The sequence below is a fragment of the Athene cunicularia genome, assembly GCF_003259725.1.
Source record: "Athene cunicularia isolate RWA chromosome 1 unlocalized genomic scaffold, athCun1 chr1_part1, whole genome shotgun sequence".
Taxonomy (NCBI): domain Eukaryota; kingdom Metazoa; phylum Chordata; class Aves; order Strigiformes; family Strigidae; genus Athene; species Athene cunicularia.
This window is the reverse complement of record NW_020799091.1, coordinates 48,249,907-48,321,995: the sequence shown is the minus strand read 5'-3', so window position 1 is coordinate 48,321,995 and position 72,089 is coordinate 48,249,907. Positions and strand designations below refer to the sequence as shown.

The 72,089-nt window shown below is 37.0% G+C and overlaps 1 long non-coding RNA gene across 1 annotated transcript; it reads right to left on the bottom strand.

The window, feature by feature from the left end:
- Positions 1 to 22,510: 22,510 nt before the first annotated feature.
- On the bottom strand, positions 22,511 to 40,536 carry LOC113486403. The gene is made up of 3 exons (XR_003399590.1): positions 40,525 to 40,536; positions 34,156 to 34,158; positions 22,511 to 22,613 (listed from the first exon to the last, which is right to left on the bottom strand). It is a non-coding gene; the product is annotated as an uncharacterized LOC113486403 (long non-coding RNA).
- Positions 40,537 to 72,089: the final 31,553 nt, after the last annotated feature.

Sequence of the window (72,089 nt, the reverse complement as noted above, 5' to 3'; positions counted from 1 at the left end):
TGGACCACTTTTGAGCTTTGAGAAGATTAACAGGTCACTGAAGTTCATTAAACTCTCCTTGGCTCTTCTGCCATTCACAGCAGCCTCTTACCAGGTCTATGAGCAAGGCCAGGTCTGCTGTCCTGAATCCAGAGCTGTTATTCTGCTACTTCTTTTCCTTGCTTCCTTCAGGATTGTAAATTCCACCATCTCATGGTTGCTTCAGTTAAGTTTGCTGTCAGCTTTCACATGTCTAACTAGTTCTTCTGGTTTAGTGTGTAGAGTAGTTAAAGAAATCTAGTAACATTTCTAGTAGCAGGCCACAGGCTTTGTATTGTCACCAGTACAAGCCTCATATCTTGTCGAACATGCTTTGTCCTGAAAAGAAATTAGGTTGTTTTGCTTGTAGGCTTTAGCTTGTTTTGGCTGTGACTAACAACTGTCTATCAGTCAGGTGATTGTTGCCTATCTTGTTGTCTGAGCTTGCTGAATAACTTGCAGTGTAAAATCTTGGGTAGTCACTGAGTCACATTTCCCCCTTGGTCTCTCCTGCTGAGCCCTGGTCAGGCTTTGGGTGGAACTCAACAAGAGAATTAAATAAATTTTTTTTCTGCTCAAAACAAAGGTGACAGTCATTCTGGCTTGCTGATCTCTGGTATATAAGGCTGGACCTGCTCACAGGGACTTTGGAAGCCTCACCTGTGGGTGGAGGCACCGTGTAGGATTTCCCCCTTGCCGGGACAGGCTCTCCAAACCCTCGCTGTAACCGGGGCTGCCCAGCCACTGCGGGTCTGGGTGATGGGAACGTATGCAAGTGGTGATGGAGCTTTCTTAATCACTGTTCTCTCTCTCATGCAGTAATGATTTGATGCATTACCCTGTATTTTCCTGTTTGTTGCTTTAGGTGCACTATTCTGCCTTTTCCTACTGCATGTTTTCTGTATTACACTGATACATTGGTTATCACCAGTAAAATATGTCTACTCTTTTTACTCTGGTGTCTGAATTTAATTGGTATCCTTAATCAGCAAAGTAGTATCTTCTCATTATTTAAGAAAGCTTTTGCCCACTTACTCTTCTCAGTTAGGTTGTTCATAGCGGATACCACCATATTTTCCTTGTTGGTGTCTCCTCTGATCCTGGCCCATAAACAACCATCCTCCATTCAATAGCAAAGATCTGTACATTTGTGCTGCTCCTTTGTATACCTCACTATCTTTTGATTACTTTTGATTACTTTGCCAGTTCTTCCCCAAAGCCTATATCCATCCAGAACTAGTTGCTGTCACGTTTCCTGGGTTGTATGCGCTCATGTACTGGCACTTGAGATAGGCCTCACCTGTGTCACTTGCTGAGGGGAAGTATGAAAGCTTTCCCTACCATATTGTCCAGAGAGAGAGAGAGAGAGAGAGAGCGCTTTCTGCCCTGCTCCTCATTCCTCCACTTTTCTGCAGTTTGTTCTTCATCCACCAACTAGCCTGCTATAAATTTCTCTTTTAAACACTTTTCTTAGTAAAATGAAATGTATTTAATTTAGTTTTTCCTCAGAAAAATGTTTTTATTTTTATATCTGTATAAACTGGCACTAAAAATCTGGTTTGATACATCTGGCTCTGGAGTTTTTTAACACACTCTGTAGAAAAGAAAAAACAAAATGGAAACTAACATCTATGCTTGTTAGAACAAAGCATTAGTAAAAATTACAACTTTGCTTTGTGACACTCAGTTTGGACTGTTGTATCTCTAACATGCCTATCATATAAAATCATTAACAAGAACTCTGTTGTACTTTTTCATTTTATTTGCCTCTTTTCAAGAGTAGTGAAAACTAGGACATGGTATAATAGATATTTCCTAATAGTGGCTACATATACCAGGACTTGGATTGTCTTGAGTATCAAAGAATATTTGATAAAATATTTTTATATATTTTGTGAACAAGCAAAATTCTTAAGCCAATCCAGGACTAAAACTGACAGCTATTGCTTTTCTATTAATAGTGGCACATAGAAATTAGTACTGGCTCTCTTGTTCAGGATGTTGTTTAACTATCAGGGTCAGGAAGTTTTTGATTCAGATGAAAAATTTTATGAGCCAGATCTTACGTTCTGTTCTACCCTTGTAATTCCCTAATGCACTAAGATATTGTAGAATAACCTAAGGCAAAATTTATTCCTGTCATTTAAGCAACAGTAGAATAAAGGGAAAAAAAACCCAAATAAACATTTCTGAAAAAAGAGCGCAAAATCCTAACAGTGTAGACTAATTATATCACTGAACAAATACATTCATATATTATAATAAGTTATACTGAAAAAAAAAAAAACCAAACAAACAAACAAACAAAAACAACCCACAAAACCAAAAAAAACAAAACCAACTGTTTTTTGTGATTAGAAAAATGATCTTTTGATATTTTTTCCCAGGAAATCAATTGCTCACCACGTTTCATAACTGAGAAACACTTTACAGGTGAGTTGTTTGTACATGAAGTTGCATCAAGACTCATTTTCTTATGCAGAATCTCCTTTGTGGGAGAAGAAATGCATTTTTACAGGCACATATAAAAAAGTAGCATTTTGAGTTGAAAATTATGTATGTAAAATGTATGAAAATCCTTGGAAAGGATAAGATATAGTTGTTAAGCTATAATTATATTATTTCTGTGGGAAAAAAAAAATAGTTTTGTTATCTCATTTACAACTCAGTCTTACTTGTCTTATTCTTTATTAATATTTTAACGTCGATTCATGGATTGACATTATCATTATATAGGTACATATATGATGTATCTGTCCTATTTATTGACACTAGGACCACTGTACAGCCTTCTGAATTTCAAGAACTATCTAGCTCTCCTCACGGGCTATAGATGAGACCTTGGGTATTACCAGTGTAGTAATTTATGTTAGACCTTTAACTTGGTATTTAGTTCAAAACATGTTTTGGATATTTTTCTACTACGAAATGGAGCACTGACTGGAGATTTCTTAAGAGCTTAAATTAGTTGGTATGTTTGCATGAGTTAGTACAGAACTATTTAAGGTTATTAACTCATGGTGTATAAACAATATAGTCAGGTCAATAGGGCGCTGTTTAGCCCAGAGCTGACACATTTCCAATTTCATAACTAGCTTCTTCATAACTAGCTGAGACATTTTTGCACAGACACCACACCACAGACTGGACTACATGTAGGCTGTTAAACCCGATGTAGATCCCATTTGCTTGAGTAACTGGCCCAATTTTCAGAGTGACTGAACATCTTCAAATAACTGTGTAGATTCCAGAAAATTATAGAATTTTCTGGTATAAATATAGTTAGCTATGAATGTAGAATTCTTCAAATAATTATGGAGTAAATTTGAGGAAAGAGGATGATGTTTGGTTGTTGTTTTTTTTTTAATTCCAAATGTGATATTATTTTTTTACAGCATAAACTAGTTAGTTCTATTCAGAAATTCAGTATCAGTATGCCACTAAAAAATTTAAAGTATGGTTATATTAACCTTGGGGAAAAAATAGTTCCTATGTGATTTTGGGCACAAGGGTGAAATGAATTAAACAATTAACTTGTCCCTGGACTTTAGATGTTTAAATATATGATTTGGAAATTCTTGTGTGTTTTTGTGGTTTTTTATTTGTTTTATTTTGTTTTGTGGTTTTTGGTTTTTTTTTTTTTAGTCAAGTACTGTTTTCTTCATATAGAAATGAAGTGATGTGGCTGTCTTCAAGTCCTCCAGAGACACATCTGTGAGACAAAGTTTAAGTACTTAAGTCAGACTGGCTCTGTTCCATCCCTTCTGGGAGGAAGTGAGAGAATATTCTTGTGATTTAGATTCTAGCCATATGAGTAATGTGCTTTTATTATGCAGAAATATATTTTTTTTAGCCATTTAGAATTTTTATTTCCTGTCATTTACCCTTTGAAACAATTGGGACTTAAACAAGTACTTAATCAATCACTTGTATGCTTTGTCAAATAGTTTACATCATCAGAATCAGAAAGACCATACAGATGCAAAGATAACTTTTTCCAGAGACTTCAATTCAAGAAGATGAAAGACTGATTTGAATAGAATTGGCCCTTATTTAGTCATCCATCAGACAATGCTTTTGCTCTCCCATCAAGATGTAATATATCAGAGTATTACTCTGAAAAGGGAAATGAGAGAAAGATCAAATCAATTAATTGAAGTTGCTTTCATTTGTTACTAAAAAAACTCCTACCAAAAGCTATTAACCACAAAAGCTTCCTAAAGCATCATCCTCTGCTCTTCTGGGATGTACTGATACCTTGCTCCATTGCCGATCAATCTGTATAAGGAACAATGTTTACTGGTGGTTTTAATTTCCTTTTTACAACAGAACTTCCTAATTCTTTATTTCTACTATAATTTCAAGCACATTTCACCATGCTTTTTTTGAAGCAGAACACACAGATATTTATTTACAACAGATTTGTCAAAGACGTATCAGATTTATATACTTGATTGAAGCACTTTGACCACATTATTTAAGACCATGACTTTGCCAAACTGGGAATAACAGCACAAGACAGAAGTTAGGTATAGAAGATGATAGTGTAGGCAAATGGATGTTTATTGGGTGGATGCATACATAGGTATCTGCGCACATCAAGATACACATAAACACATGAACAGACAAAAAAAAATCTATTTTTAGTAGAAATTATTTTCATACTAACAATTTCTTGAGAGAGTAGATTTAGGTTGGTTTCCCTTTTTTTTTTAAATAACAATCTATTTTTATGGCAGAAAATCTTCTCCAATTTACACTTCCAGGTATGATATGTAAGGAGATAACAATCAAGAAAAAACTACTTTACTGTGTTTAGTTAAAAAGAAGAAATGTTTCCTTCCACTTGTTGCTTTTTTCCCCCTACTCCTAGGGCTGTCCTGAGGAAAGCATGAGAAAGTAGAAAGTTCATTATGTAGTTTTAGTTGCTTTCTGTCATTAATGCATCTTTTTCTGTCATAAATCAGTAATTTCTGATTTAGATCAAATACCTCTACTCGTGCATTCAGAGGTCATGTGTCAATATTCTACTGAAAACAGAAAATCTGTGCATATATAGAATTATGGAATACAGGAGAACATTGACGGTTATCAAGAGATAACCAGAAAATCTCCCATTCCTCAGAGTCTTACACAACAAGCAAAAGTTGAATATATATAATTCAGGCAAGATTTTCAAAAGTAAGTGATAACTTTGAATATCCACATAAGAAATAGGACTTAAATTTTTTAGGCAATTGTGTTTAGGAGTACCTGAAAAGTTAAATAAGCTTCATTTTTTTATTCATCTCTTAAATGACTGTTATTTTAAACTAATTTCCTTTAAAAAGAAAAAACTAGAGGAACAGTACATCCTCAAACTGTCTTCTCTCTGCCTTTTCTAATTTAGCTCTTTAGCAGTCTGGTGAAATGAATTTTCATTTCCCATTTAAAAATGCTGCATCAATAACTGGCTCAAAATTTTTGACCCACTGCCTGTTGCTGAGGTCAGTTCCATAGACCACCCACCTCAGTCTGAGAGATATCTTCCTCATGTGGCCATAAATGAACTCTCTCATTTAATTCATCCAAATAAAAACTAATTCCATTTTTGCAAAATTTTCCTTTGCTTGGATGAGAAAAGTAATATGAGACTTTACAGCAGCACAAGAGGAAACACTAAGAGGAGTGTTCAGGCAGGATTCAAAAGAGAGGAGAGGAGGTTCAGGCTGCCTTTTCAGCTTGGTGCAATCAGCCTGAAGTCACATGAGGAGCTACATTACATATCTAACAGAGAAGCCCTAGTAAATGATCTGACTATAGGCCTAAATTCTTGATTTACAGTTCTGTCATGGTTGGTAAGGCGTCCATTTAATTTAAATACAAATTAGTAACATGTTGACATAATAAGATGGTAGGTTTTTTTAGTCTGTACTTCAGATATTTATATTAATATATTAAAATGGTTTTAATAATCAAGATATACTATAGGATATTTTTCAAAATCATTGCATTAAATGTTGTATATTTTTTTGTACTCCCAGAGAAAGAAATCTAATTGTTCTGAAGGCATGCAGAAAATGCAAACATCTTAAAAACAGTAGAACTGAGCATTCCAGTTTGAGACTACATATATTATTTTCTAGTTTTTGCTTTGTATGTAAATCCAAACATAGGTTCTTATTTTTAATACAAGAACTGTTTTTTCCCATGAGACAGTTATCTAGTCTGTTTCCAAATCAAACAGGAAAAATATTCCTTTATGAAGGTTATTTGATTTCTTCAAGTAATTTAGCTCAGCTCTTTAACCTTAATTTTCATATAGGTGTCCACATGTATAAATACTTCATCAACCCTGAAAGTAATATTCAACTGAAATCCACATAGTTCAATGACATGTTTGAGACAAGGTAATGGAAACACTAAAAGAGTGATCTGAACTTTTTTCACTGCATCTGAACACTTCTTGTCATTCCCAGGATGGTTGTTTCAATGCCACACAACTGTCTTCCCACGCAACATATGTCACTCCCCATACCATCATCTCACAGCTTCCTTTTTATCCCAGCAGCCCACCACTGAGGAATAAGCACTGTCCCAAACTGACATGCTCAGGTTGAAACTCATATACTTAGAAGAGCTTTATTAGTTTAGACTTAGCGTGCAACTATTCCCCTACTTCAGAGAGCTGGACAGTAGAGGCACTCACATGCACACAGGTACACACACATCACCTTGCATGTGGACCATTGTTTTGAATGAAATAGGTTATTATAAAGTCTATGTTTTCTTAAAAACAAACAAAACCAAACTAAACAGACCCCTAGAACAAATTACAAGAAAACTCCAAGTGCAAAAGCAGAGAGACCTAGTCCAGTCCTACTGATAAGTCAGGCACTACTTACAGTTGTTAGATGTCGTAAATAGCTTTTGCAAATTATTTCTGTGGTGAAATTCCAAATCCCATTTTTCACAGTCAGAGAAGTCTTTTAATTGGATGAACTTGTGAGCATAAACCTGTTCATTACTTTCGACTGCTATGGAGCTAGGCAACTAATTCATTTTCACTTTTCCTGTTTGTTTTTTACACATCAAAATATATTACTCCATATATAATAATGGTTCTAATTAAGAACCAGACACTGCCAGTGTGTTTCTTAAAATCGAGTTGGTTATTCATGATACAGTCAAGTAATATTTTTTATATATGATATACAAGTATACTGTTACGTGCTTTTTATGCAACTGCTGTAGCAGCCTTTCTCTTCCTTTATAGTTTTCTCTTAGATAATTTGAGATGATAAATCAGAAAAATCTTTCAAAGAATACAACAGAAATTCTCAAGTACAGTTTCCTTTCCTTACTCTTCCTCTTAGAATGAAAAATTATCTTAAGAAAGTAGCATAAATTATCATAATTTTTAAATATATGGCAAACACAGGATGGAAAGACTGAAGTATCATTTATGCTTTCTGAAACAGCTTCACGAGATGCAGGACCTTCCCATCCCAATAGGTGGTTGGTGATGAGATCAGTCCAATTACAGGTTTGATTCCTTTCATGCTGAGAAAAATCTGTTGCCTGAGAGTTAGCTGAGTGTCTTAATCACAAAATAATTATTTGGAAAGCATATGAGGGAGAGAGAGCTGCAATCACTATTACCTCCTCCTGTATGTATTTCTTAAAAGAAAGCAGTGTCAACTGCAGCTTTTTTGTACAGAGCTCAATCAAGAATTTTGCTCCAGCAACAGCTGGAATGAACCCCTCAGGCAGAAGTATATTTAGTTTCTAGATATACTGTCTGCTTACATATGATATAGAATCATAAAATCATAGAATATCTCAAGTTGGAAAGGACCCATAACGATCATAGAGTCCAACTTCCTGCTCCTCGCAGGACTACCTAAAGCTAAATCATATAACTAAGAGCATTGTCCAGATGATCCTTAAACTCTGACAGGCTTGTTGCCATGACCATTTCCCTGGGGAGAATGTTCCAGTGATCAACCACCCTCTCAATGAAGAACTTTTTCCTAATGTCCAGTCAGAACTTTCCTTGACACAGCTTCTTTCCACTTCCTCGTGTCCTATTTCAGGTTATCAAAGCGACAACAGCACCTCTCCCTCCACTACCCACCTTGAGAAAGTTATAGATTGCCACAAGATCACTCCTCAGCCTTCTCTTCTCCAAGCTGAACAAACCAAGTGACTTTAGCTGCTCCTCATAAGTCTTATCCTTGAGACATTTCGCCATCTCAATGACCCTCCTCTGGACACACTCTAATAGTTTGATGTCCTTCTTATATAGAGGCTTCCAAAGCTGCACACAACACTCAAGGTGGAGTTGCACCAGTGCAGTGCAGAGTGGGACAATCACTTCCCTCAACTGGCTAGCTATGTTGTGCTTGATGCACCCCAGGACACAGTTGGCCCTTTTGGCCTCCAGGACACACTGTTGACTCATATTTAACTTGTCATCAACCCAGACCCCCAGATATTTTTCTACAGGGCTGCTCTCCAGACTCTCATCCTCCAATTTGTATGTATAACGAGGATTGCACTGTCCTAGGTGCAGAAACTGGCACTTGCTCTTGTTATATTTTATACAGTTGGTGGTTTCCCAGCTCTCTTTCTCTCTGTAAGGCCTCTCTACCCTCTAGGGTGTCCACAGCTCCTCCTAGATTAGTATCATGGGCAAATTTACTTTATTTACATTCAATTCCTGTGTCCAGATCATTTATAAAAACATTGAAGAGAACTCGCCCTAAAATTGAGCACCGAGGAACCCCACTGGTGACTGGGAACCAACCTGAGGTAACCTCATTTACTAAAACTTTGAGCCCAACCCATCAGCCAATTTCTTGCCCAATGTATTATGGACTTGCCTAAATGTATGCTGGACATTTTGTCCAGAAGGATACTGTGAGAGACAGTATCAAAAGCTTTGCTAAAATCCAAACCCACCACAACTATTGGTTTACCTTGGTCATATAGAGGGTGAGTTTGTCATAAAAGGAAGTTAAACTGGTCAAACAGGACTTTTCCCTTCATGAAACTGTGCTGGCTATGACCAATGACTGTGTTGTCTCTCAAGTGTTTTTCAAGAACTCACAGAATGACCTTCTTCATAGTGTTACCAGGCACTGAAGTGAGACTGACAGGCCTGTAATTACCAGGGTCTTCCTTCTTTACATTCTTGAAAACTGGTACAATATTTGCCAGCTTCCAGTCAGCTGGGACCTCTCCAGACTCCCAAGACGGTTGAAAAATAATGGAGAGAGGTCCCACAATGACATCAGCCAGCTCTTTCAGTATCCTGGGATGAATCGCATCGGACCCCATAGACATGGACATCTGCTTGGAGCAGCAAGTCTTGAACAACTGGGAGTTTATCAACCCTCTCAGTCATGGTCTTCCAACACAGGGCTCCGAGGGTCCCAGGGCCTGTCACTGGTGTTGAAGACAGAAGCAAATAAAGCGTTAAACTTCTCTGCTTTGTCTACATCCCTATTTGTGAGGTGACTGACCTCATTGATTAATGGACCAATGTTATCTGTGATTCTTCTGATATCTATAGGCACTTAACTACCCATCTCCCTCAAGACTGAACTGCTTCTGAACAGAAGCAAAATCTAAATGGTAGGCTTCTGGGGAAATCTGGGAATGGAAATAGAGTTCAGAGAAGTGGAGAATAGGACTGAGGATTTCAGAGTTGGTATTAAGAACATAGCTTCGTGAGGGGGAAGGCTCAGCCTTACAAATATTTAACGTTTATTAGAAGCTTACATGTCATGGATAATTTTTGATGGTTCATAAGTAAATTTAGATACTCCAGAGAATGTTTTGAACTGAGGTTGACAGAAACAGAAGAAAATACTGGATGAAGAATTTCTTCATTCTAGTCATATCTGAAAGCTGTGCCTTGCCCTATTTATTTCTAAAGTTGTTTTTATGTACTATATCCATTTGTTGTGGAAAGTTGCTTTTTTCTTTTTTTTTTTTGCCCACAGTTCACAAAACAGTTGTTCAAACTATGCTTAAGATTTGTACAAAATGACAACTTGGAAACAAAGGGAAAATAAAGCATTACTCAAACTCTTGTCTTGACATAACTTTCTCAAAGATATCAATCTTCCATGCTTTCTGAATGAAATGAACTCTAGCTGCCAGAGTTCTGGAACAACTTGCTTAGTTTTTGACACTTGGTGGGCAGAAAGGAAAGATTTTCAAGACTCTATGTCCACAAGGTAACTGTGAATGAGAGAGTGACATTCTACGGATTTATCAAGGTAGAATTCAAATTTGAAAATCTAGGCTTCCCAATTTGAGAGTTTCACAGTCTACAGTGGACTTTAATTTAATATGAATAACCTTTGTCAATGAATGTAAGGAACAGTCATTTATTAAGTTTAAAGCTGGCTATTTTCTATTAGGATTTTTTTTAATTATTATTTTTATTTTCATCTTTAAGATCAAGACAATTTGTTAAATATTTTTTATAAAAAATATCATCAAATAACCTGGCATGTAATCAATATTTTTGATTCATTTGATTATCATATATTTGTGGCATGTACTGTAAGAGCATATCATTTTGCAAACAGTAGAGAGTCATTGGAGACCTAGTAAGAGCGTATCATCAAACGTTGTTCCTTTTAACAGGATTGAATTTATTCATATCATCAGTTCTTTAATATTTCTGATACATATACTGCTGTCTAAACACTTCTAGTAGTAAATAGTGCTCATCTTCAAGCACAGATATAAATGTTTCTGCTATCTCTTTAGAAGTTTTACAAGGCTATGTAGATGTTCTCTTTGTTATGAGCACCAGAGAGAACTCCATGGTCCTTGGGTCAGATTGCATGTTCTGTCTCATGTCTGTATGTCGTACAAGGAGCGGCTGAGGGAACTGGGGGTGTTCAGTCTCGAGAAGAGGAGGCTGAGGGGAGACCTCATCGCCCTCTACAGCTACCTGAAAGGAGGTTGCAGAGAGCTGGGGATGAGTCTCTAACCAATTAACAAGCAATAGGACAAAAGGCAATGGCCTCAAGTTGTGCCAGGGAAGGTTTAGCCTGGATATTAGGAAGCATTTCTTTCCAGAACGGGTTGTTAGGTGTTGGAATGGGCTGCCCAGGGAGGTGGTGGAGTCCCCATCCCTGGAGGTGTTTAAGAGTCAGGCTGACATAGCACTGAGGGATATGGTGTAGTTGGGAACTGTCAGTGTTTGGTTAACGGTTTGACTGAACAATCTTCAAGGTCTTTTCCAGCCTAGACGATTCTGTGATTTTGTAATATAGTATGTAGGGTCCATAAATCAGCACAGACTACTCTTGAGTGTGTTTACAATTTTTACCCAAAAATCTATTGATTCTCTCCTGAATAGAACAAGAATTTAAATTAAGCTATATGGATTGTAGACCATCAGAGGTACATAAGCTAGAGAACAGAAGCTAACCTGCAGTAGTTTAAAATAGCAGAATCACTAAATTTGTATCGTTGCTTGGTCTTTTCTTCTGCCAATTTATTTGATTTACATAAACAAGATATGCAAGTAATACTGCTCAGTTTCAAAATAAAATTATTTGAAGTCTGATTAAAAACTCAAACAGGCCCAAGAAGGTATCTTTTACTTACACACAACAGTGAAAAAATGAGAGAATTATACTTTTTTTAAAGGAGTCTTATTGGTTCTTCTTTCTGGTACACTGGAGGAGAGTATGGAGGGAAAAGGACTACAAACCTGAATGACTCAGAGTTATTATCACAGGATGAAGTAATAATATGTTAAGGACACCATAGTAAACTATGAACAACCTTGGTGTTTACAAAGTTCAATGACATACAACAATGCCTATATGGCACTGTGCTGGACTATTTACCATTCTGACAGTGCTTGTCCTCAGGCAGCTCAGTCAACTACATGAAGCCATATCTCAGTGTGGAAAAAACAGATTTTTTCTGAGTTCTCTGATTTCTCTGCTAAGATCAAAATTTCTCTGTTCAGTAAAGCCCAGGGTCTCTACAGTGACATCCTAGTGGTCCCTCAGCTTCAAGGCATTAAGGTGTGTGGGAACAAAGGCTGTTCAGATAAACTTAATTGTTATGATCTCCAAAGAAAAAGGTGAAACATTTTACAAGTGTATATTCTAGATAGTTTTCAGGCCTGTTTCTGAGGGTGCAGTAGTGGGTAATGAACTAAGTCACTTTGAAGAATTTTGGGAAATTTGACAAGGCTAAAAGAGAAATTCTCACAGGACTCAGTTTCTGGACTGGTAACAAAAGCGCTTGAAGAATGAAAGGCTTTGCTACTAAATAAGTGGACACTGCAGAAAGCAAGGCGAGGGTAGACATTACAAATAACATCAAGGAATAAAGTCCTGAAGAGTCTATTTTAGATTGGTTAGGACTATGCAGCTGTGCCTTGTTTGAATGAAAGTACTGTGATTTCAGAAGGAAATAGCATTGTCGACATCATCTGTGAAGCATACTTGATGATTAAACATATCACAAATTTTAACAAAATCTATAAAATTTATCTTTTACTATATCCTTTCAGAATATGTTGAAAGCCCAGTATCTGGGATGAAAAAGAGTAATTGGTGTAGTTCACTGTTACTATATAATTGTTCAGTATAATTTCTATGATAGCTTATTTCTGGAAATTTTTAAGCAGTGGGCCTTCTTTAGGCATGATTTGGTTCTTTCACAAAGATTTTTTTTAAATTTATTTACACTATTAGAATGAAATGAACTCATGGTGTTAAATATTTGAATATTTGTGGGTTTTGGTTTAGTTGGGTTTTCTTTTTTTTTTTTTTTTTTTTTTTTTTTTTTTTTTTAATAAAGAAGGTCCAGAAAGGATTTCTGAAAAAGCTCACTCCCCTCTGAACAATTACCTATCTGTCAATTTGATTATTGTTTTGTTTACAGTAGCTCTTCTAAATAAATGGAGCAAAGATTTAAAGTTTTAAATGGACAAATAGTCAAAAGATGATATAAATGGCTAGTCTGGAGCACAGGAGCCTAAATTTTGTATGTCTGAAAGAACAAGCAGAAAAAATATTGTCCTTTTTTCATGTTGGTATAGAAAAAAATATCACAACCTTCCTATTTGTAATTAAAAAAAAAAAAAAAAAGTTTTTCTTATGTCCTTCTCTAAGGTTAAGAAATAATTTTTGGCCTTAAAATCTTTGATTTTTCACACTCTGGAGTATTCACAAATTTTTGCTATAAAGGTTTAAGTTCTTTTGGAGGTTGCTGTGTCCCACTCACTTCTGATTTTGTCAGGTTTTAAGCACTAACAGCATTTAACTCTAAGTCACATGTAGACTTAGTGAAGCAGAACATGTATGTAGCTAGTTCCATATTATGGAAGTAATATTATGATTATTCCTTCATCAAAGTTTAATTAAATTATAAGCATGTTACTGTTATGGATGTTCTCAAATAACCAACCACGAAAAATTAAAACCAGAATTAACTCGCCCTCCACAAGCTACAGGTTCAAATGTCTGTGAGAGGAGAACAGAACAACTTCCTAAGGTTTAATGACAACCAAAAACATAGAGAAAAGCACCACTCCCTAGGTGCTTCCTAGGGTTTGATGGCAACCCAAAGTGGTCTATCACTCAAGTGAGGGCTCTCACCCCCGAGGACCTGCTCAGGGCAGCGTCCCGACCCAAGGCCCCTCGAGGAGTTTCCTTGGGCAGCGTCCTGACCCCAGGGGAGAGTCCTCGACCGCAGCTGCTGCTCCAGGGGACGAGCTCCCAATGTCTCCCCCCGGGGACTCCATTTATCCCCAGGCCCAACCTGACCTGCAGTCAGTAGCGGCTCCCACTGGCCACAGGCCCCAACTGCCATGAAGCCCAGAGAACAGGCAATCAGTAGCTGCTACACTTCAGCAGCCAAGAAGCCCTGTTTTCATTGGGTGGGTGCACCTGCCACAATCCACCCCATAACTGCAGTCACGATTCGGCTGGTTTCCTTGACGTGGTGGTGCAGTCCCTCTTGTCTCCAAGGTTAAAATGGAGTGCAGTCCCGGTGAGTCTCCATTCTCATTGTGGATTGTCATTCCTAGATGATTATACAGTTAAATCTTAAACAAACAAACAAACAAAAAACCCAACCATACAAAGTTGTATTTCAATCAGAATTGAAGGAAGCTGATTAATAATTCTAACAAGGAAGATTCAAACATATCCAATTAATCAATTGATGTTTAATATAGCAGCAATTACCTCAAGTCTTTTGCCACTTTCTTCATTTATTGACCTGAAGTGACTTTAGCACAATAGCACCAAGTTCAATCACATTCTTCTGAATGCTGCCAATTTCACAAGATTCATTCACTACTGAGCTGTCATCCAAGTCTTCAGCAGCCAAGAAAACCTATTTTCATTGGGCAGGTGCACCTACCACAGGTATTTATATGAAAAAACGTAGTGCATCCCCTTCAGAGTTTTAAAATTAACCTACTGAACATGAATGATTGTTTTCTATATACTTACAAATGCAACAAATCATACAGTTATTTTAAAATAGAATATTTATAAATTATATAACTGATTTTTTAAAATTTTAATGTTGTGAATGAATTGTTTAAACAAAAGAATATAGACAATTCAAAATAAAATGTTAGATCTCTTTGAAATGCTTGTCACTTTCAACAAACATACTCTGCAATTCAGACATAAATTATAACTATAACTTTTATTATATTTAAAGTCTATGTGCCAGGTGCACCCGCCGGGTGCGAGCAGAGCTCCTTGGCTGCTGAGGCGCAGCAGCTCGGCGCTGCCTTTGCTCTCGGGGCCTCGCGGCAGTTGGGGCCTTTGGCCAGCGGGAGCCGCTACTGACTGCAGGTCAGGTTGGGCCTGGGGATAAATGGAGTCCCCGGGGGGAGACATTGGGAGCTCGTCCCCTGGAGCAGCAGCTGCGGTCGAGGACTCTCCCCTGGGGTCAGGACGCTGCCCAAGGAAACTCCTCGAGGGGCCTTGGGTCGGGACGCTGCCCTGAGCAGGTCCTCGGGGGTGAGAGCCCTCGCTTGTCAGGTGAGTGACAGAGCGTTTGGGGTTGTTGTTAAACCCTAGAGAGTGGTGCTTTGTCCTGCATTTTGAGTTGTCATTTAACCTTAGGAAATTGTTCTGTTCTCCTCTCCTTTCACATTCGAACCTGTAATTTATAGAGAGCTAGTTAATTCTGTTAATAATAAATTTTTGATTTTTGGTGGTTGGTTGTTTATTTGAGAGCCTCCATAACACTCTAAGGCAGTCTAAAGGAATAATTAGGACAATTCTAAAGTAGTACCACTCAGACTTGACATGGCTGAACTTGTCATTTTTCTTCACTACTTCTGCAATTCTATATTTTGAAATTTGTGAGTGAGTGAAAGCACATTTCCAAAGTCGTCATTATAAGTACATGTCTTCTGAGTCTTCATTATATATGTCAACATTAACTATCAGAAGATGGTTCCATCTGTCACAGTTCCCATAGTACTATGGCTTAATGCTGAAGTATCTGGGTTTTTTTTCAGAAGAATCACCTCTCATTGTTCAGGTTAGCTTTATTAGGCAAAGACAGTAAGACAGGTACACTTAAGTTAAGACTCCAGGGAAAATTCATTCTGACTTATCCATTTCTTGTCCTTGTCTTTCTTGTCCTTACCATTTTCAGTAATTCCTTGTTTAGATAGATTCCTGTTAATTTTCCAACCCATCACCAGCTTCCTTGCCCTTCTCTGGACACGCTCAAGTCATTCAATGTCCTTTTTGTAGTGAGGGGCCCAAAACTGAACACAGGAATCGAGGGGCGGCCTCACCAGTGCCGAGGACAGGGGTAAGATCCCTTCCCTGTCCCTGCTGGCCACGCTATTGCTGACACAAGCCAGGATGCCATTGGCCTTCTTGGCCCCCTGGGCACACTGCTGGCTCCTGTTCAGCCGGCTGTCAATCAGCACCCCCAGGTCCCTCTCTGACTGGCAGCTCTCCAGCCACTCCTCCCCAAGCCTGTAGCGCTGCTGGGGGTTGTTGTGGCCCAAGGGCAGCCCCCGGCATTTGGCCTTATGGAAACTCCTCCAGTTGGCCTCAGCCCATGGCTCCAGCCTGTCCAGGTCTCTCTGCAGAGCCTCCCTACCCTCGAGCACATCAACACTCCCACCCAACTGGGTGTCATCTGCAAACTGACTGAGGGTGCACTCCATCCCCTCGTCTAGATCATCAATGAGGATGTTAAACAGGAATGGCCCCAGCACTGAGCCCTGGGGGACACAACTCATGACTGGCCGCCAACTGGATTTAACTCCATTCACCACAACTCTTTGTCCCGGCCATCCAGACAGTTTTTTACCCAGTGAAGCTTGTGCTCATCCAAGCCACGAGCAGCCAGTTTCGCCAGGAGAATGCTGTGGGAAACGGTGTCAAAGGCCTTACTAAAGTCCATGTGGCATCAGTTGCATGGTGTGTAGAGGGGACACACTTTTTAAATATCCAGTTCAGCAATGGCAGTTGGAGTTCCAGGAGGAGCTGTGCTTCAGTATCAATCACTTCTGAAGCAGCTTAAACCTTTTCATATGCTCCTTTATATCTCCAGCTCTGAAACTGCAAGAGTTGACCCTCTCCTGGCGCTCTCTGCCAGAGACTTCAGGTAGGGACATTCTTCCAAGATGCAGTGTAGAGCACATTTTTAATATCTTGTCCTGTCCAAACTAGCCCAAAGGCTACTACATTATGTATTTTCTGTTTAATTTGTTCAAAAGCTTGTCATTGCTCAGGATCTCACATAAAATAATTCTTTTTCTGTGTCACTTGATAGAGAGGTCTTACAATCCAACTGTAATTTGGAATATACAGTCTCCAGAAACACAAGAAAGCTTGCATTTCCTTTCTGCTAATCAGTGGGGACATAGCTGTTATTTTATTAAGCACCTCCATCAGAATCTATCTTACCATTTTATTCCTACACACTGAATCTCCTGTGCAGGTCCCTTGACCTTACCCCACTTTACTGTAAAACCATCTCTCAGAAGGATTTGGACCATTTTTTTCCTTTCTCAAAACCTTCTGCTGTATCACCCCATACAATGATGTCATCAAAGTATTGCAGGTATTGCGAGGCTTCACCCTGTTCCAGTTCAGTCTGGATCAATCCACGACAAATAGTGGGGTTGTGTTTCCACCCCTGGGGCAGTTAATTCCAGGTGTACTGGAGAACCCTGCAGGTGAAAGCAAACTGTAGCCTGCACTCTACTGCCAGAGAGATGGAGAAGAATGTGTTAGCAGTATCATGGCATAGCACTTGGCTGCTTTTGACTCTAGTTCATATCAAAGCTCTAGTATGTCCATCATGGCAGCACTCATCTGTGGCATGACTTCATTCAGGCCATGATTGTCTACTTTCAATCTCCATCCTCCATTAGACTTTTGCACTAGGGCTCTTAAAGGGTGAGCAAGTCTTGCTGATCACTCCTTGGCTTTCTAGTCAACGAATCAGTTCATGGACAGGAATTACAGTCTTGCTTGATGCGATATTGCCGTCAGTGCCCTTTTGTAGTAGCGACTGGCACCTGTTCTTTGACACTTAGCAATCCCACAACAGAAGGGTCCTCTGAGACACCGGGCAATGCAGACAGCTGTTTAATTTCCTCTGTCTCCAAGGCATCTATACTGAAAGCCTGCCAATACCCTTTTGGGTTCTTAAAATACTCTCTCCTGAGATAATCAACACCATGAATGCAGAGAGCCTCTGGGCCAGTTACAATGGGTTGCTTTTCCCACTCATTCCAGTTAGGCTCACCTCAGCTTCCAATACAATCAGCTGTTGAGATCCCCTGCTGTGGGAGAGAGGCAAGTCAACATTGGCCTGTCAGCCCTGCACAGCAAGTGCAGAAGCAGCAAGTCTTTGATGAGAAACAGACTTTGGGAGAAAGATGAGAAACTGCCGAGTTGTGCCAAGGTGGCAGGGAAAAACAATGGACAGCTGCAACACTGAACTGTGGAAAAGTACTGAACTGTGAGAAGTTACTGCTCATTAACAGTAGCATTTAACCAATGGAATGTAATCTTTAGGAGCGTGATAAGGCATGAAAAGTATATAAACGGTTTGGGTGAGATTATTAAATGGTTTTCCTTGATAACTCTATGAGAGTTGTGCAAGTCCATTGTTCTCCCACACCCTGTCACTCCTGAAATAAAAATGGGTTCTACCCCTTTAAAATTTTATGGCATTAGTGTGCATTGCACACCAGTGTCCACTAGAGCCTTACACTACTGGGGGTGAGATGTGCCAGGCCATAGAATCCACATTGGTCAATGAACTTGATTGTCCCTGTCCTCTGCCTGGCTGGAGGCAGGGGCCCTCTAATGTTGGTCATAATACCCGCTAATGACAAATGGGTTAGTGTGGTGTGCACGGGTTTCGGCCTCATCTTGGTCACTCCCTTCTCATGAATACAAATCAGAAGTTCTTACAGAATTGGGAGCAAAGTCAGCCTTTCTGCTCTGTTTAGGAGACTGATTACTAGAAACTGGAGCAGCATTTCTCCTAAAAGAACCCTGTTTCGTAGTTGTTCTTCCTTCCAACTCACATACCCACTCTTTTAGGAGATAGGTAGGTTTTCCATCCCATTTCCTCATGTCTTCTCCATGGTCACACAGGCCATACCACAGTTTCCCCCATGGTGTATACCATTTCTCTTGAGTAGGGAAATGCTTGTTTCTAATAGCTGAGATCCTAGTTCATGCAGATGGAGAGTAGGGCATATGCTCTTTGAATTGCTGGAATTATCAGAATAGTTTTTCTGCAGCTGTGACAAGGAAGAAAGAGAGTCTTTCTTCACATTGCCGGAGTCAGTGAGACAATTCATCCACTCTTTGTCTCTCCAGTCCATTACTGCTAATTCATTGGCATATGATGATGGTGTGCTCCATACAAACTTCCTCCACATGGGCCAGGTACATTGGACTTCATCTGGATAGTGGGTAGCTGCACATTTTCTGGGTCGCAATACACCATCTCCTGCACAGCTAACTCTCTCAAGTACTGAATACCTCTTTCCATAGTGGTCCAGTTACTTGGATGGCACATAACATCTTCCTTGAAGGGATACCTGGCCCTCACGTTTGACAGGAGTCACCTCCAGACACTGAGATTTTGTGTCCTTTTCCCAACTGTCTTGTCAGTTCCCCCCTCTCCTAGACAGGGATCCCAGCTGCCTGATCTCTCTACCCTCTAATTTCACATTACTGGCCCCTCTATCTCAGCATTGGAGCAGCCAGGTAATGATGTGCTCACTTGGATGGCATCTTAAATCCTTTCACGTCTTATCGCTAACTCAGGGATAAGGATCCAGTGATTACCACTGTTCTGCCTCCTCCTTGTGTTCTCATGATGGCTCTGGTTCATCATCATCCTTTACAAAGTCAGGTGATTTTTTCTGTATATTTCTTCTTACATATAGGAGGAACTGAACACCGTCATGAGTTGGTTCTCTGGTTCAGCTGCAGTGACTGCCATTGAGGTTGGATTAGCTGCAACACCTGTTGCCAGAGTTGGAGTGACTGCAGCTCTTGTCATGGGGGTTGGAGTGGCTGCAGTGTCTGTTGTTGACTTTGGAGTGGCTGCAGTGTCTGACATTTTTGTTATCAGGTCCAGAGACCTTCTCTTCCCTTTGAAGAGAACAGTGTTTAATAGCTCTCGGTAGGTGTGGGATAGGCCCCAGCATGTTGCAGTGATCTGTGTCTCTCTGGAATTTCCAGGGCAACGCATACTTTTTCCAAATATTTTACTAGCTTTTCAGGATTCTACACCTGTTCAGGAGTGAAGTTCCAATACACTGGAGGTGCCCACTGTTCTAGGTACTTGCCCATGCTATCCCACACCCCCAGCCACTCATAATTCTCCAACCTTGGTGTAGATCTCTGGGTGATACTCTTAAATAGTTGTTTAACCCTGAATAAAGCCTGAACCACCTGCAAGGACACACTAGATCCTAGCAGTAAGAGGACCATGTTAGTGTCAGCATTCCAAGGATTTTTCAAAATTACTCAAATTCTCAAACATAATTGTAAGTAGCCTCAGGACTGATGACTTCATTGTGCCATAAATCAGTGTTACATAATACAGCAAAACAAAAATCTTAATCCAACTCTCACAGGTGGGAAGCAATAGCATGAGGACTATATACAGCAAATGATATGATTAAAATTTAAGGAGCCAAGCAATTGACATTATCACAAGCAACTGGTAAACCAATATAATGAATGTTTATAACAAATACGTTATGACACACTGTCATTATAATTGTCATTATATCAACCCTTTGAGCCCCACATTGGGCACCAAAAAGGACTGCCATGGTTTGAACTCAACTAGCAGCCAAACATCATGCAGCCAGTCACTCATTCTCCTCCCTGCCCAGTTAATGGGGGAAGACACTGGCGAGACACAAGGAAACTCATAGATTGAGATTAAAAAAAAAAAAAAAAAAAAAAATCAAATCAAAACAGTTTTATGACTGTAATAAAACAAAACAATAATAATAATAATAATAACTGAAAATACACACCGGTAATGCACAATGCCATTTCTCACCATCTGCCTGTGGGAGAGCACGCACACGACCAATGTCATCAAGCAATGCCCGTTTATTTCAACTAAGAAAGTCTTTTTATAATGTTCTCCCGCACACGTGAGTAACATGCAGTACAAGTCCTCAAGACTGGACAGTTAACTTAGACCGCGCTTTAAACCTTCTTATGATTGGATAAGAAGTGCCACATCAGCCTTGCCAGGCTTCCTGCCTTGTGGAACTTCCTCTTTCGTCCCAACCCCTTCTGGGGGTTGTTTGTCTCCTCGAGTTTCTCCCCCTCATTCAGGGTCACATCCTTATCGCATTCTTGCTCAGACTGAGGCTCTTATCAGTCTTGTTCTCATGCAAGATTGCTCACATGGCCATTCTCTCACAGAAAGTCCTCTAGAATCCCAACACTGGCCTACTGATACCCAGCCCACTCCCAGTAAGCAATCACCAAAGAATGAAGATCCTACCATTGAAAAAACTTGGAAGAGAGAGCGAACAGCCTCCTTTATATACTCAGCATATTGTCACATGATATAGAATACTCCATTGGCCAATCCAGGTGCAGCACTCTGGCTGTGCCCCCTCACAGCTCAGGAGAAAATTAACTCTATCCCAGATAATGTCAGGACATGTGCTTATATAAAACTAAAATATTTAATTACCTTAATGTGATGGTTTTTATGTAAGACAAATAACAGATGGTAAGGTGTAGGACTAAGACAAAGGACATTTCCAATTGCTTATCAAGAAGTGAAAAATGAACAAATCTGCATAATTTTTTTATATCACAAAAAACCTGAAAGCAATTTCTAGACCAGATAGAATGGGATGCAATTAAATTTGCCTCTTAAGGAAACATATTAGATGCCCATTTTTCAGAATGAATTACCTGTAATTCATGGGTACAGATAACTGTACTGGTCTCTGTATGCCAGTGCAGTTATATTTCCATATATTTCCATATTTTCACATGTTTTATGATATATGTAAGAATTTATGATTATTCAGAAGCATCATAAATGCAATTTATGTTACTACTCATAAGATTTGACAAAGAATTAACAACAGCAAATTTATTTTTGCATATTTTTTGTCATTATTATGTCATACCTCTTCTAATATCATGTCCCTAGTCTACATATAAAATCCATCTATATAAATTATTGTAAAAATAGCTATTATATATATATATATATTTGTAAAAACATTTTTATATTTAGAATTTTATTCACAGGGAAAATATAGAGTTCATTTATAAGATGCTTTCATCTCTTTAGTCTGTTTACATATTCACAGAATCATCTAGGTTGGAAAAGACATTGAAGATCATCCAGTCCAACCATTAACCTAACACTGACAGTTCCCAACTACACCAGATCCCTCAGCGCTATGTCAACCTGACTCTTAAACACCTCCAGGGATGGGGACTCCACCACCTCCCTGGGCAGCCCATTCCAAGGCCTAACAACCCCTTCTGTAAAGAAATGCTTCCTAATAGCTAGTCTAAACCTTCCCTGGCAGAACTTGAGGCCATTACCTCTTGTCGTATCACTTGTTCTGACAAAGTCACAAAGAATTATCTTACACATTAATCTGAATCTTTTTAGATTTGGTACAATTTTCCTATTATCAGTGTATGTAACAGGTTAGGTCTTTCATAGATCTTGATGCAATGTAAAAGATTCTGTTACTGTTGTTATTCTAGATACTCACTGTATACTGTGTGTAAGGGACTGTGTTGGAGTGTATGACTCCAGCATTGCTGTTGCACCACCACAACTTCCTGGCCTCAGTGTCCCATGGACATGGAGAAGTACCTCTGGAGAAAAGGAACGGTCCCAGACAAAACTGCGACATCCGCCTGAAGTTAAATTGGGGTGAAGAAGATGTGCAGGCCGGCACGACCACCGTGAATGCCTGGACAACCACACATGGAGGACCATGAGACAATGAGCCCTGTGGAAATGGACAGACTTTTTGGAGAAATCTGGGATAATAAAAGTACTGCGTACTCCTTTCTCGGGATCTCTCTCTCCTCTCACTCTTGCCATCACTCTTGGAGCTTGGAGCACCATCACCTGCACCAGGATTGAGCCAACAGTACCTTGCTGGATTCGTGGTGGTGGTAATTAATCTTGCTGCATCTCTACCATTTTTCTTGCTTGGGGATTCTGACTTTTCCTTTCCTTTTTCTCTCTGTCCTATTGCTATTACCAGTTGTGTGTAAAATAAAGTTCATAAGGTTGTACAGCATTTGACCTCGTTTATGTCTTAATCTCATTCTTTGGATCATTTAAGAACCCCGATATTGGATCAGGACACTATGTGATACAGCAAATTGAACAAACTAATAGAAAATAGTCCTTTCTTTTTTTCTTTTTTTTTTTTCTTTTTTTTCTTTTTTTTTTCTTTTCCTTTCTTATAAAATGAAGTCTAGACAAACTGCTTTGACTATCACTTAAGCTCAGTTCATTGAGATTGAAACTAATATGTCCTTGAAATATTTCAGTCAGATTTAATATGCACATGGTTTTATGAATGATTGTCATAAATAAAGTGGTGAGGCACAGTTGTCCTTGCATATGCAATCTTTTCAAACTGCAGTTTTTAATAGCCTGTTGCTCTATCATGCTATATTTAGTCTTAGTGCCTTTTATGTTGCAAGTCTTTTCAGGGTAAATGTTCTTTAACACCATTTTCTCTGTGGACCTTATAACGCAGTTTACTGCTATCACTGAAGAAGTGTAAAGTGTTGAGTGCAAAATATTAAGTAATCTAATGTGTTTTTAACATTTACTTATAAAAGTATTGTATGACATTCCTAATAAATAAATAAAACAGTCAGTGAAAACTAAGTTCAAAGATTAAAAAAAAAAAAAAAAAAAAAAAAAAAAAAAAAAGAATCCTCAAGCCATTTCTTTTTTTTTGAAAAATAATCAGTCATAATAAATAACAAATAAAAAAATAAATTCCCTTATCTCTCACCATGGCCTTCCTGCTCAAAACCTATATAATCTTGTAAATAAGTAGATTAATCTCATTGAGATTCAATCATCTATTTTAAGGGGTTGTTTATAAAATATAGTATATAGAAATTATTTTAAAGTGTGTTGTTTTCTGTTAAACGAAGTTAAATCTCTGTTTGTTATTAGTTTCTATTGTTCATTGAAATTGAAACTACAGTTCCCTGAGACATCTTCGATGAAGAAAAATATATTATTCACCCTTGCTCAGTGACTCACTGTCTTCAATTGCCTTATTTCTGCCAAGAAATGGGGGGTAATATAAAGTCCAACTGTTCCAATTCAATGTCAGGGGAGGTTTCGATATGGTCCCAAGAGAGAGATTAAGACACAAACGAGGTCAAATACCGTATACCCAAAATAGGTTTTTATTATTAAAAAAAAAAAAAAAAAAAGATGAAGAGGGGTAGTGATAGCACAGAATGGAAAGAAAAGGCAGAAATAAAGCAAGGATGTGGGATAAGGCTGCAAGAATAGTCACCACCATGGATGCAGCAGCGTTCCGTTCGTCCTCAGTCTTCAATTCTTCGGTGGTGGGTGCACACGGATCTGGCTTTGATGGTAGATGCACAAAGAGCAAGATTTTCTGCTGCCTTTTTAAGTTCATTGTACCAGCTGATCAGCATATCTGCTCACCTTCAGTTATTGTTTTTTTCCTCTGGTCCAACAGGTTTTGTTGCATCCAGCTTCAAGGGCAGGAACATTTGCTTCTTACCAGTCCATCAGCAATGCATGCATGGGGTCTGGCCTACACAATAGAGCCACACACAGCTACAGGATGGGGCCAGCTCAGCACACCTCTGCCCCTTTGAGGCTTATGTAAAGGGTCCCGACAATGCAACCAAAGAAGTGGGGGTGCGCACCCTTCAACACACTCCCGCTTCTCTGGGCAGCATCCCCCAGACCAATTCATAGGCTGCAGAAGCTTCTCTTGGAGGTTTGCACAGACACAAGCAAGCTTTGAGATAGTCATAGGACATTTCAGCCTCTCACACCAACTTTCAAGAGATTCTGCTTTAATAACTGTATGCATGTGTATATATGTAAGTTATGTATATTTTGAACAGACATAAGCATAAATAAAAGCATAAATATTTTACTTATTAAAAATAGTCCTTGCATACTTATGGCACAGCTCTTGCCTAGTCATCAGCTTTAGATAGAGAATTTCCCTTAGATCTCATCAAAATCTTTCAAAATTTTCCTGTCAAGCTACTTCCTGCTGAACCAGCCAGATCCCTTCACTCAGACTTGTCAATATTTTAGAAAATATCTATTCTCAGTCTTAGAATAAAGGGAAATGTTTCTAGGAATATTTTTATCCAACAACTGCTTAATTTGAAGCAATTTAATATTTGCACTAATAAGGTTCTGTGAAATAGTTACCACAGTACCTTTTGAAAGAATCATCTTGAAACACCAAAAGTTTCTCTGGGCTTCAAGGGAATATGCAAATTTTTTCTATACCTTTATTTTAATCTGTTTTACTGGGAACTTTAATATCTTAGTGGAAAGTGATAGGGAAGCTTTCAGGAATTTCAAACCTGGATAGAGAAGTAGCTGGTATGTATAGAATCTGCCTGTTCTGTGAAACTTCTACATTGTCCTTTACTCAGTCAGCTGTGAAACGGGAAGCAGAAACCTTGGTTTTCTTTATCTGAACACCATGTTACTTGGGAATGATAATACTCTAGCTGTCCTTCTATGTCAGTCTACAGCCATCCTGAACAAAATAATAAAGTTCAGGCTCTATTAGAAATTGATTACAGGATAACAATATAATTAATGCCAATCAGCATTATTTTCTTAACAGTGGGTCTTCTAAAAAGGCTTGTCTTTGGGAAAGAAATGTAAAGGGAACATTTACTATTACGTATTTAGATAGTTTTCAGAGGGATGATTATATGTCATCCTGATTCAAATCAACAAAGAATATTAGTTTCTGCTATAGGAGTGACAAATATTTCATATATTATTTATACTGAATAAAAAAGTATCTGTCCTACTACAGGCACATCGATCATTCCAGTATGCAAATCCTAGGACAAATGTGAATACAAGAAAAATTGAAAAATATATAAAGAGTTTCAAGTAAAATTAAAGGTTTTTCTGATTACTTGATGACATATATATGTGTGTATATAACATAGGGTATATGTGTTTCAATGTATCAGAGGAATAAAATACAAAGCATCCGTCTGGACTTCAACAAAGCACTTCATATAGCACCATATGGAAAACCACAGATTAGATTAAAAAGATAAAAATTAGTATAACTGCAAAATTATCAAGGTTCTAATTAAAGGGGAGAAGATAGCAGAAATTATTGACACTAAACGTGATGAACGAAAATAAAATAATAGTGTTTCCCAGGAGTTGGGTTGGTAATACTCTCATGTGAAATTAGTGATCTTGCATATGAATCAGAAATACCTTGATTTTTTTCCAATGTTTTAAAGGTAGAAGTGATTGTAACCCTAGAGATAATGAAGATTCATTCAACACATATTCCATTCAAATATTAGAAGTAATTAGAATTGAGTTGTGGAAGAAAATACAAGGAAAGCAGGAAGAAACTTCCTCTGACCATATTTGCCCTTCTGTTCTATAAAATAAAATTGGTTACTTTGAATTTCAATATCAATTTCAGCTAACATATTCTTCTTTGTGTTGTAGAAAGTTACTTGTATAGATGTGTACATTTCACTAACTGGTAGCTGATGAGTCAGTTTTAAATGACAAACTGTTAACTTCAGCAACTTTAATCTGATTTTTTTTTTTTTAATGGTCTGTTCATTCTCATAGGAGAAAAAAATGGGTGAATTAAGGGACCAAAGAGGCATAATAATTTGGCATTTGACAGTATAAAGTTTTGTGTTGTGAATCTGGAAACTACTAAGAAAAAATCACTGACAAAACCTGAGGGCAGAAATTCAGGCTCATTGAAGGAGCTGTATCATATTCAGTCCTATGAGGCACCAATATGTTATGGCTGTAAAAAATGCAAATTGTGTCCTAGGATTTGTCAGCTGAGTTAGGACAATATTAGTTCCATTATACAAAATTCTGGTGAGATTGTCTCTGAAATTATGTGCTCTGGTCATTCATACTGAAAGATGAATTCAAACTGACAGATGGAGAGAAGACCTTCTGCAATAATGAGGGAAATTGGAAGTCTATTATATGAGAAAAGACTGGAAGCGGTAGACTTGGTTAGCCTAGTGACACAAAGGTGTAAAAGGGATAAGGCGGATATCTATAAATTCAGCAAAGGGTACAGATTACGTAAGGTAAAGGACGGTATTGGTACAGGAACAAATGGATATAATGAGTATGTTTTGCCTGAAATTGGAGAATAGCTAGTAATTCTATCCAATGACTATGGGCATCCAGCTTTTACAATGAGTAATGGGAGGGAAAACCAAAGCATTAACAAAACAAAGATAACTTTAGAATATATGTCCATAAAAATTTTTTAAGGATTAATGGATGTGATTCCTGCAATAAAATAAGCTATTTTTATATCTATGTATTGCATGGACAATAAATAGATTGCTTATATTGCAAGACATAAATAGGTCAGAAATATATATTGAATACAGGTCTGCATAATTTTAATTATCTGGTGAAATAGCTGCAATTACAAATCTGAATGAAGGCAACCAAAGGATTTGCTATGGAGTCAGCTGAAGGCCTGGGAATAATGGGTCCTACAATCTCTACAAGATGGGAAGAATTTCTTTTTTTAATAATTTTTTAAGAATAGATCTTCAGCTTGCCTATAGGTCAGCATGAACTTGCACAGTAATGCTGTGGTTAAAATAAATAATCTAGTATTCAGCTGCCTTCATTTGTTAAAATGAATCCCACCCATAAACTGTAACAGGCCTGAGTGAGGAAATATAGTTGTCACTAGCAGAGCCTCTCAGATTACCTAAAGAAAACTATGACTTAATACAAGGGAATGGAATGGGAGAGACTATGGCTGTCTAGAAGAAGGGACTTGACTTGGAAAAAAATGCAGATTTATTAGGGATAAAAGTAAGTGTGGTAAGAAGATAATAAAAGTTATCTGACCTACGATGGTGTGAACATAAAATGTTGGAAATAGTAGGAAAGTTAAGATAACTCCAGAGACACATTTTGTTGAAAATAATCAACATGACTACAAGACAATTACTTTATCTAATAAATATGACAGCCTAAGTGAGCCTAAGTGAGCCTTCTTTGAGGTCTCTCAGCTAAGCAACCTAACAGTATGGCAGGGATGTCCCCTTGAGCTGCGATGCCTCTCAAAGTTGCTTCTTGAGGCAGAGAGCCCTTTTGCCAATAGCAGATCTTCGTTAAGAGACTAATATTGCACATAACCTTGTATGGGAACTTTGTTTTCTTCCTTGGTAACCTTGATTTTGTCTTGGTAACTTTACTTTGTGCCTTGATAACTTTGTGCCTTAGGTTTGTGTTTGGTAGTTTTGAGTCACTGTTCAAATGATTGTGCCATATAGTAATAGCACGAACCTTGCCATTGAACTTTAAGTTGCACTTTTACAACATCATATTAAAACCACTTCTGCTAATACCTTTGACAGTGATTCTTTAAGCAATCTAAATCACCCATTCACAACAGTGTCTTAAATGACCACCTGGAAGCTAGGTTGGAATATATTAAGATTCTTAAAAAATAGTAGTGTGTTTAGCCAATCAAAGCTGAGCAAAACTGTCAAAAAACCTCAGGATGACTCATCCCTGGAAATATTTAAGGTCAGGTTGGATGGGGCTCTGAGCAACCTGATCCAGTTGAAGATGTCCCTGATCACTGCAGGGGAGTGGGACTAGATGACATTTAAAGGCCCCTTCTGACCCATGTTATTCCATGATTCTATGATTCTGTAGTCATCCATCACATTTCAGCTGCAGAATAACTGCACCAGAAAGGTATGGATCTCCTGTAGGATTTATTACACATCTGCCTTCAGGAATCTGAAATAAGATCTCCATAAGACTTGAGGTACAAATACATGAAAGTCTCTTTCATAAACATGATGTGACTGAAACAGTTTACAGGTAAAGCAAGCATTAAGTAGCATGCTTAAACAGAACCATAGAGGCTCTTTCTAAAAATTCAGCTTAATTCCCTCTTGAGCTCCAAAAACTGCATTAATATGCCTCTGATGACACATAAAATCCTCCAGTTCAATCTATATTTGCCTTCAAAAACTTTTATTTTTTACTTTTGGAAAACACTGAAAACCATTATTGTCTTCTGTTCTGCATACCAGAGACTGCCATGAACATGTAGAAAACAACCAGGACTTAATTCCTCATCAGAAACTCCTTATCCCATGTTCATATGTGTATTGTGTTTGCATGGAAAGGTTTTGGTTCTGTGGGAGCTACAGGGGCAGCTTCTGTGGGAAGCTGTCAGAAGTCAAGGCTGAGCCAGTCAGTGATGATGGTAGCACCTCTGCGATAATATATTTAAGAACGGGAATAAAAACCCCTGCACAACAACAACTGCAGATGGAGAGAGGAGTGAGAATATGTGAGAGAAACATCTCTACAGACCCCAAGGTCAGTGAAGAAGGAGGGGCAGGAGGTGCTCCAGGCACCGGAGCAGAGATTCCCCTGCAGCCCACAGTGCAGCCCCTGGTGAGGCAGCTGTGCCCCTGCAGCCATGGGGGGTAACGGGGGAGCAGATCTCCACCTGCATCCCGGGGAGGAGCCCACACCAGAGCAGGTGGATGCCCAATGGGGGCTGTGACCTCATGGGAAGCCCACGCTGGAGCAGGATCCTGGCAGAACCTGTGGACCTGTGGAGAGAGGAGCACATGCTGGAGCAGGTTTGCTGGCAGGACTTGTGACCCTGTGAGGGATCTGCACTGGAGCAGATGAACTGACCAGAGATCCCATTGCCCTTAGGGATTAGGTTTTTACAGAATAAAAAACTCTATTCCCATATTTCCCCAGAGGTATCATCATCACTGAATAAATTTATTATTGATTTGCAACTTCAAAATCCTGCTACATGTCAGCTTGCTACGAAAACAAGACTAACTTGATAAACCAACTGATTTGATACAAAAGCCTAAATGCAGACAACTGCATTAAATCATGTTCATCTAACAATAGTTGAGAGCCCATGGAGTCATCTAACAATAGTTGAGAGCCCATGAGACCCCCAAGGTGATATGAGATCATGCAGGACCTACAGAAGACCTGAACTGGCTGCTGACAGACAAAATATTCTGCAGTATCTCAAACAGTATTAGATGCCTATGTGTAGGCAACAGACACAAACCCCTGGTGTCTAACTTAGCATGAGCTGAATAATTCTCTAGGCAACACTGACTATGTTATTTAGATTACCATTGACTGTGGTCTAAACTCAGACACATGGCTGACATAAAGACAGATAAATATAGCTGCTACTGATCTAAATTCCACCCCTTAGGCTTAATTAATTTGTTTATGTTCAGGCAATAGAAAAAAGCCCACTGATTCTTTGGCTATCTTTTTTATTAATTATTTTATATGATGTTTAAGCGAATTTCATTTCTGAAATACCTGGCATGGAATAGCAAGGAAGTTTTGGAGCCATAGACACTCACTTTATTATCTAAATAAATCTGTGAGAAAGAGGTTTTAAGGATACAAATGAAAAGTAGATGGATTTACAACATCAGTTTTAATCATGATTTAAAAAAATCAGTTGCAATCTTGGCTTTTGGGTTTTTTTCCTATACACACACACACAAAGAGAGTTTCATTGATTAGTAATCATTAAGGCATTCAACTAGAAAAAACTTTTACATTTGTAAATTTGCTGCTTCTTTTTGCTAGATTTGTAAGTATTCCTTGTATCTGTCGAGGACTAGGAAATTTAATAGAAATATTATCATTATATTTACCTTTTAAAACACTTATTAAAAAGCAGGAGTAACTGTTATTTAATAGGCTGTTTATTTACTTGTGGAAGGCTTTCTGGGAGTATAAATAGGAATTCAAATAGTAATACAGGAAAAAAGCTTTTGAAATGGTTAATTAAATGCTTTAACTTTTAAATTCAAATTTTAAAATCCACATGTTCATTTTATAATTACATGTACATTTTACTTTTATACTCTTTTATTTGAAGATAATAATTTACAAAGTATGACCAGTGTCACATATTTTAATACATAAAATTATTTTTGCTTTTTATCCACTGTGAACTTGTACCAATTAATGACCTATTTCCCATTAACATTTACTGGAAGGAAGGCATTCAGCTGCCAGTGCTGCCTTTGAAAATTATTCCTCAACCCTTTTCTGCAGGGAGACAAACAGCAGCTAGCTTGGTTTCTAATAAAACCTTAAAATTAAAACAGACTTTTTCTTTTTCATGAAAACAAAATTTATAAAAATTGTGCAGCCCAAATCCAGGGCATATCATAATTTGAGAATAGCATACAATTTCATACTAGTTATCCATTTTTATGGTTTTAAGAAGAAAGTAGTATGGATTTTTGCAGAAGTGGTAAATATATTGTGATAAACATCTCAGAAGTTTGCATCTTTTATCTGTGTGATCTGATAACTAAAACCAATCAGTTCAAATCAAGCCACATGTTCACATAATGCTAAGAAAACCTTACAAGCATCAAACACATACATGCCCAGGTGCTTCAGATATGTAAATGGTTCAGGTGGCCTAATTTTAATAACTGAACTCTACAGTGGTATGTCTTTCAAATAATGTATTTTAGGCAATTCATTTTTCAGTAACATCATATGAATCAGAATAAGAATCTTTGACATGCCAACAACAACAAACCAGAAGAAAACAAAACATCAACAAAAAACATTAAAATGGGCCAAAACTGGGACTGATCTGTAAATGTTGAGGATGTATAATACAGCAAGATCTAACACCAGAGCTATTCAGGGAGCACTTGGATAACTTTAGGTCATCTTTGCCCTGTCATAAGGGGATGTTACAGTATACAAATGCTGCACAGAATCACAGAATCCTGCAGTCAAAAAGTGACCTTCGGAGGTCATCTAGTCACATCTGTGCAGAGCAGGTTCAGTTAAAGCAGATTGCTCAGTACTGTGTACAGTCGGCTTTAGAGTGATGAACATCCCACAGATGAACATCCCACATGACCTCTGGGCATCCCGTTCCAGCATTTGACAACCATCACATGAAGTACTGTTTACATTTTTCTTGGAAAATTTCAGTGTGTTCCCTTTTCAGGCCCAGTAGGGAAATGATTCCTTTTTCCACAACTGAGATGTATCCAAGCACTGAACAAGTTCACTGAACATTACTGATTTACTTGTCTCTCCATTACTTGATTCAATGCTATTAAAATCAGTATTACCTCAAGTGTATGGGGTACAATTCCTTTATGTAAGGGGATTATTAGCACTGCATGAACAGTTGATCCTCTAGAGCCTGATTCTGTTAATTTTTTATAGATGGCTACCATATTCTACGCTCTTCTGGTGAAATGTTTTGGGTTCAGGTCTGGATGAATGCAAGACTGGGACACCTGTTGCCAGAGAAGTGAAACAAGTGTGAAAATGGTCAGCAGATGTGCTCATATGCTTTATACCTCCTAATGGTTCAATATACAAAAGTAAAAGGGAAGAAGGGATTAAACTCTTAGCTTACTTTTTTCTATGTTAACCTTCATTTTATTTATCTTCTTTCCGTTTTCTTTTCTCTTATGATTGATAAAAAAAAAAAAAATCATGTATATTTATTCATTTATACCAAAGCAAAATAAAAGTAAACCAACCTTCTGTTATAAATCTGTAATGCTCTTTTTTCCATGCTTTAATCAAGCCTGAGAGTAGATAGGAGAAATGCAAGGCAAAGGTTAACATCTTTTTTGTCATATAGTTATAATCACTTGAGACAAAGAAAGTGTAACTTTTAATACTCTCCATTGTTCTCTTTTTCATCTTACTGTGGTTTTTTCATTTGGCTTTTAACAATAACTATGTTCAAACTCCCTGTGTTCTCTGAAGATTTCTAAATGTAATATATATTCTAAATACCAAATAGATATCCACAGCTTAAACTGACAGCTATAGTTACAAGGTAAATATTTTGTTCTAATCTTGCAAATCATGTTTGAGTTAACAAATCTTCAGTCATTTCCTAATATTTTTCATATTCTGAAGATTCGTCTATGGTGTGTTTAAATATTATCTCAGAGCAGTCAAGTATCTGCAGCTTCCACAGAAAAACAACATTGGTCCTGGTGATCTGTGTCAAAGAAACCTATAGTAAGTCATTCTCACTTTCTGAAAATGTGAAGGTATTCCTGGTAGTATTAGATAAATACATACCTCATCTGCACAACTTCTGTTATCAAAATCCATTTAAATAAATCCTGCAATGTTTTTCAGCCCTGAAAGTCATCACATACAAATAGATGGCTGTGGACATGGAAAAACAAATTTATAGACAAATAGAATTGTATACCTGTTGAAGATTGCAAAACAGGTTCCAAACACAGTTTGTCAGCAATTTTGACTTGTAAAATAATTTAAATGTCTTACCTACTTTTTTCTTTTAGAACAGAATTTCCATTTATAGCAGTTTTGCTCTACCTTTTATTACTTTTCTGATACCACCTTTGTTTTATAATCTCTTTTATCCTTCTTAGTCCCAGGAGAAACAATTAGATTTTCTTTTCTTCCCTCTTTCATTTTTTTCTTTCTTTTCTTTTTAATTTATGCTTCTCCTGTATCATTTCCTTACTCAATAATTGCATATGATTGAGGACATGGAAAAGACTGAGGTACTGGCAGCCTTCTTTGCCTCAGTCTTAGTAAGTACATCTTAGTAAGCAAGATGGGTCTTCAGGAATCCTGGGTCCTGGAGACCAGAGAGAAAAGTCTGGAGCAAGGAAGATTCATCCTTGGTGGCATAGGATCAGGTTAGGGAACAAACCAGAATCACACAATCATAGAATGATTTGAGTTGGAAAGGAGATTTAAGGATCCTCTCATCCAACCCCCCTGCCATGGACAGGCACATCTTCCACTAGGCCAGGATGCTCAAAACCCTGTCCAATATGACCTTGAACACTTCCAGTGATAGTTCATCCACAACTTCTCTGGGCAATCTGTTCCATTGTTTCACTACCCTCATAATAAAAATTTTCTTCCTTATATCCAATCTAAACCTGCTCTTTTTCAGGTTAATAATGTTGCCCCTTGTTCTGTCACTACAAGACCTATTAAAAAATCTTCATCCATCATTTTTGTAAGCCCCCTTTAAGTTTTGCAAGATCACAATCAGATGTCCCCAGACCCTTCTCTTTTCCAGGCTGAACAACTCCATCTCTCACAGCCTTTCTCCATATGAGAGTTGTTCTATCCCTCTGATCATTTTTGTGGCTCTCCTCTGGACCTGCTTTATCATGTCCATGTCTTCCTTGTACTTGGGATCCCAGAGCTGGATGTAAGTACTGCAGGTGGGGTCTCACAAGAGTGGAGTAGTGGGGGAAAATCACCTCCCTCAACCTGCTGGCCATGCTTTGATGCAGAGCAGGATACTTTCTGGGCTGTGAAGGCACATTGTCAGCTTGTATCTAACTTTTTATTTACCAATATCCCAAAGTCCTTGTCTACAGGGCTGTTCTCAATGCATTTATCCCCATGATACTGGTGACTGCTGTGACCCAGGTGCAGGACTTTGTACTTGGCTTTGTTAAACTTCATGAGGTTCTCATGGGACCACTCAGCCTTTTCAACGTCCCTCTGGATGGCATCCCTTCCATCTAGTGAATCAACTGAACCATTCAGCTTGGTATTTTGGTCATATAAAGAGGTCAAAATTCCCATAATGTAGCCATTTTAATTTCATGTATAAAGTAGTTTTTCATTCAAGGAAAGCAAGTTCTTCATAATGTGGGAAACAGTTGCATTAGGTTTTTTAAACATATAACCTCTTTTTTTTTTTTTTATTCACTGCATTGATTTTATTATAGAACTTGCATGTTCTATAATATAGAACTGCTGAGGAAAAGCAACTTCTTTTTCTTTTACCAAACTACTGGTTAGAGTCACAGAGAGAAAACTCAGCTCAGCAGAAAAATGTCATTTCTACCCTTCAGTATACTGAAGTTGTAAGTCCCCTAGAGCTAGCAAGTATCGGTTTGTGTTATGAAATGAGGAAATAATTATAAATACATTTTTGGTGATGGTCTCATCTAGAGACTAAAACCATCACTGAGATTAAGGTACAATCTTTTTGTGTGTGTCTTGTTACTCCCTCAACAGCTAAAGTCCATTCTGTCCCTAAGCATTATATGACTGCAGCATACCCCCTCACAGTAATGTCAAGACTGGCAATGGCACAACTGGATGTTGTTGGATACCTAAAATCTTTTGATAATGCTTCATAAAAAATTAGTTACTTTGTTCCATCTACTTGTACAATTTATCCAACATTTGTCCAGACATTTAAGCTATATAACATATCCAGACATAATATAATTTATCCAAACATGTAAGTCAGAACGAGTCATAATATTTTTGCAGTCAGAGAAGTGAAATAGGTATTTCTATTGTAGAGTCCTTAATAGCATTCTAAGATTGGCAGATAAGAAAGGTCAGATATACTATCATTTATATATGCTTATTTCTCAATTCTCATCCAGAGGATGAAAGTCATAAGGTGTAGACCTCTGGAGCATATGCAGAGAAAGTGAAGCATGCTTTTCTGATGGTGGGAAAATGTATTATTTTTCTCTTCAAGTAACCTCTTACATTGCCAGAAATAACTCAATCTATCTTTTGATATATTACAACTGTTCAGACACATGTATGTGTATATGTGTGGTTTTAGTGAAACCTGTTGAAAGCTGGGTTTTTTCATATCAGAATGACAAAGAGACACTTGGAATTCCTGTAAAAATTTAGAAAGAATATAAGTGGTTCATAGTCAGGCATTCAAATGTGATCTCCCCACAATGCTTTATCACTGTATTTATTGGGTGTCTGTGACAAAGTTTTGGTAGCAGGGGTGCTGCATGTTTGACCTCTGTGAGGAGAGGTTGGAGCTGCCCTGTGCCAGGGACAGACAGTTCCAGATGGCTCTACAATGGACTGCAGCATGTGAAAGGACCCATGCTGGAGCAGGAGAAAAATGTGAGGAGGAAGGAGGGGCAGAGAGGAGCTGATATGGACCCGTAACACTCCCAGCTTCACCTCTCTGAGGGGTCATGTAGAGGAGTCAGGAGTGGAGTGAAATTGAGTCTGAGGAAGCAGAGTCAGGGGAGAAGCATTGTTTTAGTTGTTTGTCTTTGATTCTCATTACTCAAGTCTATTTTACTTGGTAGTAAACTAAATTAGTTTTCCCCAAGCTGAGTTTGTTTTTTCTATGATGGTAAATAGTAAGCAGTCACCCTATCTTTATATTGACCTGTAAGATTTTTCTGCCTATTTTCTCCTTCTGTCCTGTTGAGGAGGGTAAGTAAGAAAAAGGCTGGGTAGGCATCTGGCTGATGGATGTTAAACAAACATAATCACAAACAAGCTGTTTTTTTCAGTTTCCTTAACAAGTATTTGAATCTGATTTATATTGAAAGCATGAAATTTTAATATGCAAGTTATGTTCAGATTCACATTACAGAGATTTTAAGTTGTTGGGGTGTTGGTTTTTTTTTTGTTTTGTTTGTTTGTTTGTTTGTTTTGTTTTTTTTTTCCCAAAACAGACAATTAATCTAGCCATCAGATCTTAAAATAATTTTTAAATGTTATGGCCTTTTACAAAGAGTTCTTAATAATGCTGACGGAGCTAACTTCACAAATAAAACCAGCGTATCTATATGACTGTAACAATATATCTGAACTTTTTAGTTAGGGAAAAGCATAATGAGTCTCACCCCAATGCTGCACTCTCAAGTGCATGTGATTTGAATCCCAGTCAGAAACATTACAGCATGATGCATCGTACTTCATTGACACCTAGACTGCTCACAGATCTCAGATATGAAACTACATTGCACTTTTCAGACATGTCCAATGCCTCTTTTACAGAGTCTGTACTTGTCTGTTTATCCCTTGTGCCAGACAGAAAGCAAGGCTTTGTATACTGTTGATTCACACAGGTCTCTGGACACTCAAAGATGAGACACATCTCCTAAATAATAATAATGGACATGATTATGTCTAAAATATAATCTCATTTGGACAACACTGTAGTGTTTAGTGAAAGTAAAAATAGAAGAGCACCTACTTAAAAAAAAAACAAACAAAACAAAACAAACAAACAAACAAAAAAACCCCAAAACCACAGTGTCTATACTACAAATTCTTATGAGATCTCAAAAAAGCTGCTTTATATGGTGATTTCTGAAAGTCTGGCCTTTTCCTTTCACTATCTGCATGGAAGCTTCTGGATGATTAACAGTATAAAGATGAGGTTCTTCATATCTGATGTCTAAATATGAATTTATAAGCACTTAGATTTGACAGTTTTAGCTTCAACTACAGTTCTTTATTATCCTCAGATGCCTTTTTCTCATTATTCCCCTCACAGAGTTGTTCTTGAATATAGCTGTCTGCATTTGAGCTTCAAAAGAGGTTATTTTATCACTTTTAAAACATTGTGACAGATATGTAAATGCTTTAACATTTTCAGGTAAATATTTATTTCTAAGGCATTTTCTATCAGCTGTCTGTTATTTAACTATTTATCTGTGTTTTGTCCAGTAGTATTTAACTTCTAAAAAAAAATTATTCTACTAACAAAAGCTAGTGTGAGCTATCAGCATTAGGACAGTACACCTGTATATGTGAATAAGTCTGTGAACCTGTCAGTTGGAATTCATGAATAAAAATGTTCTCCATCTTTGTAGTTTGTTCAAATTGTACAGACTAATATCTCAGAAACTTTAAAATTTAATAACAAATTAGGGTTTTTTCATAAGCAGTTCAGTCTATAATTTGCCTTTTGGCCCAGTCTGGCAGTCTTTTTATTCAAGAAAGAGCTGACATGGAATTTAATGAAGTTAATCTAGTTTGATGCTATAGAAATGAAGAATTGATATGCATAAAATGTTTCTGAATTACGACTGCTTTCATATTAGGTGAAGTCACTAATATAATGGTAGTAAAATTCAATATTTACCCACTGACAAATCAAACTGTTCATTTTGGTGTGTGTATAGTGTTAACTAAAGTCATTATCACAATCCTAAAGGTTTAATTACTGCAGCTTTTCTTCTCTCTTTTGTGAAAGAACATTGAAGAATGAATTCATAGCAAAACACCACTCCCAGTCACAGAATCAGAATCACAGAATCATTCAGGTAGGACAAGACCCTTGGGATCGAGTCCAACCATCAGCCCTACTCTACGAAGATCTCCCCTACACCGTATCCCCCAGCATCTCATCTAAACCACCCTTAAACACATCCAGGGATGGTGACTCCACCACCTCCCTGGGCAGCCTATTCCACTGTCTCACCACTCTTTCTGTGATTTTTTTTTTCCTAATTTCCATTCTGAACCTCCCCTGTTGCAGTTTAAAGGCATTCCCTCTTGTTCTGTCACTATTTACTGTGAGAAGAAACCAGCAGCAACCTCTCTACGATGTCCTTTCAGGCAGCTGTAGAGAGTGATGAGGTCTCCCCTCAGCCTTCTCCTCCTCAAACTGAACAGTCCCAGCTCCTTCAATCGCTCCTCATAGGATTTGTTCTCCAGACCCTTCACCAGCTTCGTTGCCCTCCTCTGCACTCGCTCCAGCACCTCGATATCTCTCTCATATTGAGGTGCCCAAAGCAGGACACAATACTCCAGGTGTGGCCTCACCAGTGCAGAGTACAGGGGGACTGTCACCTCCATACTTCTGCTGGTCACACTATTTCTGACACAAGCCAGGATGCCGTTGCTTTCTTGGCCACCTGGGCACACTGATGGCTCATGTTCAGTTGCTTGGCAATTAGAACCCCCAGATTCTTCTCTTCCAGACAGCTCTCCAGCCACACCTCCCCAAGCCTGTAGCCATGATTGGGGTTGTTGTGGCCCAAGTTCAGGACCTGGCACTTGGCCTTGTTGAGGCTCATCTGTTAATGTTGGCCCACTGATCCAATCTATCCAAGTCTCTCTGTAGAGCCTTCCTGTCCTCATGCAGATCGACACTCCCTCTTAACGTGGTGTCATCTGCAAATTTACTGATGATACACTCTATGTCCTTATCGAGATCATCAATAAAGATGTTGAACAGAAATGGTCCCAACACCGAGCCCTGAGGAACACCACTTGTGACCAGCTGCCAGCTGGATTTAGCTCCATTGACCTCGACTCTCTGGGACCGTCCATCCAGCCAGTGCTTGATCCAGCAGACTGTTTACTCATCCAGGATATGGGCAGACAGTTTTTCTATGGGGAGTTGTGTCAAATGCTGTATGAAAATCCAGGTAGACAATACCCACAGCTTTTCCTTTGTCCAACAGTCAGGTCATTTTGTCATAGAAGAAGATCAGGTTTTTCAGGCAAGACCTGACTTTCATAAACCCATGCTGACCTGGCCTGATCCTCTGGTTGTCCATTATATGACTTTTAATGGCACTCAAGTTGACCTGGCACCAAGGTCAGACTGACAGGTCTACAGTTTCCTGGATCCTCCTTTTTGCTTCTCTTTTTGATGGGTGTTACAATTTCTACCCTCCAGTCTGATGTGACCTCCCCAGTTAGCCATGACTTCAGGTAAATGACGGAAAGCAGCTTGGCAAGCACATCTGCCAACTCATTCAGCACCATCGGTTGTAACCCATCTGGTCCCACGGACTCAAATGCATCCAAGTGGTGTAGCAGGTCTCTGACCACCTCCTCTTCAACTGTGCTGAAGTTGGTCTGCTTCCCCTCCCCATCTCCCAGCTCCTGAGGCTGGGTGTCCAGGGAACAGCCAGTTCCACTGCTAAAGACTGAGGCAAAGTAGGCGTTGAGCACCTCAGCCTTTTCCTCATCCTTAGTTACCATGTTTCTATCTGCATCCAATAAAGGAGGGAGATTTTCCCTAATCCTCCTTTTGTTGTTAATGAATTTATAGAAACATTTTTTGTTATCTTTAAGAGCTGTGGCCAAGTTGAGCTCTAGCTGTGCTTTGGCTCTCCTAATGTTCTTCCTGCATGACTTCACTACATCTTTATAGTCTTCATGAGAGACCTGCCCCCTCTTCCAAAGGCAATAGATTCTCCTTTTGTTCTTGAGATCCAGCCAAATGTCCCTGTTTAGCCAGGCCAGTCTCCTTCTCTGCCTGCTTGTTTTTCGGCACACAGGAACAGCCTGATCCTGTGCCTTTAAGACTTCTCTCTTGAAGTACGTCCAGCCTTCCTGAACTCCCATATCCCTCAGGGCAGCCTCCCAAGGGATTTTGTTAATCAGTCCTTTGAACAGTTCAAAGTTAGCCCTGAGGAAGTCTAAGATGGCAGTTTTGCTAACCCCTCTCTTTGTTTCTCCAAGAATCAAAAATTCAATCATCTCATGATCACTGCACCCTAGACCCCCTCCAACCTTTACTTCCCCCACAAGCTCTTCCCTGTTCACAAGCATCAGGTCCAGGAGGGCACCTTCCCTGGTCGGCTCACTCACCAGCTGTGTGAGGAAGTTATCCTCCACACAGTCCAGGAACCTTCTGGATTATTCCCCCTTCGCTATGTTGTGTTCCCAGCAGATACCTGGGATGTTAAAGTCCCCCACAAGAACAAATGCAAGTGACTGCAAGATTTCTCCCAACTGATTATAGAAAGCTTCATTCACCTCACCGCTTTTTTTTGGGGGGTCTATAGCAGACTCCCACAGCAAGATCTGCTTCATTGGCCCTTAACCTAATCCAAACACTCTCAGTTCCATTATCACTGTGTTTGATTTCTGGGCTGTCATAGCGTTCTCTTACATACAGGGCCACTCCACCACCTCTCCTTCCCTGTCTGTCCCTCCTGAAGAGCTTGTAGCCATTGATTGCAGCACTTCAGCTGTGTGAGGCATCTCACCACATTTCTATTATAGCTACTATGTCATAGTTCTCATGGTGCATCATGGCTTCAAGCTCCTGCTGTTTATTGCTCATACTGCGTGCATTGGTATAGATGCACTGGAGATGAGCTAATGAACCCAACATCTTCTTGTGAGTGTGGGCCCCATTTCCTACCAGACCCTTCTCAGGTGCTTCCATGATTTCTAAACATCTACCAGTTCTCTCAAATGAAATGGCATTCTCACTCGTCCACTATCCTTCAAGGTTTGTCACACTTCCCTTGAGCTTATTTGTAACAGGCCCTGTTATCTCCCCCTTCCCCCTCATATCTAGTTTAAAGCTCTGTCAATAAGTCCTGCTAACTTCTGCCCCAAAATCCTTTTCCCCTCTGGGAATATGCATCCCACCTGTCCCATTTGTCACCAGCAGACCAGGTGCCTCATAAACTTCACCATGAAGTCTTCTATAGCAAAATGAAATCTAAGGATTTAGCAGAATATTGGTATAAAAGGTCTTGAACAGCAAACATGGAGGGGGATTAGGCTTCTAATAATACTCGTCACCTCCAGATGCAGAGATTTAAAAAAATTTAACACCCTCAGAATTTCCCAGTCTCTCCTGGCTTTCTTTTGCATCTCTCTCTTTTTGGAGTTCTGTTGAAAATATGAGGACAACGTGATGTGAGGTGGAGATACAGGTGTTTAATATAGTTTTTGTGACTTTACAAAAAACCAACACTTTCTAACAACTAACCCTTCTTTCTTCCATTTAGAGTGGAGTATGTGGGGGAGGGAATCAAAAACCCTCTTACTGTTCAAGTTTAGTCTTACTGGAAACTGAATAATATAAATTAGGGAAGTTACTCTTACTTTCTCAGAAGTAGAAAAAATACTAGTGATAAATTAAACTGCCTGTGTAAAGAGTATGATTATCATTCCAGACTCTCTGAGGTATCCAGAACTGGGTGACAGAACCCTAAATTCTTTATTACATTTTAACCCCTAGGCAGATACCTTGGATGTCACTGAATATTTTAAATGGGATTTGCTACCTATGCTTAAGTGGATCCTTCCCCAAGCATCAAAATGTAGAGCTTTTATCCTATTTTCAACTGTATTTACTATAAGAACTTCCGAGTTTTCCTTAGTTGTACATAAAAGGCAAGTCTATATATCATTACATTACCTTGAAAAAGAAGTAATTTATCTCTTGTTAGAACAGATTTTCTGTAGGTAAATGCATCATGACACTTTTCCGATGTATATTTAAATTGCAGACGAGAATGTCATCAATACAAACAATACAGACAAGCAATGAGAGGAGGCTACTATAACATGTGTGTTTGTGATTATATTTGTACCTATATGAAGGAGGCAATGATAACTATTCAATTGCAAATACAAAAATTAATTATTTGTATTTGTAACATGTGGTGAAAGGCATTGGTACATCACTTGAACAGAAATGCATTCTTTGGAAACATGCCAGTTGTTGATAATTCATTGCAAATTATTTTGGGTTCAGCTGTATCCAGAGTTAGGATTCTATAGCAAAGCCAGAATAAACACAAGGGAAAAAGTAAGAAGTTGTATTATTATTAGGAATTTTGAGACATATACTTTCACCTTTAGACTGAATAGTGCTTATATCAGTGGTATCTCATTCTGCAGAAGTTTAAGCCTTTCTATTAAGATTATTTCACTAAGATATTTTTATTGTTTTGATGGGTTAGCGTTGCCTAACAGCCAAACACCAACCTAACCACTCACTCACTCCCCTCCCTTAGTGAGACAGGGGCAGAAAATAGGATGAAAAAGCTTGTGGAATGAGATAAAGACAGGGAGATTGTTTACCAAGTACTGGGGAATATTAATTTAATTGACTGTCATTTAAAATATATTTGAGTAAGGACAAGGAAAGAAAAAACAACAAATTTCTTCCACGCTCTTCCAAGCTTAATTCCACACCTTCACTCCAGACTCTTCTACTCTTCTCCTGAGCATAGGGGTATAGGGGAAAATAGGTATGGGTGGCTCCTCTCTGCCACTGGGAAAAAAAAAAAAAAAAACAACCAACAAACAAACAAAAAAACCAACTGCTGCGGAGTGTGTTTGCCTGCAGGATATAGCTCCTTCAGGAAATATCCATCTGCTCCAGTCTGGGTCCTCTCTTTCTCCTCCTTCTCCTCCTCTTTCTTCTGACCTTGATGGTCCCTCTACTGTTTCTCAGTCTATTTTCTTTTCTTTACTAACAGACCAGAATTTTCTGCTCTTTCCTAAACATGTTTTCACAGAGGCACCACTGGACTCAGCTGGAGCCTGCAGTGGTTCACTTGCAGAGTCAGATGGAACTGGCTGTCCTTGGCACAGGGAAGCCCTGACTTCTTCCCACATCGGCCACCTTTGCAGCCCCCTGCTACCAAAACCTTGCCACATTTACACAATGTAGTGCTAAATTGAAAAAAAATCACTTTACAACAACTTTTCACTTTTCCTATTTAAGATCATACATCAACAGGTTCTACATTTCTCCCAGACCCACCAAACCTTTTGAGAAATGTAATGGTTGAGGAGCAATGATTTATCTAGGGACCCTCCTACTTCAAATATGCACCATGATGAGAATTCAAATGGTATTTCTTCATTTTCTGTTAGATTTTTACTAGAAAAGATTTAGGAGGTCTCATTTTCTGGTTTATCTTGTTTTTTTTCTTCTTTTGAAACCCTGATCTTTGTTTTATGAAGGAGAAATGCTGATTTCTGGCCAGGTTTTCTTTTCCTTTTTTAGATGAACCATACAGCTGAGAAATTTCTACATACATGGATGGATATTCATTAATAATTAATGTCTTCAGTTTCATACAATATGATGCACATTGGATTAGACTTCAGCTACTTTATATTAGTTAAGTGAGTGTTGAATTTCTACACCAATTATGGGATTCATTTACGTAACATTTGATTCATTTCTTGTAACATATTGCATTTCTCTGAATATAAAACTAATAGTAATAAAATTATGGTTAAATGATGACAGTACACACATAATTTACCTACATGTAATTTAATCTTTAACATCATTTGCCTGTCAGCATATTGCACTGTTGAAGTGCTTGGTGGCAGGAGGAGATGAAAGATATTCTGCTCTTTTTTTTCATTTGCTCAAATTTTATCTGTTTATTTTTATACCAAAAAGATAATTTTGTTGCTAAAATTACTTGAAGCGTCAACATTAGTTCCTCAGTGTCACCAGCTGGTGATAGCTTCCCAGGTTTTGATTTGGTCAATAGATGCATAGTTGTTCCAGTGGTAGGTGAATTATCAATACATTAGTGTAAAAAATTATTTAAGTGAAAATTCAGTTCTCTGTTTGACTGAGATATTGTGTGTCATATGGAAACAGTAGGGCATTAGCCTTCACAGCCTTTAAATACTGGGAGGATTCCTGAGGTAAACACATTCATGAGCTCACATTGCTGGCTCATAGTCAGCTTTTCATAGACTACTATTCCCAAGTCCTTCTCCTCAGGGCTGCTCTCAAACCACTCATTGCCCAGCCTGTTGTTGTACATGGTTTTCCCTTATACCATGTCAAGGTCTTCCCTCTCCCATTGCAGTGGAGTACCATAACTGCTACATTGTATCTTTTATCTATTTCTTCTTCTGGATTTTGTTGTATAGTAATTCAGTTTCAGTAGAAAGAATGCAGGGCTTCCAGTGAGGGCCCATTTTCACCCAACTAACTGTAATGTGGTTGTTTTTTGAGACAGTTTTGCAAGATGAGGAACAAACTGAACCACAGTATTTTGTTTTTCATTCAATATATTTCTTAATTAGATTGTTATTAACACAATGTCAGTGAAGCTGTACCCTGTTTGCCTTTTTCTGTAGTTGTGTTTCAAGAAGAATGTTCTCCAAATATCACTGTAAGCACTTACAAAGGTTGTGTAAAGAGAAAATTTTCGTGTCCTGGATACTAACTGAAGGGGCTGCCACTTAGTTTGCTGTTGTCTTTGAGTAAAAAAGTTCAAAAAGATCCTCAGAAATTAAGAATAATCACATAATCAGAACATTTTTTCTTACCTTTTAGTTGTCTTAAATCAAAACATTTTAGCCTTTCACTTTGATAGTGCACAAAAGTATAAAAATGTATGTGCTGAAATGGTCTATAACTTTTAAAAACTCTGCCACAGAGTAAGTTCATTTTGAAATATTTATTTTTCCATACAAAGAAAATATAATTAAACAAAACTAAAAGGAAAAATTAACAAGTACACTGAGTAGTTTAATATCCACAAAAAAAAAAAAAAAGCAAATAAGAAACAATGGACCAAAGCCTTCTTTCAAAAATTTAGTAGCAGTTTTGAATATTCAGTGTTCTTTTGGTGGTTTTTCACCTGAACTAGAGCTATTTGCATTAATGCAAATTGCAGCTCTGTAGCCTCAGACGTTACATTCAAAGCTCATTTTCTGATGTCATTATACCATGGCTTTTTGGAAAAGTGATTTACTTCATATTCTAAAATACTGTTCACAAAGATGTTCTGACATAATTAAGTCAATACAATTACTTATAATCTCCACATAAAAGTAATTATTTCATTGACAAATATTATTTTGATTAATGCAGACTAATGATGTCATTTGCTGCAGTTATGGTTGTTTTGTGAAAATTCTGTTTCAGCACATCACCCTGTAGGCCTGTCATTTTATAAAGGGAGAACTAATGGAAAGTAACTCCACAGTCTGGTCAGAAACTGAGAGGCTCTGCAGTCCTTCCATATTGACAAACCCAGATTAAGTATTTAAAAAATTAAAATGCTATCCTCCTTGTGGCTCTAAATGCTTTCCTTCCCTTTGCTCCAGAATATTAAGCAGAAAGCAAGCCACAAGGCTTTGTACTGTTCCACATGCTAAAATAAAGGGTACACTTTTAACTATAGGGATATAACCCACTGTGGTAGCCTCAATACCATGCCTAGACATTGTACACGAGGAAGATATTATACCTGTAATCTATTAATAGAAAAAGTGACAAGCCTTTGACAGATCTAAAGTGGGATTATAATGTGCCATGTGTAATGCTTTCCAAAATAACAGTATTACCGTATTTCTGCTAGAGGTGCTTAAAAATCTTAAACTGTCAAGTCCTAGAGCTGATCCCAGCCTCAGCTGTTCACTCTTTGTGTAGTTCCAATTAAGTCACTATAGCATTAAAGTTGCTTATATTCTTTTTCTACCTTGAAGCATACTGCTTGAATATGCATGTCCATGTACTTATTTTATACTGCCCCTTGTCCCTGCTGGTCCTTGACACCAGAACAGCTGCAGCAGGACAGGTCTCTCTCAGGGGTCTGGGGCAGCCTTGGACAATTGGAGCTGGTTGGAGAAAGTTGGAGCTGGCTGGAGCTGCACAGAGCTAGTTCTCCCAACCCTCACGTGACTATTACCCACCCAGAGGGAGATGCTGGTCACTTGGGGGCAACAGCCTGACTGAACCCGAGGGTGGGGGGAACATCGGCCCTTTGTGTCATGAGGCATGGGGGCATTTTTTTTTTTTTTTTTTTTTTTTCCCAATTTATTTTAGTCCTCTCTTTGGTAACAAATCTGATCCTGAGAGTAATGTCAAGGCATATGTATGACAGGGATATGATTAGAGACAGTCAACATAGTTTCACAAAGGGCAAATCATGCTTTACTATTCTATTGGTCTTTTACAAAGGAATGGCTCCATCAACGGACAAGGGAAATACAACTGATGTCATCTATCTGGACTTCTGTAAGGCCTTTGATATAGTCCCCCCCCACAACATCTCAGTTGCTAAATTTGAGACAGATGGATTTGATGGATAGATTTTTTGATGGATAAGGCTAGATGGCCATGCCCAAAGAGTTACAGTCAATGGCTCAGTGTCCAGATGGAGATCTGTAACAAGTGGTGTCCTCAGGAGTACATATTGGGACCGGTATTGTACAATATTTTTTATAATGACACAGACAGTAGGACTGAGTGCATCCTCAGCAAGTTTTCAGATAATTCCAAGCTGAGCATTGCAGCCAATATGCTTGAGGGATGGGATGTCATCCTTAAGGACCTTGACAGGGCTGGTGAGTGGGTCCATGCAAACTTCATGAAGTTCAACAAGGCCAAATGCAAGGTCCTGCACCTGGGTCAGGGGAATCACCAGTATCAATATAGGCTGAGCAATGAGTGGATTGAGAGTAGCCCTGCAGAAAAGGACTGTGGGGTACTGGTGGAAAAAAAAAAAAAGGACTTCAGCCTTTTTTCAGACACCTGGATATGATACCCAATAGTATCCTGGGAATCATCAAAAGAAGTGTGGCCAGCAGGTCAAGGGAGGTGATTCTGCTCCTCTGTTGTGGTGAGGCATTAGCTGTGTTTTTTCTATCTGCTAAGCCACAGGAATGCGGCGTTCAGATCACAGCTAACCCTTGAAGGAGGTTAACCTCCACAGGAAAGAAAGCACAAACACCAATATGGTGGATGCTATCTGTTTGATTTATTAACTGCACAGTTGCTTTATATACCCCTTTCTGTACATCGTGAGATCTTTAGTTCCCTGTTCTTTCCGTGCATCACGAGATCTTTTCATGTGCCTCTGTTTTTCCTGTACATCGCGAGATCTTCCGAGCGCCTCCCCCTACACTCCTCTGCTCTGGTGAGACCCCATCTGGAATACTGCATTCTGCTCTGGAGCCCTCGGTACAAGACAGACATTGACCTGTTGGAATGGGTTCAGAGGAGGGACAAAAGTGATCAGAGGGACAGAACACCAATCTTATGAGAAAAAAGATGAGAGAGTTGTGGTTGTTCAGCCTGGAGAAGAGAACTTTCCAGGGAGATCTTACTGTGTGGCTTTTCAATACATAAAGGGGTCTTATAAAAAAGACTGAGAAAGACAATTTATCAAGGCCTGTAGTGATAAGACAACGGGTTTTCAACTAAAAGAGAGTCAATTTAGACTGGCTTTAAATAAAAAGTTTTTTACAATGAGGGTAGTAAGACACTGGAATGGGTGTCCCAGAGAAGCTGTGGTTGCCTCATCATTGCAAGTGTTCAAGGTCAAGTTGGGCAGGGCTCTGAGGAAGCTTATCTTGTGAAAGATGTCCCTGCCCATGGCAGGGGCAGTTGGACTAGATGACCTTTAAATGTCCCTTCCAACCCAAACCTTTCTACAATTCTATGATTCTGTGATTTTATTCATAAAGTTTGTATGTTCATAACAGTGCTGTTCTGTAAAAGTAGTAACAAGAAAGACTGAAAATAATGCCACACTCTTTTTAAGGGAAGATTAATTAGATGTGTGAAGTTTGAACCTGAACTGCAAAACATATATTGGAAACAAAACGAAGTAAGGATGAAGTGCATACCAATGCATTTCCCTTTTGTGTATGCAAATGTGTATGCATTCTGTCACAAGGTTGAAGCATTCAGCAATTTAAAAAAAAAAAAAAATTCAAAGAAAGTAAAAATAACAAAAACAACAAACTTGAGGAATTACCTTTTTTCTTTTAAAGGTTTGTTTCAAAATGTTAGGGAGTAGAAAGAAAAAAGCATTCACATGGAAGTTACTGTTATTGTCAGTTTATAGAGTTACTGAAATCGAGAATATGTTTGCAAGATATTTCAGTGTTTTGCATTTTCATTTTAGGGAAAAATGTAGTAGTTTGTCTAAAATGACATAAGCTGAAATTAATGTTATTTTAAACATATTATCTCTTCACTGCCTGTTCAAATGTAATCTTGGTTTTATAATTGATGGTGTTCACTGAGCTATAAATCAATAATTCAACCTGTTGTCTTCATTGCACTGTTTGATAGTGATTATGGAGATACAAACAATCCTGCATTTGCCACACAAAAATTAGTTAGAATACATCCAAGAGGGCTAACATTCCACATATGTTTAAAAATACTTCTATAGAAAACCAGTAATTTAGAAGGGAGGAATGGCAAAAAAGTGCCTTTTCTGTCATCTCAATAATATAGTATGACTCAAACATGCAAGAAATCTGCGTAAAAGAAGAATAAAACAGTATAAGTGGTACCCACTTTAAGTGTCTTTAGGGTAATAATTAATTCATAAAAAGATGTGCTACTGTTGTTACTGAATGATGAACTGAAATAATTTTTGACATTTACTTCTCCTAAGTTAGAAGTAGCAGACAGCTATCTTATAAAATGGTTTTAAATAAAATAAATGCATTGGTATGAAAAATTAATGGAAACAAATTGAAAGTACGATTTATGAATGAAGGGAGATTTTTCTGTGTGTTCTACATTTTATATCTGGAAAAGATGGGAAGAACTATTGTATTCAACTACAGTTATGAGACTTGGTTGGTTAGTTGGTTTGCTTGCAGTAAAGTTACAGTAAATACCATAAGTAAAAGAAGTTGGGGTTAGATGAAAGCTATAAAAAAACCTACCATCACTACAAAAAGTCTACTAATCTAGGTGAAAATATATGTAAATATTTTAATTGTTGTGTGATAAAAGGATAAAAGTTTAGTCAGATATGTAGAGGAATGAATTTCCTAAAATAAATTTCAAGAAGAGGACAATTAAAAGCATGCAATGCTCTAACTACATAGTGCTGCTCAGCCAGATCTGTAGGCAGTCAATGACTTAATAATTTATTAACTCATATTAATCTTTACATTAAATGGAAAGCAATATGTCAACATTCCCAGGTGACTGGATATGGTCCTAAATCCTGAAAGGTGAAGGAAGTAGACTCTTGTTGGATTTCCTTGGCTCTGATTAACTACTGGACACCAAGCAAATATCAAAGACAGAAGCAGCTTCATGCTGGATGAAATCAGGAAAGCTAGATAAAGATTTAAAATCAATTCACCCCAAATCCAGAAGCATCAACAAAAAAGAAAATCAGAAGCAGCAATTCTAGCAAAATTTAATGATTTAGATGTTTTAGAGTTTTTCAACTTGGAAGAAAGAGACATTCGTACACACTTTTGTCATGCATTTAAGATGATGGCTTATGGATACTCAGTTTGAAAACCTGCAGATAGTTATGTATACATAGCCTAAGAAACACTTTTGTTAGTCAACCTTTCAATTTTTTTTTTTTTTTTTTTTTTTTTTTTTTTTTTTAAATGCTGTTTGTTAACAATCTATTTATTATAGGAAATGTAGTTTGAGGCAATGTATCTTTAAAATAGTCTCCAGAGTAATTTAGAAGTAGTTCTATAATGTGAGTGCTCATTTTATCCCATACTGATCAGCTAAAATTAAAACACTTAATAAAAATTGTTCTCTCAGATCCCTTGAGTTTGATCACTAAAGATTTTGGTGATCAACTCTTAGAAAGGGAGAAACCATGTTCTAGTATGGCTGGATTGTAATCATATCATGTGCCTCAAAGGCACACACCTGTGCAAGGCAGTTGTGGTGTATTGCACCTGTGTTATTACCCATCATGAAGATATATATTCATCCTAGAAAGCACGCAATGACACTAGACACCTATATCTAAATTTCAAAACACTCAAACAGAATGCAGGCAATGATTTAGGAAGAGGCTTCTGTGCTCTCAAAGGATAGAAGAAAAAGGGAAAGAGATGCGAAGATAATGGCTGTGATGACACCTTTCCACAGTAGTTGTCCTGATCTGTATTTGTGGCATGCTTTGTGATTTCACAATGTTACCAGTTTGAGACTGATTTGGGAAATAGAAAAAATTGGGTTTTTTTCTTTTTGGTCTTTAGGGGAAAAAAAAAAATACAGGGGAAAATTGAGAAAAGCCTTAATGTATGATGGGATTATTCTGTTCAGAAACTAACTGCATGGGACTAGGAAAAGCAGGTAGAAATTCTCATTATCAATAGAACTGCTAATACAATTACAATAAAATATCCATACATCCCTATTTCATTCAGTTGGAAATCTTGATTAAAATTCTTTTTTACCACGACATAATGCCAAGAAATTACAAAGGAATAGAAGAAACTGCAAACAAAATGCAACCTAGCACACAAGGGAAAGGTTTGATGAGAAAGAACAGCATTACTACCATAGCAACAATCTGTCGTGTATACAGTTTCTTAAATTTAAATGCAGCTTTATCATTTTAGTGGGTTAGAGAGGTGCCCAGCTGTAGTATTTTTATGTCTAAATCTTAAACTTGGGCTTCCAGCACTGAAGATATTTTTTTTCTTGATAATAAATCTGTTCCACTGAAAGGATGTTAAACTGGTTCACGGCATTCTAATAAAACAGGTAGATTTAGGCAGAGAAAAATTATAATGTAATAGAGACCAATTGCTGCTGAAAATAAAAAGAATGGATGTGTTGCCACAATAGTAATTAAAAGAAGTGAAAATCTAGTCTATGAAGAATTCACTTAAGAGATTAAACTGGAATCTACTCTCACAAATGGTGAAATGAAGAGCAGAAAGAACCACAAACCACAGGGTGGGAAAGGGTTATGGGTGATTGCACATGAAGCTTTGATATTTCTGTCTAGAAAACTCCATGAGAAATACATGTCCATGTCATTCATGCATGTGCTGTACAACTCCCTGAACAGTGAGCCTGAAATAGAGGATATGTTATAATTGTAAAACATTCCAGAGGACTGCAAGTCAGTTCTGTGGGTCATGCAATACATCAAACGGGCATCAGAGTTACTATGCCTGAGCAAACCAAATTCACTGGGAATTTATAGTACACTAAAAGCATCCCCAATGCAGAACTCATTGAATTTGTACTATGTTATTTAGCTGCATATACACAACAGCCATTTTTTTCAGGATTCCAGCTGTTACACAGCCCAGTCAGAACAAGTATTATTTCTCTGTAGAATACTACAGAGTAGACTCAGAAATAACAGCCACAGTTTTATAGTTAGGTTATCAAAGCCACAGTGGCTCCCTTTCAAAGTGACACCTGAGTAAAAGAAAAAAAAAATATTCCTTGGATAAATACAAAGGAAGAATGCAGGACAATGTGAAAAGAAATTGAAAAAAATAATTAAGGATGTTCTAAACAAAGAGTACAGAAATAGATTACATGGATGTTAAGGTAACTGCCTTAATTTTTACGGGTTTATGCATAAAAGGACTTCCATAAGAGTGTGGGAGCTTTAGGGCAAAAGAGAATAAATTATTTTACTTTTGGAGCCTGGCCAACCCACCATATGGATGTGGGTACATCTGTTCCTACTGATGTATCTTCCAAAGGTATGTGCGCAGTGCCATCATACTTGAAGTCCTCATACTATCTTCAGGATTTATCCTCCAAGCACACTGTCTTCTGCCACTATACCCTGAGGCTATGCATAGACACTTTCAAGGTTCAGCCTTAATCTTAATGCAGACACAACTAGTTATGGAAAAACACTATATTATACTCAGATATGTTCTCTGATATTAAAATAGAGACGTAGATAGAAAATGTAAATCCAAATGCAATACACAGATAGGATACCCAAAAAAAGATCCTGGGCACATTAACATCTTTGGACACTCAGATTAAAGTATACAGATACAAAAAAAATCATATTTCCTAACATGTTTGAAATCTATCGCTCCTTGCCAACCAGAACAGTTTTCACTGTGGGCTAGGAAGGTCCACACCTATTCCAAAAATAACAGACATTCTCAGTTGGAGTGAATATTCATCTAGAACATTATCCCAACTCTGAAACTAGCCTATATAGAAGCCTAAGAAAGAGTAAATATGTAAATATTTACTTCCCTGTTACTCACCAACTGCTTCCAGAGATTAGTGACTTTAGACTTTAGTAAAGAAGCTGTATCTTACTACAGTACATATTGCCTAATTTTAGGTGTCTGAAATCTATACATGCAGTTTTACATCTGAGCTAGTGTCCTTATTCAACCTCAGTAGTCCATGGAGAGGAACAGAAACTCTGTGGGAAGGTTAAAGAAAGCACAGAGACTGAGGTGACTATCTCAGATTTAGCTTCTTCAATTTCCACAGTTGCATTTTAAATTCGTATATACACAAATATTTGTCACACTGTTCCACTACTTAGATGTGTTCTGTGAACATTGTTTTGTCTGTTTTTAATTTACCTTTTTAATTTGCTATCTACCAGATTTAATTTACATTAAAGAGAGTATCTTGCATAATCTTATCTTGTATTATAAGAGATAATAAGCTTTTATATATGAAAGAAGTGGCCTTCATGTTATGCTCTCTTGCAACTCAGAAAGATTCCCTTCAGTGAAGAACACTGAATTATGGGGTGAACATTTCATTTTCTTACAGTGATGCTGTGTCACCTTCCTGGAAGTATCCCCTGGCCCTAAAAACAGATCGTTAGTCTGTTGTTAAACTGCAGTAGACATGACACCCAGATCTTCCACATCCTGCATGATTGTTTTGTAAGAAATCCGTTGTATAATGTTGGAATGACACCTACTTAGGTGGCAAAATTGTTTATAATTTAAGTACTTAACCCCATGACAAGGAACATGTTCTGGATATATAATATTATGTTAATGTTCATAAATAAACCATCTAATTTGATGACTTAATCAAGGATAGGAACTACATTCCAGGAGCATCAAAAAAAGGAACAGGTTTCAGTATTCCAGCTCTCAAGTTATATTTGGATATACTCCTACGACAGCTCCTGAGATTACACTGAATTAATGTAAACTGGCAAAGGTAATCAGCCCAATTTAAGGACAGGTATGTATAGAAGCCTGCTTCAAAAATGTATGAGCAGGTGTGCTGGTTTTGTCTGGCAGGGTTTTTGGTAGCAGGGAAGCTGTGGTCCCCTGTGGGAAGCTTCTCGAAGCTCCCTCGGAGGGCTCCAAGTCAGACCTTCTTTTGACTAAGGCCGGACCAATTAGTGGCAGTGGCCATACCTCTGTGATAATGTATTTAAAAAAGAGAAACCTGAGGAGGGAGGGTGGACTTTGAGGAGGAGTTAAAAGAGGGACACCTATACAAACACCAAGGTCAGTGGAAAGAAGGAGGAGGAAGAGGGGGAGGTATGCCCAGGCAGAGAGCCCCCCTCTATCCTGTGGTGAGACGGCAGGGCCACTTTCCTGTCATCCATGGGGGTCACTGGAGGAACAGGAATCTGCCTGCCACCTGTGGATGACCCCACACTCGAGCAGACACCTGTGCTAGGCTGGGACTCTGTGGAAGAAGCAGTCCCCACTGTTGTAGCAGTGCTGGAAGGACTGCAACTCATGGAGGCAACCTGCACCTGAGCATCTTGAGAAGAATGCATCCCATGGGGACAACTCATGCCAGAGAAAGTTTGTGGAGGACTATCTCTTGTGAGAGGAAAGCCACCTGGAGCAGGGGGAAGAAGGCAGAAGGGTACCTTCGCCCACCTTGGAGTATTGACTGCACCCCCTGACGTCTGCCCTTGTGCCGTTGGGGAGGAGGTAGAGATAGGGGGAACAAAAGCTGTTCCCAGGAAGAAGAGAAGGGTGGGGGGAGGTGTTCTAAGATGGAAATGATTCTCAGTGTCCCGTTCTGTCTGTCAAGTGTTGTTTTTTTTAGTGTGTGAATTAAAATGATCTTGTTTTCTTCCCCTAACAAGTCTTTTGCCTGTGACTGTTTAAAGGGGTGATTGACTCCTCCCTGTCCTTATCTCGATTCTTGAGCAATTTTCTCCATCCCAGGGCTGAGAGGGAAGGGGTGAGTGAAAGGCTGTGTGGTGCTCAGTTGCCCTCTGGATTCAAACCAGAGATTCAGACGACAGCAGGCTATACACAAAGCATCTCACCTATGGATGCAAGAAAAGTAGACCATTTTCATTGTCACAGCCTGTCAGTTCAACCAAGTGTTTGCCTGATTTGCAACCCAAGTTTAGCATGCCTAGAAATATAACATATCCACATAAATTTGGAATCTATTCAAAGAAAGGTGAAAAAGTTTTCATGCCATATATTGTCTCATTAATTCCCATATCCTAGTGTTTCCACTTCCTCCTGTTCCCATACCCAAACATGAACTTAATGAAGTTCCTTGTTACAGTAATGTGATTGACAAACAGTGCATTGACTGAATCACAGCCGAGTATTTACCTCTTTTTCTAACAGATACTCTTGCAAATTCAACTAGGGGTCTGACACACAAGTTAAATGTCTTTATTTGTTTGATTTACATTTTATAAATCAAAGTCAGCATTAGAAGTTTGTCAAATCAAAGTCCTATACAATTTTTCTACTGATTTGTCTCTAATAGTGTCCATAACTACATGTGCATATAGTTGTATGTCTAATTTAGTCAAAATATAATTTTAGTTTTCTTATTGTAATGCATTGGATAAGAATAACTAATTTTACACTTCAAAGTCCAGGGGGAGTTCATCCTGATGTTATGGAAAACATATATTTTACTGTGAAAATAAAAGGAAAATATTGAAAACCTGATATAAAAATTAGTATAACTTGTGTTGTCATTGATAACTCTTCACATTTCGTATTTGCAACACCATTCTGACATTAAATATTCAGTATTTGCGATTTTGTAGAAAATATGTTCTGAAAAAAATTTATATGTTACGTGCTTGAGAGATTTTGATTTTCTTGTCACTGGAAGTTTCAGAAAAATAATGCGACTTCAATACACGAGCAAAAAATTACCTTTTATGTTATCTGTAATCTTCCCCTAACCTGGTGACTGCCGAGTGTTGAGTGGAAAGTTAATGCCTTGGTCATGAAAGACACTAGCCAAGAAGACAGGCAAGAATCTCATACATGCCAGCTTCTGGGCCTGCACTTTAGGATAAACAACTGCCAAAATTAATTCTTGCTTCTGTCTTGTAGATGTGGTAAAGTGTATAAAATGTGTTCCCCTGTGTGTGTGTGTGTGTGCACGTGCGTGCATGTATGTGCATAAATTGACACAGAGGATTTTATGTTAATATTTTGTGATAAAATTACAAGGCAACACTCTAAATTGACGTGGTAACAGATTTTTTTTAGAAGAGAGCAAATCAAAACCACAGATGGAACTTGTACCATTTTTTAAAGCATTACATTTGAGCTAAAAGACAGCTTTGACTTGATGTAAGATACAAGCCAATTTGCCTTGCAAGGCCAAGTAGGTATTTTTAATCATGAAATCTGCTAACAGAAAGATATCGTTTCCTCTAGTTCTTCTCTCTCTTTATATTATAAATAAAAGTGAAGGAAACAGACCTTGATTTTGGTCTTCTATCTGCTATTGAAATATTTCTTATAAGGTTGAAATATTTCAGTGGCAAAAATAATCCTGATATTTTTATTTTTATTTTTTTTTCCAGAATAACAGTTTAACCCATTATGCACAATGAACATTTTCATTTTGACTACTGAACACTTACAAAATAATGAACTTTGTGATTACTTATATACAGAAATAGATATTTGTAGATTCACTGGTATACTGAGCATATTGATGATATTGTAAAATTATCTTGTTTTCTGTAACAAGATGTAATAATTTTTGTATAAAGTTGGTTCCTTGTACAAGATAATATGGCTTTCTTTAAGACCATGGGTGTAAATTTTACAGTATGCTGCACATAGAGAATTACAATATTACACTAATACCATTTTAAATTGATGACTCTTCTAAGTTTGCTTTATTGTTATTATAAAATCACTAGTGTCCTTTTTCTTGATGACTGAATGCAGTTTTATTTATGCTTTTTGGAAGTTATCTTTTTTCTCCTGAAAACTATGATTTTGATTCTCTGTCAGTGAATCCCCTGAATACACTGACATTCAGACGATGATAAAGGTATGCCTTGAAGAGCTTTAATAGAAGGGGGTTTTGTGTGTTTGTTTGTAGTATTAGCTTTACTGTGTATTCTAAAAGGATGCCAATGTATGGGAGGTTCCCTATAGATCATATTATTCATTGCTTAATGCAAATCCTTTTTAGTGGGCTATGTAAGAACTTAGGAATTCATTGGTTCTTTATTTGCCCAGGCTGTGATTTAAACAGATGTCCACGTTTTATGCTTATGACTATACTTTCACCATTAGCTGCTTTTTATCATTGCAGCATAGATCTGTTTGGATAGAGATAACTCATTAAGGTCAATTTCTGTAATCATCTTTGAGAAGTACATACTTCTCTGAGCAATCCAATAGTTTCTATAAGGTAACTGGATTTATATAGAAAAGTTACTTTAAATTGACCTGACTTTTCCTAAAACAAGGTAAGAACAATGCAAAATAAAGCAAATAATAAAAGAATAATAATTAAAAATTGTGTCAAATAATATAAAGTAACATTAAAAATAAAATAATAGAATAATGTAGAAGTCTTGTATCAATCTTTTTTCTCACTGTCTTTATTTTCTGTCTCAATTGTCTTGGCTTGTGTGTCAAGTCAGAGTGCTACAGCACATCTTGTGGGATACATGACAATATTAAACTTGCTGCTGTAGATGAGTTCTTATATCACTGTTACATTCACATTTCCATATGTTCTTTGTTTTATACAATATTCTGTTGGATATTCTCTTGAGTGGCTATATATTATGCACAGTCTGGCCCGTAAATTACTCTACAAAATATCTTTATCTACTTAGAGTGTTGAACTTCAGTTTTCTCTAGACTTACTCTCAAATACCCATTCTGAAATTCATGGAGCAGGTTTTATGTATCTGTTTGGTGTCCTACCCTGCTGGCATATTTTGGGACACAAACCCTAATGACCTGGTATATTTGTCTGTAATCTGTTTGACAAAAGTATACATCTCATTCAGGCACTACTTCTGACAGGTGGAAAGAGAGGACTGAGTAGGTACATTGTATTCCAATTTAGAAGAAAAATATGAATGGAGAGAAAGAAATGAGAATAATAATGTAGATAGAGCTGTAGAATTTAAGCAGATTCCAGTAATTTTAACATCACTGCTACATTTCATAAATAGGCTTTTTGCCATTTCCACCACCTGTCAATTTCCTTTTTATGTTTGCTGTTCATTAGCACTTCATACAGCACTAGTCATCAACCTATCCAGCTATTCCAGAAGATACATATTCTAGTTCTGTTGAAATCCTATAGAAAAAATGTTGCTCCTGTGAAGTGGAATTTCACTTCTCTCTGAAAAGTATAATATGATGAAAAGGTACTGATGGTTAGAGTTCTGAATTATTGGCAGTTTTTAACTAAAAATAAAAAAAAATAAATTAAAAAAGCCAGTCAAGGCATCAATAAACAGTTAAGTAATTCTAACAGTTTGACCGATTTCCATATTTGTATTCTTGGTTTAATAAAATATAAAATAGAGAAGCTAATTAAGGTTAGTAGGGTTAATCCTCATGAAGCCTGTGACAGTGATGTATTTAAGAAGTACTCCTAGATAGAAAAAAAAAAAAAAAAAAAAAAAAAAAAAAAAAAGATAATAGAAATGCAGCGTAAAAGTGATGAAACACAAGCTACAAAGTATTGTAAATTACTCTTATGATAAAGAGGAAGGAAATTAAATATATTTTCCTGCTTCTATCAGCTATCAGAACAGTAACGAGATGGAATATAAATTCTAGAAATCCATTTGAGACAGCTAAAATATTTTCAATTTTACTGGCAATTATTATCTCTGCTTACTGGAGTATGGACAGCTACTTACTATGGTATAACTTCGTTCACTCCTCAAAATCTAGTCTAAATAACTATAGATTTGTCTCAAACACATCTCTGTTGTGACACCCAGAAATAAAAATATGAAAACAGAATGGGGCAGTATATTAAATTTTTTTCATAATCTCAAGAGATTTCCTTTCTGCAGAAACTCCCAGATTTTGTCAGGAAATGGGAAAAAGTGATAAAGAAATAAATATCTTCTCCATAATATGTCCCTGTGTCTTCCATAGATATATTTCCTCAGAGAAAGAGGTATTCCATAATGTATTCTGGATGTCCAATGACAAGCCATTTCCCACAGCTGTAGTTCCAGAGGAGTGGAAAAAAAAAAAAAAAAAAAAAAAAAAAAAAAAAAAAAAAAAAAAAAAAAAAAAAAAAAAGTGAATCATAGAGGCTGAACTGGGAGATCTGGGACTGATTTTCAGCTGCTGAGGCTAGAGGCATCCTGATCTCGTTTTACTATGAGACTGAAGTATGCATCATATTGCAGCCTTCTTAGCTTCAACTAGAAGGGAGATCAAAAGAACAACAGGTGGGAACGATGATGTGTACTAACAGCTCTCCCCATTCAGGGGATCAGGGACCAGGACTGCGGTAGAATGTGTATGATCCACAGTTAAGATGCAACGAAATTGCTGAAAAAAAAGAGTCAGTTTCTCTGAAGAATGAATAAAGGCTATGAAATCCTCCACCTTATTAATGATACTGCTAAGAATCTTACACAAGAAGAAATAACATATTCCAGAAAGTAAATATTCTTCTGAGAAAGAAAAAAAAATTACATTTATATTATTTGTCTTCTACAAGTTTCTATATATGTGAAAGAGAATAATTTTCTATTGTTGGATAATTATCCTAATTAAAGTGTGTAAAAATACAAAGGGGAGCAAATGCACCGTAGTATCTTTTTAAGAAATACAGGCATGAAAAACATCAACTTGTTCTTAATGTGAACTACCCAGTGTTATGACTCACTTTATGATTCATGCAGGGCTTATTATGTAAAGCTGTTTCTATTCTCTTCCAAACCCTTGTTACTTTTTCACGACTTTTTATTTGGCCTCCACCCTTAAAAAAAATCTATATTTTATTCTGTAAGACATTCTAGTTGGATGGACCAATTAAAGGTAACACATTAAATCTCCCTTTGTGTTTCTTTATAGTGATTGACTAATTCAAAATATATGGAGAAGAGGTTGTATTGACCTTACAGGTCTCTGCTCCAAGGCTAATTGCCTAATCATTTGTCAGTGATTTAGTCCACTCGTTCTGTATGACTCCTGCATTCCTGACTGTATAGGGACCCAGTTTCAAACAGAGGAAATGATAGCACCTTCTCCCAGAATGCCTTATAGTCCAATGGTTAAGACATTTTCTGGAGTTGAGGGAAGTTAAATTTTCTTCAGGCTTTGGAGAAAAATGCAACTCGAGTTTCACATATCTGAGCGCAGGACCCTAGCAGCTTTCTGTTACATCACTGATGCATACCGGTTCTGGCTACCTTTGTCAAATGCACACATTCAGTTCAGTGCCTACTGAAGGACAGTCGTCAATATTGAACACTTATTTCAGATAGCTTTAGGCAGTGTTTCATTGAGCACACAGACTTTTTGGCTTACACTTTGAATTAGTTTAACTTAATGGACTATCAAGGGAATCCAGGTGCATGCAATTTACAAAGTATCATTCATCTCACGTGTTCAAATGCTAACTCAAGACTACTTATCCTTGTAAGCCAAAGATAAAACCAGTGTTAAAAAAAAAAAAAAAAAAAAAAAAATCATCCTAAAATCAGTATCCAAAATAACTCAGAGAAATCAGTCTTTGTAAAAACTGTTTCCATTTTTAGCTATCTAAAATTAACTGAAATGAACTGCTTGTTTCTGGTGGATTGAAGTTTGTTTTAGGAATTACAATGTCTAATTTACATGGTCCAGATCTTGAGACAAAGTATAAAACCCATAACCAATCTCAAACATTAAATCAAAAGTAAGAATACAATAACGATAAGCAAGATAGAGTATCATTTCAGTTATATGAGATGTACTGATTTATTTCCAGCTTAAATGGAACAGTAAAAAGCAGTATGGGAGAGATATGATTTAAGTAGCTGCTTGTTTATAACCTCAGGCCAATGTGGTGAGAGTTGTAAGACAAACCCCCAGTCTTTAAAATTCCGGTGTTTTGAAGAGTGTTCCGTACACATTTGCCTGTGCTGAGATTTTTCTTGTTAGTTTTGGCTTCTAGATAGCAGTCTTATTAGTGTCCTATTAACTATATTTAAATACGTTTCTTATGGATTAATTCAGGCGAAACTGGCTTCTGTTTACTTAATTGCTACTTTCCTGGCTAAATTCTGAATCTGTGGTGCACTGTCTCTTGTTTATTTACCGTATCAGTCATGTCCTCATTTTACATTGTCTCACAACTATTCACAGTATTCATCAACAGTAATCAAGGACCTGATCAAATCTGCATCTCTTTGTTCATTTCAAAATCATTATGGCTGTTCATCAAGACAGGGCTGAGAAAGAAAAAGAATCCAGTATGTGATTTTCTCGTTTAAGGAAAATGGAGTCTCAACAGACAAAATGGTTTTACTTTGGCTTTATTCTATCACAAAGAGATTGTAATTTTTTTTACAAACAACAAATACATTTATTAATGCTTTAAATAGATATTTTGTCTCGTAAGTCTAAATTATTGCTTTATTGCAGTTTTACACACGTGAAATAAAATGCAGCTACCACTTAAGCAATTGACATTGTCCATAATTACCTTTGACCAAAAAGAAAATAACTATTTTCTTACAGCCTTGACTCTGTTTTAAGCTAATATACAATATTTGTCACTACTCACTGATGAATAATGCACATAGGTACAGAAAGTAAAAGACTGATATTGTATTGCATCAGGTTTATCTTTAGACTGTTTATATTGGATTACATGATACAGTTTTTTGGTTAAAAAAACTCAACAATTTTATGTGCTGATAAACTTGGGAATGGGGAAAAAAAAGGTTGTTTGGGTTTTATGCTTATAGTTAAAAGAGGTTATTTTGTATATATTTATGAATATGTATAAAAAATACATTTTGTTTTAGCCTTTTGATTTTTTTGAATGTTTATTTCAAACCAATGCACTTGTTCTAGATATTTCTGAAAACTTTTCATGAAGTAGTAGTTTCCTCACAACAAACGTCCTGCCATTTTAATTTTCCTATCATTATTAATTTCAAAAGTATGTAATTTGTTGTGCTATGATGTGGAGCCTCCATTGGTACAAGGAATAACAGATTACAACACTTTTGGTCTATTCCATTTAACAGACAGAATTTTCCTCCCATAGTTCAATTGTTCTGTTCATTCTTTCTATCTGTCCTGAAGACTGACATTTTTCTTTTATTCCAAATGCTATCTGACAACTTTTTCATTAAAAGAAAAAAAAATCCTATAAAGCAGTTTTCTGAGCCAATTGCAGTTTTGCAAGTAAACCCCAAATGGGAGAACACCTCTTTTACCAGTATATGAGTTGTTGCTATTAGAGAACTTCTAGACACTTATTTGATCATGATGAGGGAGGGCCCAGGAAAACGCATTTGTAACAGTGACCTTTAGATGATTTTTCACTGAGTTCTGAAGTAAACATTCTCTTTGTTCTTCATGGCTGGCCTGTGTATGGAGTAAGGCAAACTCAGAGTTATCTCACATGATTCTTTTTGTGTCCATCACTGTCCCCTTTCCAATCTTTTTGTGGATTTTTTTATTCCCTCATGACCTACTGGATGTACTTCTTGATATACATAAATTCTTCTAAATTTGCTGCAACATTAACCTATTTTCTTTGCACAATAGCAAGAGCTGTATTTTGCTAAAGTTAATTTTGGTTCACAGGATTTTAAAGGAAATTCCTGTGACAATAGTTTTCTTCTGACAGTAGCAGAAGACATTCTTGCTTTTTATTATTACTGCAGCAACATTTCCAAGGTATTAGAGGAGCAGAAGAGATGAACAGATTACCACTGTAGTTATTCACAATGAAAAAAGAAATGAAAGTTATAATATGGAGGTAGTAATTAACTTTGTAGTTTTACTGTTTTCTGGGTACAAGAGGTATGTACTTTACAGTTTATTAAAAACAGGCAGAGTAAGATTGAATGTAAAATAAGCAAAAGAAAATTTCTTTAATGTTGCTTCACAAGCAAGCCTGGTGTTTCAATATTCTGGAGATCTGTGTGTAATTGAAAGACCTTGGCATATTTTTTTTTAAATCATAACTTTATAATTTTTTATAAATGCTATTTCAGCCTGAATTTTTCTCTTCAGAAACAATATGGGAAAGAAATCTTGCAAGTTTACTTTTACTCCTTTGGAGCTGACAGCTCCTATTTGCCAGTGAAGAGATCTTAGGTAGCCTTGACAGTTCTGCACCCATGAAGTGGAAACTCTCTTTGGGAAAATAAAAAAGTAAATAAAGAAAAAGCTTAGTCTGTCATCATTTAGAACTATAAAATCAGCTATTTAAGACTGAGCTAGTTATCTTAAGCTATCTCTATAGTTAATAGAAATCGACACCTTCAGAACACAGCTCATCCCATTCTATCTGCCTATGATAGATTTAAAGAGTCACTCCCAGGAAATGCCTGTTTTCTTAATTGATGATAAAGAATCATTAATTTCTTAGCTAAGATTCAGACATCTAATTCTGAGGTCCTTAAATTGGTAAAAATGGAATCAAGAATATATATTTTTTTTAAATATAATCACAGATCACAGCTGTTCTGCTGCCTGAAGGTTCATGGAATTTTAGAATCATAGTATAAACAAGGAAATTTTAGAAGAAAACAGGGATATATGCACATCTCATCTCTTTTCTTTTCGATTGATATCATCTTTAATAAATTAAGAAATACTTTAGGGATGGGATTCAGTTTTTAAAGTATTCACATCCTATACTGCTTGAAATATTATTGAATATCCAACATATTTCTCTAGAATTGTTAAGTATGACACAGGACCCAATGAAGATCCATCCCTTTGTGAAATGACAACTGGACAAAGTGGAAAAACTTTGAGCATGTAAAATGGCATTAGTCATCTATGGTTAGGCATCTGGGTGAGATTCAGCTTACCTTCAATTTATATGTCTACAAGGAGGATACCTTTATGTGAACTAGTTGCTTGAGCTCCCATTATGCTCAACATAGACTAAGAGAAGAAACCACCCATAAGCACTTAGTACCTTTATAGACATTCCAGTATATGAACGATACCTGTTAAATTGCAAGCCATCTTGCTGACATAGGCTTTAAGAGAAAATCATACCCTCTGAAGTGGCAGGATAATCTAGGATACCTGAAATGACACTGAAATTGTAAATAATTTGGTTAAAATATTAATGTACATGTATATATAAGCATGCATATATGTTTGTATATACATTTGCATACATGGACAAACTCTCAGAATATTCTAATATTGTTTGGATAAACAAGAACATTTTAGACTTAAAGAAGTCAGGAAGAAAGAAATTAAAAGGAGGTCCATGTGAGTATACATTCCTGTACATGTGCAGAAATACCAAAAAAAACAGTGACATATATATGAAGAAAAAAAAAAAAAACAACACATTGTATCTGAAATTAACATGAGGGACTATTCTGACACTTACTTTCCTTTTTTTTTTTTTTTTTTTCTGCTACATTTGCACTCATTTAATACATAATTTCTTTGGTATAGTATCCATGTTTCTGCAAAGTACTAATCATACCCATGGGTAATATAAAACTAATAAACAACCCTCATGGACTTGAGCAGAAAGCAGCCATACTGCTGAGTATGAAATTCTCAAGGGAATGTGGATACAAGACAGTTATCACTATAGAAATACTGAAACCCTTTGTCACAGTCAGGAAGGACATTAGGGTGTAAGCTCATGTAAAATAAAAGGCCCAGAAATCCTTTTGAAGACTTGCAGACTGCTGGTATGATTTTGAAATGCTCAGTATTGATCAAAACACCCTAAACAACTATTACATCCTTTGTAAATAACACAAAGACCTTGGTAAAATGTATTGACTGACCTCTTTTACTTTGAAGTCAGACTATTTCCTCATGGTGCATGGGCTTGCTGTGTATTTTTTTCTTGTAAGATATATTGACAACAATCATTAACTCATCAGGAACAGGCCAGTGATACTGAAGTAGGGACGAAACACAGATCTCTGCTTCATCCAGTTTGTAAAGTGTGTTTGTGTTCACATGTATGCATGCATTCCTTTATCTGTAACTATCTGTTCTCACCTTAAAATGCATTTCAGCAATAGTAGCCACATCAGATTAACTATATTTGTGCTTCATGTTATGTGTTCTGCTCTCAGGTTCTGGCAAACACATCTGCCACAGCTGAGACTCAACACATCTCTTGGCTTTACTGGAGACCTTTGTGAAGACAGCAGCTCTCCCTGGTTTCTATGCAACTGATCTGCTCAAGCTGTAAGAACGGTCCACTAGGTTCCCCTTATGTCACCATAAGTAGGTCAAGTCCTTCGACAGAACATTTATTCAACAAAATTATAGTCCAGAGGTTGCTCTCCATTCTGTCTCCTTCTAGTGACTTTATCAAAACTTCCCTCTGGAAATTTACAAATAAAAATGGCAGCAGTACCTGTAACTTCTTATACTGTGATGGAATCACAAGGATTACTTTAAAGACACTAAACATTAAAATGAAGACCACAGTATCTGCTGACCTTTGCTTTTGTAGAAATAGAGACAAAAGAGAGCCATGTCTAGCTTTAACCACTCTGTCATTAATTTCTTGTAGTTAAGAACAAAATATACTCATCTGACACTTCAAATTTGCTAAGTTTCTTTTTGCTAAAACAATCAGCTGTAGGGGGGTTTTGATTATTTTTGCACAACAAACCAACGCACAAGATTGCTTTAAAGTCTCCATGGCTTTTTCTGAAGATTCTATATTCTCACTAGAATTTGCCTTGCCTTAGTTTATTAACTCTTTATTTCAACATAAGTCTGTCTCCAGTATTGCCATGTTTGTCAAAGCCCTTGTACGCTGGTAGTATGCTGTTTACATTTGAACTGTGTAGTCCTGGTAGCACCATTAAATGCCCAGCTTGGACCTCTTTCTATGCCATAAATTTTTGCCATATTTTTTTACACAGACTAAATTGTTGCTTGAAAAATATTGCTCAGTTTTTAAACTAAAAGTCCAGTTACAAGTTCTTAAAAATCTTTAAGTAAATGCTTTGCTTCTTATTCATGCTAAAAATTAAAATGCAAAAACTTAACTGCCTTTTTGTACTGGTACAATGACGAAGGAGATTATTTTGAAAAACACACTTAATAGTGAAATACCATTAACAGTAAAATCTCAGTAACAGCAATATCTTTCCACTGTGTTAAACTTCATGATTTTTCAGAAATTTTGGAATTCTTCTTCAAGCTAGAGTATCAGTGTTAACCACTTCAAAGCTGTAGAGGGTTTTTTCTCTTCTTTCTCCTTCAATTATCTTCTATCCTGTGACAGAGCAGATTTTTAAAGGTAGACTTTTAAAATTATTTATATTTTTATTTTTGATAGCTCCTTGCATTTTTAATGTTACATTGACAGCATTAAGGGAACTATGTACTTCTGTGCACAGAACAAGTGAGAAATTACTTCAGAATGACAGACATGCAGCACTTGAGTGAATACTTTGTTGTCTTGTTCTGTAAAAGACATGTTTCCCTTTAAAAAATAAATCTCTACATATTAAGGCTACAAAGATATTCTGCTTTGTGACAGTGGGGTGCAGTCAAGATATTACTCTCTACAATTCAATTCATGTAAGAGTCTGATGGTTCTTTTACATTAGCAGATATATTTGGAAAAATTATGAAGGGGGCTCCTTTAAGGGAGGTTATATATTCAGTAGTTGCAAGTTGCATCTTTTCAAGAGGGCTGTGTTTGATTTTCGGTTAATACTGGTTGATTACATTGCCACACAAGCTATAAGAACATGGTAGAGAATCAAACCAAAGGTCACTAGTATACAAAACATATAGTAATAGCCATAGACAGACCTTAGGGAAAAGTAAGTCAGCAAAACCATATTTGATATTCCCACCTAACATTCTTCCATTTTCCTGACATTTTCAACTAAGAGGATTTCTTGAGATGGATTGTTTTGCACATTTTGTCCCTTCACTGTCGGGGTTTTTTTTTTGGTTCAAGATGGTCTTTTTGAGCCTATGTAACTTTTTGCATCCACAAGGAATTCTTCTCAAGGAATTCATAGGATTACTGTCTCCTGACTGAAGAATCAATTCTTTTATATATTTAAATGACATCATGCCTTCCTTAAGATTTGTAAATATTTCTTTCTGATACTTTTATTTGGTATACCAATGCATGCCATTTTGCTTCATGACTTGTAGACCTATTTCTGAGGAAAATTAATGCAGCTCAAAATTAATATTATATTTATTAACTGGTACATCTCAGTGATAGCCTTGTTCACTAATGCTCCAGGATTTGTGTTGATTTAAGAATATCGTTTAAATATATATTTTGGATTTTTTGGTGTGTGGAGAAAATTTCTACTTTTTATTTATCCATTGGCTGTGTATTTTCAGTCACTTTTCCAGAGAACATTTAAAATCCTCAGTATGATCAACTGCTACCAGAGCGGTTACATTTTTTCTTCTGGGATACTCTCATAGCTTTGGCTGGCAGAGGTACTGAGAATATATCCTCCTATGCATTCTGAGTCACAGCAAATTTTCTCACATGTGGCTCAGTAGAGCTTTAATTTAAAAATGAGTAGAGCTGCCAGTAAAGTCCTCAGTTCTGAAAGCAGATTATAAAAAATATCTTTAGTGATCTTTAGAAGAAGTTGTTAGAGAACCTATTACTACAGACTTCCATTCAGGTTGAGCTTTGATAAGAACTGATTTTTGGAGCTAGCACTCAATACACTGTTGGTTTTTGTTAGCTCAATATTTTGTTGCTCTAGGTTAACTTCCATGAAGTGCTTTTTTGTGTTGATTTTTACCTCATTAAAATAATACATTCTGTGAATCTTCAGGATTTACAGTCCAGGTCCACACTGGATTTTAATCTTATAATTTCATTATTTTAATAGGATGCAGGTTTCTCAATCTGATTATCTATGTTTTGTTAAAGTACGTGGTAAAAGTCACTGATGTCTTGCTTTTGAAGGATTGAGTTTTTCTTTCAGTGGAGTAAAGTATGTACCAATATTATTCATTATTTCAATAGCTTAAATATAGGTTGCTATGATTTCAATCTAATGGACATCTTTAGCTATGGTAAAAAAGATTTAATGTTAGTCATCAAGATGCTTTAAGAAGTTTTAAGGGGGTAAATGAACTGTAAAATGTGAATATCTGATAGCCTTGGATTATACTGCTTGATTAAGCTATTAATAACCGCTGGTCATTTTGAGGTAAAAGCAGTATCATCATTTCAGGTGCATGAAAAATCAAAAATTGGTCCTTAGTTCCTTTAATAAACAAAAGCTATAATAAAGAACCCTAATTGATAACAATTGTGTTTGAATAAAAAAAAAATAAATATAATTTCCATATTGATTAAAAAAATTTGTTTCCTCCTTTACATTTGGGTCCATTTCTCCTAACTGATGTTAACAATAATAACATCCATATTTCTGTGCAACAGTGGTTTCAGCCTCCTTCTCTCTACAGATCTCTACAGAGCTTTGACTAGACCCTTTATAAAAAAGTTAAACCTACCAACAGTTGGATTAGTGGATTGTTTTTCTTACTTGTCTTTCACGGACTCTTTTTATATACTTCATAAGCCCTTACAGGTCCATGATTTTAAAAGCAGTATTCATATTGTCCATAATCAGCTGAATCAAATAATTCAGTCCCATTCATTATCAAAACTTCAGTTGCTCTTTCTGTACCTAGGGACATAGAATGCAACTTAATCCCTTTTGTCTGAGTCACAGTTTGGGATATGGGCCTGAATTAATCATCCACACCTCCTATTTATTAGCTATTTACACATGCACTTCCCATCACCATCAAGGCTTTGGACATAGCAGCATTCTGGTTTAATTCCTCATAGGATAATAAAGTAGTGAAGTAAAAAGTAATCCTGGCAAAGAATTGTTTTAATCACAAATATGTCTTTATTTATATTAAAAAATGAGCTAAAGGTATCTCAAAATAGCTAAAGATCCCAAGATATCCTTCTCAAGTATGTAATAAATGTAATTTTATGATGTATGTTCTGCGTAAGTGGGCCATTGCCAAGTATGGTCCATACACAAGCTCTTGCAGTGCTCCCTGCTTTCAACTCCCCAATGTTTTTAAGACTCCATGGACATTGTGTCGAAACTGCCAACGTCTCTCAGAAGTAGGGCATCTGAAATGGCACAGAATCAGGTAATTAAATCTTGTCACTTGTTTAGGCACAAGAGGCACATAAAAGATTAGCACCAGATAATAGGGACACTGAGTAATATGCTTGAGCAGGAGGAACACCAGAACCATGTTGGGTGCTGGAAACATGCCGATGAAGAAATGTGATGTTCCTTTGATCATTTGTTCAGGTTCCTAAACAAGCAAAAGCTTTAATTGCTATATTATTTTTTATTATTCTATTGTCTTCTATTATATTTTTCTATAATTTGACTTTATTTGCTACTTTCTATCTTTTGTTTCATTCTCACATTCGCTCCCAAACAATAATTTACCTTCAGAAACAATAGAAAGAAACTGTTTCCTAGAAAACTAATAAAATGTTGAATTGTTTGACAAGATTTGAAAAAAAAAAAAAAAAAAAAAAAAAAAGAAAAGATAAAACTCAAATAAATGTACAGAAAATATCTTAAACAAGAACACAGATTTCAGAAACATCAAGGTGCTAAATCAAAAACTGCAATAAATGGGCCCCATACAGAAGCATTATTTATCCTTGAAATGATAAGCAGAATATCCAGATGTGCTCTCACAAACCCAAGTACAATACCAGTGCAGTAAAAATCTATATAGAACAATTAACATAATTTATTAATATGATTTTTTTTTTTTTAATTTGGCTAACAGATTATGATCAGATTTATTCCATTTAATGCTATTTACTTCTTAAAGTAAAGAATGAAAAGGTAAAAAGAAACACAAATATGTTGTGGAGAAAGCACTAAATTGTTACTCCTACATAATGTTCTGATAATTATATGAGGGAAAACTGTCCTGGGATGTGTATTTATCTTTTACTCTTATACTCAAATATACTTGTTACACTGTTATGTGCTCAGAAATTACTTCATTATGTTGCTTAACAGGATCACGAGAGCTCAGTAGTTTAATCATGAGCCATAGGGAACATTTCAGAGATGTTTATCAAAGGTAACTAAAAAATAACCTATTTTTTCATGTCTACATGATCAATAAGAGAAAAGTCTAAGTCAGTGGTAACAAGCACATTTTTCCTATGATTATTGGATCATCTAATGTCTTTCTAGCCATTCTGAAATATCAGATGTCATTTTTTTTTTCTGTACAGCTTTCAAGTTTACTAGACATTAACACTGACTGTCACTCTTGTTTCACTTCCAGCAAGAAAGTCATGGACTATATAAGTGTTTGAATTTCTATTACTGTATTTCTAGTCACCTTTTAAAGTTGCTCCTGTAGGCTGAAGAGAAGACACAGTGGGAGGAAGTCTGTATTGTTAAACATTATGTTAATCCAGGCAAGCCAGCAGAAGATACCAGTATACAGCATTCTGGTATCTTTTGAAAGTGATGTAGTGACGTAATGTTGCAGATATTAAGGAATAGGGAGAAAAGTAAACAAACCAATAAACAAACCAAACCAAACAAAATTAAAAGCTATCAAACAAAATAAAAATACCAATACCAGAAAAAATATTTGTAAAATAATTTATAAGATATATTTTGCTAGAAAGTGCACTTTTAACTGTATTCAACTTAAAACTTGGAAGAAAAGAACTGAAGACAGGAAACAAAAAGCAGCTTAGACAGTGGATAGCAGAGCCAGAGGCAAGTGAAGAAAATCTGTAAATATGTCTGTGGAACTCACCATGAATTCCAGATGCTCTTACTAGAAGAATATCCTCCAGCAGCAGACATGCAAATCATGTGATGGCTAAGTGAAAAGCAGACAAAGTGAAACAAACAAACCAACCAACAAACCCAATCAAACAAACAAAGCAGGATGTGTTTGTGATTCTTTTTAAATATATATGGCAGTGAAGTTCCCAACCTGTAGCACAGCTTCCACTTGTAGCCCTTGAAGTCAATCCACAAAAAGTAAACATGACTAATTTGAGCACATTCATTGAGAGTTATAAAGTTTCTTTTGCAATCTTTAAGCAAAATATTTTATTCTATCTAGCTGTTCAGAATGAAATGGAGTGGGGGGAGGGACTTGGACTTCTGCAAATGTTTTTCAGTGGCCCTGTTGGATTTCCAGAAGTACCCATGTTGTAATGAGATTTCTCCCTTATTGCAGTACTGCTTGCATGCTACACCAGGAGAGTGGGATAAAAAAAAAAAAAAAAAAAAAAAAAGTAATTCTGGTCTAGTAATTTTTTACATGTCAGACTGTGGAAACCACAGGTCAGCTTGGGGAAAGGACTAATAGAAGTTTGTTCTCCTTCCCCACAGATTCACTGAAGGCAGACCAGGAGAGAGAAAAAAAAAAAAAATCACAGGTCATCCCTTATATTTTTTGACCCAGTACTAATGAAAATTCGATCGATGAAGAATAAAGAATTATAACCTCTCCTTTGATGGATTAAACAACATTCTTCATACATTAGCCGTTCGTCTTTCTTCTAGATACCCCTCTACACAAGGTAGAAAGATGAAAATAAAGAAACCATTTATGCTGGTTTAGAGCTCCTGTGTGATGACTTTTACTGCCCTATGCTGTTCATGCAGCATGTCCAAAGTTCTCTATATAACCCTTGTGACTTTTTAAAAGGCAGACCTAGATCCAGAGATTGACAAAACATCGGGACCTCCATACTGAAGTCTATTTGCAGTACTTTTGTAGACAAGGACTCTTTGTCCTAGACTGGAAATGGATTTCTTAGGTGGTGAAATTTTTGTGCAGCATGAAGTCTGAAAGGAGCAATACCAAAGTTAGCATTTTAGCTATATAAGCTTCTTGGAGATAGACTTGGATGGAAAGTATGTTCTATCTTTAAACAATTAGCTGTTCAGAGATATCTGAGGATTTAAACTTAACTTTATTTTTTTTTTTTTTTCATGCTATGCATCTATAGGAAAATTATTATAAAGTCTTATACTTTTTCTTCTAGTTTTAGTAATACCATAGAGACTAAATATGATGAAAAAATTTGGAGGCTGATCCATCTGATATTAGAACATTTATTTTAGATTCTGTCTACTGTGGGGCAAATATGATAAAAAAAAAAAATTCTTGGACTAGGCAATTTGTTAGATAATCTGTCAATTATCATTCAAGAGTTTTATTTCAGTGGAAAAAAAAAAAGGCAAGGAGAATATTTATCATTCACTGTTGAACGTCATGTTATCCATGAATGAACAATGATCTGCCTAGAGAAATATATTTGGTTTTATCTCTTTTGGATTTCAAACTGAGGCTAAAAAATTCATCTCTAAACCAGTATCTTTTTAAGATTATTGCCTTATAACCTTTGTAAATAACAGAAGTTTTATTACAGAATCTGGATTCCAGTTAAGATTTTTTAAAAATAAGTCTATAACCAATAATTTTTGGTTGCCTTAATGATATATTTTCTGTCATGTTAAAAATGAGGTTATTCAGTGATCAATGAATACTACACAGATTCTTACTCACTGAAACTTATGAAATGTGTG